This window comes from Halichoeres trimaculatus, unplaced genomic scaffold (genome assembly GCF_033239565.1).
Source record: "Halichoeres trimaculatus isolate MK-OKI-2021-1 unplaced genomic scaffold, fHalTri1.1 fHalTri1_scaffold_2, whole genome shotgun sequence".
Taxonomy (NCBI): domain Eukaryota; kingdom Metazoa; phylum Chordata; class Actinopteri; order Labriformes; family Labridae; genus Halichoeres; species Halichoeres trimaculatus.
The window spans coordinates 14,415,161-14,473,953 of NW_027437180.1; the positions used below are offsets into that span (position 1 = coordinate 14,415,161).

General features: G+C 39.6%; 1 protein-coding gene across 5 annotated transcripts; it reads left to right on the forward strand.

The window, feature by feature from the left end:
- Positions 1-2,381: 2,381 nt before the first annotated feature.
- rgs12b (regulator of G protein signaling 12b) lies at positions 2,382-51,041 on the forward strand. 5 transcript variants are annotated; one of them, XM_074688272.1, is made up of 19 exons: positions 2,382-2,509; positions 3,598-4,828; positions 5,124-5,363; positions 5,671-6,642; positions 10,693-10,812; positions 31,549-31,570; positions 38,124-38,293; positions 38,808-38,900; positions 39,005-39,148; positions 42,465-42,647; positions 42,778-42,928; positions 43,630-43,724; positions 44,610-44,822; positions 46,520-46,593; positions 46,729-46,855; positions 46,952-47,048; positions 47,131-47,198; positions 48,615-48,789; positions 49,145-51,041. In XM_074688272.1, exons 2-19 carry the CDS (start codon positions 3,761-3,763, stop codon positions 49,741-49,743), a joined length of 4,611 nt encoding a protein of 1,536 aa, XP_074544373.1. In that variant the 5' UTR covers positions 2,382-2,509; positions 3,598-3,760; the 3' UTR covers positions 49,744-51,041. The 5 variants fall into 5 exon arrangements, with proteins under 5 accessions (XP_074544373.1, XP_074544410.1, XP_074544383.1 ...); XM_074688282.1 differs by lacking the exon at positions 2,382-2,509 and adding an exon at positions 2,914-3,000; XM_074688300.1 differs by lacking the exon at positions 2,382-2,509 and adding an exon at positions 2,983-3,015.
- Positions 51,042-58,793: the final 7,752 nt, after the last annotated feature.

Sequence of the window (58,793 nt, forward strand, 5' to 3'; positions counted from 1 at the left end):
TCATACTTTGGTAGCTTTGCACAATAAACCAGACTTTATACCTCAATATGAGAGGATAGATTCACTGACTGCACAGAGAACCATGACTTTCTTTTTTTGAAGGATCAGTAAAGTTATATTGGTTATTCCATCCCTCTCTAAGTCACATGTTGGTGTTGTGTTCATTGTTGTGGAACAATTCCCAATGTCTTCTAATGGTCGACAGTGAAAATGAGATTATGTAAAATCACCTGATTCATGTTCCGTCATCAGCTGCTGCCCATGCAGCTGTCAAACTGAGTTAGAGACAGCTGCATTGAGGTAATACAGAAGGAGATGCATCCTTCATCTTTTTCATAACTTGAACACAAAAACTCATGTGTCATACATTTCACATGTATCATTTATAATATAAAGAGAAGAAACTGTCACTACATTGAAATGGTGAGCAATGGCAACTTTACTTTCTCCATTAGATATTTCTGTCTTCTTTGTCATTGTATTGCTTCATTTTCTATAAGTTCTGTATCTCTTTAATAAGTAAGTAAAAACCAGATGCTGAGTTGTCATCGCAGAACCCATTCCACAAGATGGCGACATTCACAAATTGTTCTCCTGTTTCTTTTTCTTTTCCGTTATCCAGATCTGTCATGAAGGCAAAAGGCCAAAACGGGGTGTTGTAAAGGCAGCTCAGCTGCTGCCTAGCTGCCTGCTCTGAAATGAAGAACGTGGATCATGTTGAGCAGAACTAAACAGCTGATGATAAACAGCAGTTGAGGGAAACTTGCACAGACTAGAGTCTGCTGTCCATTTTTAACAGACTTTCTTGAAATTGGATTTTGTGTCCTGATACTTGTGCTTGAGTAAAATGTCCTAACATTTGAGGAAAACAAAGAAAAAGACAGCAAGGAAACTTGCCAAAAACATGAAAGGAAAAGTTTTTTTGTTTTGTTTTGTTTTTTTAAAGGAGGAAGTCTGTTTTTAAAGGCAGGTCCTATTTTTTTAAATGGGGCAAGATTTCCTATTCTTCCCCTATTTGGAAGATTCATGATTAATCTATAGTTTGTAGTAGAAATGCATGCATATTACTTAAATATGATTAAAAAAAAGGATCTTCTGTCACCTCTTTGATAAACCCATCTAAACAGCTGAGCTGACAGTCTCTAGATATCTTTTTTCTTCTTTCTTTAAATTAAAATTTTGCAGACACAAACGTTCTTTCTCACTGTGCTGTCCTTTTTTGCTTTGGCTGGATACAATAAGAATGATCAATTGAAGGAAAGTGCTTTTTTTTCAACTGTTGTGAAATTTAATTTTGCTTTCTCAATCAGGCTGTGCTTTCCTTTTATGGGCACAGTATGAAAACTCTTTGCTTTTGGTTTATAGCACCCATTAGGATGGCTGGTTCATGATTAAAAGGTATTAACAGGATTACCAGACAGCTGCCATATGGTCCAGGACACTGAGTTGAAATCATGGTAGCTCAAGGATTAAGCAAACACAACATGGCTAATTAAGAAAAAAAAAAAAAAAAAAAAAGTTGGGGATGGGGGCGAACAAAGGCATCACCAGGCACACTAAAATAAGTAGAAGTAAACTAAGACATGCCAGCACAGATATTGAGGTATTTTCATGAGCAGATGATTGCAGCCATGGGCACTAAACGGTATCCAAAAGTCAATGTATGTCAACTGTGTATTTGTTCTTTCCCAAATTGTTAATTATGTAGATTTAAACAGCATTTTCAGTGTCAAAGTTGGCAGGACTAAAAATGATTTGACAAAAATTACATTTTGCTATAGCAGGTTCCTTGGTTGGTAAGATTAATAAACTTGCATTCAGGCATAAGACTTGTTCAAAACTCTGGGTTGGGTGCACTAGTGCTCTTCTCAAGTAGAAGAACCTTAAATCAGAACCAGATTAGTCTTTATTCACCATCTTCCAAAAGAATACGAGGATTTTGACTCTTGATTTGTTTTAACTGTACTCTCTCTGTACAACACAAATAAACTAACACTCAATATTAAAACTACGAGAGAGTTTGAAACAAATACCAAAAAAAAAAAAAAAAACTTTTCATGTATACAAACATTTAAGTTGAATAGTCTAAGACATTAACAAAAACGTAGTACAACAGAGAAAAACAGAAAGAAGCTGGAGATGTGCATGAGGTATTTGCATTGTATGGCAAATTTTAGTTGTTCATCAGTGTGAGGGCCTGTGGGAAGATCCTGTTCCTGTCTTGAGTCTTTACAGTAGGATATGCAGACTAGAACAATGTTCTTATCTTTTTCAAGCTATGTTAAAATATAACGGTAAGTAAATGAACTTTTAACCCCTCATCCCCACCCCCGGTTGCCCGCTCTGAACACACCTCCCTCCCTCTCCTCAGTCCCCCTACACTTAAGGCTACTTCGCCAGATGGTGCAGCCTCGTCTTTGTTTACCCATCGTCCCTGAGTTTACCTAACTTACCCTGGAAACTGAAGAATGGACACTGCCCTGGCAGCACAATCGTCGACCACCGCCACGTAAGTTATTTAGAGATCGCAATGAAACCGTTCGAGCAAACATATTCTTCGGAACATTAAACGAAGATATGCGTCCTACTTTTACCTAGCCATCCTTGCTTTACAAGTCAGACGTTTAGTATCCAGCTGTTGTCGTTTGGCGTCTCGCTTTGGGATGGGTAAAAAGGGATCGATGCACGATAGTCTGCTTTCAGTAACTCTTCAGTTTGTTAGAACAACGTACTGACATTATTGTCATGCTGGGTTTTGACACCTGTGGAATGTGCTACAGTTCATACTTTTATTTGTGATTTCTCAAACTAACTTTTGCCAATTTATCCACATAACTGTTTTCTGTCTGACTGACAGCTCGGGAAACCAATGACAGGATATGAAACTGTGTGTACACTGCCGCTGCCATAGTAACCAACCGACATTCCAAAGAACTGGAAATCGGGGGGCGGGACAACCATGTAAGCATGGTTGGATGCACTTTTAATCAGCAAGTCACGGCGAGAAACTTTTTGGTAACTGAGAAAACAAACCATGCTCGACTTTTCAAGTGAAAAACACACCTCTGCTCAGCTAACAAGCGTATACTGCACGTAGGACTTGTATTATCTTCCCTCGCATGAACTGCTACCAAAGCTAACTGTATCGCGCCCACAAATCTCAGTTACCGTTAACATTGTCTTCTTTGTACTTTTAAGTTCGTGATACTTAAAGAAAATATGGACGAACGGCCAGTATCACGAAGGGGCTGCATGCAGAAAGTGTAGACATGAGCTTAAATTTCTCAGTGTTTGCTGTAGACTGTGTCCAGTGTTACCTGCATGCCTACCAGGTGAAAAAGGTTGGACACATTCCGTTATAGACAGGTGACTCCACCTGCAGGCTCCACATCGGTGACTCGACAGGCAGGTGTAGCTGTCGAGTTCCCGCCTTTGAATTTGGGCTGATAATTGTACGTGCTGACGTTAGCTCTGTAATATTAGCTTTTCCTCGACTGAAATAACAGAAATTTACCCCACATTAGACCAATGTATGGAGGAAAAATGTGTTTTGTTTTTCACTTTTTCTAACTTTTCTTTTCCTGTGTTGTTCTGCAGGTAAATGAGCCGTTGACACCATGAAGGAAATGTGACAACAGAACAGCTAAAGCCAAACTTTCATCCCTCTACTTGAGTTGGAACTGGAATACTTATTTTCAAGTCACTCTGTGATCCTATTTACTCAGAGACAAACCATGAGAGATTAAAACACACGGTGTCTATGGACAAGGGGAAGTTCTCTGACAAAATGTTGAGGCAAGGTGATGTACCATCTAAAAGACGCCCCTGTGGTGGAAGCGGGTTCAACCAGCCCCTAACACCTTCCTCTGCCCAGCAAGGTCGTACCCGGGCTGTAGAGGTGGCAAGAGGAAGAACAGGTTATGGTTTCACACTCTCAGGGCAAAGTCCATGTGTCCTCAGCTGCATCCTCAAAGGGAGTCCTGCAGAGTATGTAGGCTTACGCTCAGGAGACTACATTCTATCTGTCAATGACATCAATGTCTCCAAGGCATCCCATGAAGATGTGGTCAAACTAGTTGGGCGCTGCTCTGGGGTTTTGAAACTTGTCATTGCTGAGGCAGAGCGTCCCAGGAGGCACCATCACCACCAACGCTCTTCTGGTCGTCACAGTAGCAGTAACGTAATGGCGACATCGTACCTTGACTCCTGCTCAAGCGAGGATGAGTTGGATGTTTTCTATGACAACAGCGTTAACAATAACAACAACAGCAGGTCAGGAAGCGGGGCCCGTGGAGGCTGGTATAAACCAAAGTACGATTCCAAGCAGCTGGGCATCAACAGGGCAGAGAAGGTAGTGGCTGAGCTGCAGTCTGGGGGAATTTTTAATATGATCTTTGAAAACTCCAGCCACTCCTCCAGCAGCTCAGACAAGGAGAGGTCAGGCCCGCCCTCAAAGCCACGCCCACTGTCTGACCCAGAGTTCCCTCAGTATCAGAACTCCTCTCGTTTCCAAAGCAATCCCAACCTTCTCTCTGAAGAGGAGATGGCCCAAGTTTTGAATGATGACTCGGTCTTTCTGGACTCCGATTTTCGTCAGCTTCACCTTCATCATCATGAAGAGCAAGACTTGGATGTGGGAGATGGCGGTGACTTGGTCTTGGAGCCCAGCGAGGGCATTTTGAATGTGGGCATGATTGTCGGCTATTTAGGCTCCATCGAGCTGGCCTCCACTGGCATGAGTTTGGAGAACGACAGCCTGCAAGCCATACGGTGCAGCATGAGGCGTCTCCGGGCTGAGCAAAAGATCCACTCACTGGTTCTTATGAAGGTGTGGTGAAATGTTTATCTCTCTAAATAAATAATAACAGGCTTTACCAACAGTGTGATGGCATTGGGGGCCTTCAACTTGATGTGTTTGATCACGAGGCCTAAAAGAAGATCTTAATTGATACACAAAAAGCACTGGAAAAAGGAAGCTTTTTGAACTGACTCGATATATTGTTAAAGGCAGGGAGTCAATATGGATGGTCTCCATTTTCTTATATATAGTTGATGTTTGTTGAATTGTGTCTGCTTTTGTGTGGTTTTGTGTGTTTTGATTCGTTTCACCTTTATCCTTCCAGGTGATGCATGACAGCGTGTGTCTGTTCAGTGACAGAGGTCAAGTTTTGGCCACCTATCCTGCAGAAAAACTCGCCTTCAGCGCCTGCTGTCCTGATGACCGCAGATTCTTTGGACTTGTCACGATGCAAGCCACTGATGACCAGGAAGAATGTTGCTTTAGCAATGGACAAGATGAAGAGGGGAGTTTGAGGACTTCTTGTCATGTATTCATTGTGGACCCAGACCTCTGTCACCACCAGGTAAGATTATACAGACGGTGAAAGCGTGTGAAAGGGTTAAAAACATTTGAAGGGAAATATTGACCCTTTAATGATAGGTCTACTCTTTTGTCATTGCCTTGATGTTTAACTGGAAAGATTTAATAAACTAAGCTTTTTTTTGTTGTCACCAGTACCAATCAGCCAGAGATGTACCAGAGGCTGCATCTGATACAACCACAATTAATTTTACAAATCAAACATATTTTCATGCAGTTTGATAAATCAGAGATGTTATCTGCGGAACAAGGAGTTACTGTTAATTTAATGATAATTGTTGTTTCTCCAGGTCCATTTAGGAGTATCAAGAAGGTTTGGCTTTGAGTGCACTCCTGATCCAGACACAGGAGGCTGCCTGGAATTTCCACCCAGCTCTCAGCCTCTCCTCCAGTTTGTCTCCGTCCTCTACAGGGACATGGGAGACAACATTGAGGGAGTCCGGGCCCGAGCGTTTCATGATCCAGACAACGATGCCCAACAGAACCACAGCACCAGCAGCAACAGTGACAGTGGTATCTGCAACTTTTTACCAGAAGAGAAGAGCAACAGAGTGCTGTTAGTAGACCTGGGAGGGCCACCCAACCACAACCACCTCCCTGGGATGCGCCACTGGGACAGCCCACCTTCATCTCAGCAGGCCTGGAGCCCCACATTAGGAGCTGCAGCCCCTCACCCACCACCTCCTCCTCCGCCAGCTCACAGGAACGGCCATTACCGTCATGAACCACACCTGGCTGACCCCCCTCACCCTCTTCCTTTGGCTGATGCTCCCGGCAGGTTTTCACGAGGCGTCCACCCACATCACTACTCACAAGGGAAGCGGGGAGGAGCTGTGGTGGGAGGAGAAAAGAGAGGAGCTGTAGGGGTGGATCAGCAACGGTGGTTGCCTGTCCATGTGCTGAGAGACTGGCGTCAGCAGCACCACCACAGCCACCTCCAGGGTTTGAGCAGTGATCAGGAGTCCTACGCAGAATCCACAGACGGATGGTCCTCGGCAAACTGCAGCACCCTGCCCCCACCCATGAGCAAGATTCCAGCCGACCGCTACCGGGCCCCGCTGGCCTCAGGGGACCACCTGCCACCACCTGGAGGTAGTCAGCCTCCGCCTCCTCAGCATACCCACTCCCACTCCCACCGGCTGGCTGCTCAGAAAGATGAGTGGGCCAAGAAGCTGTTTGGTGCTGGGGACAGAGACAGAGCTGGAGCCGAGAAAAATGACAGGGAGAAGAAGCGTGGGCAGACAAAGGAAGGAGAGAAAAAGGTGAGTTTACACAGATCCTTAATCTTTTTTTTTTTAACTTTTTTTTAAATTGTTTTAAATTGTATCTGTTTTGAGAAGAAATTTTCACCCAGTAGAAAGTCAGACTACATAAAGTCCCAATGCACCGAACAAGGGTACACTGTGCTAGTGTTTTTGGCAGTGGACTTTTGGAAGGGTTGTGTCAAAAGTGACCATGAAATGAGAAGCCCAGCAGCAGGTAGTATCTCATCACACACCCGTGCTGTGGAAATTTACTCTGACTAGAGTGTCTCCAAGACAGAAGATTATTGAGCCCATAAATCCCTCTGTGTTCAAGCCCATGCTCCATGTCATATTCTCAACCTCCTCTTGTCAGTGCCTACAGTCAACTTCACTCACAGATGTGAAATTTTCCCTGTGGTTTTGAAAGCTGCAGTGAAACTTGTGCACCTCCCCAAACTACAGTGAATAACAGGAGCACACGATTTGGCTGTGTCCACTCCCCTGACTTAATACAAGTGGATAGATAAGTTATTTAACCCCACCGCTCCAATATCAGATCATGTATTATGCAGCAGCTTTGCATCTGCCTTTACCTGAAAACCACCTGTTTCCCAGTGTAATGAGACTCAGGGCCTCACTGGAATAGACAGACCTGCTGCAGCACTTTTAATAAAAAGAAAATACATTTCCTTTCTTGCTTATGTACATGGACATTGTTGGCTACCCAACTGCGCTTGAGAGTCAAATTAAAGAGATTCAAGCTTAGAGTAGAAGAAATATCAAGCCTGGGTGCATATTGTTCAGAACGGTACATTCACAGCTTGTACTTGAGATAGCTTCTTGTTATTTGTCATTGTCACAGACTGGTGCTTCCCCTTGTTCAACTTTTGGGGGACAGGATCCCAGGGACTCCCAGGGGACAATAAGAGGAAATGTTTACAAAGCCAGGGACAGGGTAGATGTTGATAATGACAGGAAACTGTATGTTAATACCAATGAGCAGTGTCACCCAGCTGAAGACACACAGCTTTGTGTGGCCCAGAGGTTTGGCTGTCATGGTTAGAGTAGAAAAATGTCTAAAGTTGAATTAAAATGATGATTTTGTTTTGGTGAATCTAGCTTTGCAGCTTTATCACCTTATGCTGTTTTTTATCATTTATTAACATTTTATATATTGAGTAAAACACAATAAAATATGGAATAAGTAACAATCAACGTGATACTCCTAGTTAAAAACCATAGACTGTATAAAACAGTTTCATACATTTTATCTTCACCTAATGACAGAGGTTTGCCACAGGGTGGCAGTGTCTCATCATCTCAGCAAGTACACCTCCATGAGCCTCCTACACCTACTGCACATTGAAATCCACCGGGAGTTCAGGTTCATCTGTCCACAGAATTTACAAAAATATTACAGATGTTAGAATTGAATAATTTCATTGTATTAAATTGAGCCATAGAGGTCACAGTTCACTCAATCAGCAAACCACAACCAAAGACATATCAAGCCACTCCATTTAATTATGTTAACGCTATTCTCTGACATTAAAACCCTACCCCTCAGGTCGGGGTCTATATTGTTTTTACAAGGATGAAGTGGTATAATTTTGGGTTCTCTTTTAACAGCTGTGTTGTGAACAGGAAGAATGCTTCTTTTCTAGGGCTGGGACAAAATGCGATTCTTGTGATTTGATTCTATTCCGATTTTTGGGATGCTGATTCTATTTAAATTGTGATTCTTCAACATTTACGTTTTTTGTGATTTTTAGTTTGCTTTTTTAACACCATGGGAAAAAGTTAAATGATGATGATGTCTGCAGACTATATCAGGAACAGTATTTTCCCATAAAATGCACATCACGTGAGTCAGAAGAGTCAGAAAGACACATTTCACCCTCTGCTGGAGAAAAGTGGTAACTTTTTTTCCAATTCAGTTTGTAAACAAAGACTGAAATGAAGAATTTGAATTTGGAAAAAAAAATTGACAAAGAGTCCAGCTTTTGACATGGCCTAACAAAAAAGTCCTGATGTATCGATTTTGGATTTTTTTCTCCCACCCCTGTTCTTTTCTGTGGCATTGATAGGTGTGTGTGTGTGTGTGTATGTGTGTGTGTGTGTGTGTGTGTGTGTGTGTGTGTGGTACATGTGTGGGGAAAAGTAGCACAAGATTAGCTGCACAGATCCGATTAATGTGTTTTTTCTCCTAAACGTTGTCTTTCAGATGCTCAGTTGAAATAGCCACGCCCATAAAACTGCAGCCTCTCAATGTGATCATAAAATTTCATTCTAATGCAGATCTCAGGTGATCTCTTTGTTTGTCTTCTGCTTCATTGCTAGTGAAACACGTCTTCTTACCAGGTGAAGCAAAGGTCTATGAACATATTGTGCGGTTTGCTCACATTATCCAGTGTTAAAGTTTGTGTTTACTGACACACATGCACACACACACACATACACACATGCGTACATACGCAGCCACAAGGGCTGACTTGGTATCCAGGCAACACCACTGGTCATCTCCTGATGAAATGCCATTGAGATCCTCCTCTTAATCAACCAGTCGTATTCAACATGTGTCAGTTTGGCCTCTAGAGCCTGACAGCATAGATAAAGTAGTCATTAGTCCCCTGGAAGACACTGATTCTCACTTTCTTCCTCAATGTAAGGAGAACTGCCATCAGAGGTAAAGACTTAGAATATGTTTGTTTCCTAGAGCAACACAAATATAGCTGATCAGGTAGTTTGGTTGTATTTGTATAGTTGTCATTTCAGAAATTCAATCCAAACCCCAGTCCATACCTAGAAACACTGTAGATCATCTGAAATATGTGAAAAAAAAACAAAGTGTGACTCTTTCATTGTCCATTCTGCTTGTGTGTCTCTGTGCTATGGTAGTTAAGAGTTTAACCCCAATTCAAAGGGGCAAAACCCCAAGACTGCACATGCTGCTGTCTGACATGTGGAGTTCAACATTTTTGTGGAAAAATTAAACCAATTTCAACTGAAATGAGAGGTGTTCATGTGAACCCCTCAACTTAGTTTCAGATAGTGTGAAAGTGTCATGTTATGCTTTATTTTAATAAAATGAGACTTTAAACCAGGGATAGACTGATTATTGGCTGGGCTTATTATCAGGGCTAATATTTGGCCTTTTGAGGCATATCGGGATCAGCTTTTTTTTTTTTCCGATGGCTGATTAAAAAAAACAAATTTAAAAGTGCGTTGTTGCACCTCTGCTGCAGCCGCTCCGCTGTCCGCAGTCACTTCTCAGTCTCCAGCACTGTCCCACCCACAGTACCATCTGATCGGTTACAAGCAGAGCCATGGCTCGGGAAACAGCCAGTCAGCAGTGCAGTTATTACAGTTATTGCAGTTACATTAAAACTTTAGAAAACTTTATTTACTGTAGAAAACTTTAGCTACCTATTTTTTGTTAAGATTTAGTTTAACTTTATAAAACATGCTGCTAAGCCTGGGAGCTTTTTAATTAACTCATGCTTAAAGGTATTGAATGAAGTTAAGTGTTGGAGTTTGTATTGTTCAAAATTTTGACACCAATATTTTCACTTTGACTGCAAATTAAAATCAGTTATCAGCCTCCTCGACCACACATAATTGGTATCGGCCCAGAAAAATCCATATCAGTCTATCTCTACTTAAAACAACAAACACCACCCCCTGAAGTTCCAGGGTGTGGGGAAAAGATGCTGTTATGGATTTCTTTGAGTTTTCAGTCAGTTATGTTTTGAAATTAAAAGAAAGAAAACGTGAAACACAATCACACAGTCACCGTCCACCAACTCATATTTTATCACATTTTAATCAACCATGCTTTATTCTATATTTGGATCCCTATTAGCTTCCACAAAGTGGTTGTTAGTTGTGTTGAAATCCATCAAAGATTGTTGAAAAATGAAGATTGTTTCACTTTTTTTTTGTATGCACCAATTTTTACAAATTCAGTAAAAAAATGACTTGAGTTTACTTCACCACCGGGTACTGTCACTGTTTGCCGTATGTTCTGTATTGCATGTGATCTTAAAGTTGGTATATTTCCCTCCTCAGGGTGGTCGGTTTCGTGGCCTAACCATGGGCTTCCCCCCTCTTCCTCAGCGCTCATCAGCCAGACGGTCATTTGGACGCTCAAAACGTCTCAGTCTGGCTCGCTCTTTGGATGATTTGGAGGTAAGAGTGAAGATGTGAACACATACTTTCCCTCTCATTAATACAGGCAAGTCTCAGGAGATGTCTGTAAAACATGAGTTTTGTTCTGCTGAAGTTTCACTGCAACTTGCTAAATACCTCAAAGTGCTGTGCTCATGCTGGGTTAAGATGAGATCAGACTTATCTTGTCTTTGTAAATAACGTAACAGACCTCTAAATGTTTTTGTCAAGTGTTTTAAGGAAACATTTGTTTGGGATTTGGCGCTACACAATAATAGATTAATTGATCCTAACTCACACATCAACTCAGACACATGAATTGTACTCAGTCTATGATTGTACTGCACTGCGTCACATGACACTTGATTCTTAACTGGCACTTGTGGCATTAAGTGTTTTTGCGTTGCTTGATCTCAGTCTGACCAATGTTTTATTGTCACATGTGAGCTACATGTGCACCACCCTCTAATAATAGCAGCTCATGTGCATCATACATCCTCACATGACACTTCAAGCCCTCTTCTCACATCACCATGGTAACGTACACACATTAATGGTCACAGCCAGTGTAGAGAAATGGCAGAGAGACTTTTTCAGACTGGTATTCATGCTAAAAATTCCAGAAGGTCATTAGATAAAAAGATGAACCATGCTCAAGTCATTCATCCATCCGTTCATTCATTTCATATTTTCATTCAATTATTCATTCAATTATTCACTAATTTATTCAATTATTCATTCATTCATACACCAAGGTGTTCAAGTAATGAATGTTGTGCTCAGTTTTCTAACACTGTTGAAAGTATTATACATTTTTCTTTCTACTAGCTGCAAGAAATAACCTAGATTACAGTCATTTGAGAGGCATGGGGTTTGCTGAACAATGTGCCTATTTAGTTTGACTTTACAACATTATCTGTATGCACCCACTGCTGTTGTACTCAGGCAGGAACAACACAATTGATCACAGCCATTCCTGGCATGATAAGTACTCTTGTGTCAAGGCAGAGTTTTGTGGGTTGTGTTCTTCATGGTTATATTAGGATTCCAGTACATGACCTTTGATCTTTTGCAGCTAACCTCATAAGTTCTGTCTCCCAGTCTGGATGGAAAGATATTGCTTGGCGCCTTGGTTGCCAAAGAATACAATTAATGCTTTCTTAGAACAAAAAGTTCAACATGTAGAGTATTTTTTTCTCCATTTAGTGCCTACCCATCTGTTTAAGTACAGACACTGTGGCATGACTCATAGTGCTAAACAGCATTTTTTATTGGTTTACATTTCTCAAAGTAAGTACATCTGTAGAGGAGCATAGACAACAGGTAGAAAGAGAGGCTCCATTAGTTGTTGGGGTAGTTGCTGTATCACATCTCAGAGGTGTTTTATAGGAAGCTAATAGTGCTAAAACTTTTCAATTAGGCTCCAAGATTTTCTTTCTAGTGATAAAGTCATTTTGTAGAAGAAACCTCCATTCTCAGCTGGTGTTTTCTGACACTGTAGTGTTTTTGTGAAAATTATTTATGTGAAAGGGGCAACACTTCCGGCCAGGCTGGTTTTATGTCAGAGTTGAACTGTCTATTTAGTTGGTTGCCCACATTATGAATGCACAGTCGTCTTCTCACTTTCATCAGATCCTTTCATCACCACTCAAAATGAATCAACAACAGCTTTATAATCAGAGGAAGATAAGCTTTTTTTAGGGTATAAATTGTCTTCTAAAGTGTATTTAACACACAGTGCTAATGCTGTACCGTTCCACAGCCGGGTTTCTCTCTTCTCCTCTCCTCATTAGCCTGAACCCCCCACTCCCCCCGTTCTACCTTTCTCTTCCAGTCGTTGGTCCTTTTTCTTTTGCTGCACATGCAGTAATGTCCACAGACAGAGAGGTCTTTGTGTGGTGAGAGGGGGAAGGAGAGATTAGAATGTGTGTGTGTGTGTGTGTGTGTGTGTGTGTGTGTGTGTGTGTGTGTGTGTGTGTGTGTGTGTGTGTGTGTGTGTGTGTGTGTGTGTGCGTGTGTGTGTGTGTGTGTGTGTGTGTGTGTGTGTGTGTGTGTGTGGAGATGATGGTGGGGGGATAGGGTTTGGAGCGTTAGCCTGCACTTCTAATGAGCTCTGATGAGCAACAAGCTGACATTCCCCTCATTAGTGGGGCCTCACCAAAGCACCAATGGTATATGGACACACTGCTCAGACACACTGCACAGACACCCACAGACACGCACAGAAACATGAGCCATATATGGACAGACACTAAGCCTAAATCATTAACACAGATAAAAAGCGATGCACACTGTCGAACTTTGATTGCAGTTTGATTTGCAACATTTATCTTGTGAACATCTTCAACACTTAAGATCTTGTTTAAATGCTGTGAACTGCAGCATTAATGGATTTACAGCTTAATAAAGAAATACACTGAAACAGTTTTAAAAAACATTGTTCTTTATAAATGACAACAGTTAATATTTTCTGTATTATTTTTATCAGCTCCCTGATAGAGAAACATTTTTTGTCATGTTCTTCTCACTGTCAAACATGTAAGCTTTTGAGTAACTACTTTCAAAATATGAAAGGAAAGTTAAATCTCAAATCCTCAAGTTTTTATGAAATAAAAAACGTTGTAACACCACATTATGCAATAACGCCCTGATATGTAATAAATTTTCACAGCATGTAATAACGCTGCATTTTATAATAACCTGCCACATTTGTAATCAATTTCTTGAACGTAATATGTAATGAACTTTGCATTATGTAATAAGATCTTACATATTGCATCACTTATAACAAAATGCTGCAGATAATTACAAAATTCTGCATTATTACATAATGAAATGAAAATTTATTACATTATTACATATTGGGGTGTTATTGCGTAATGTGGCGTTACAAACGTTTTGATATATGACTGAAAAAGAAAAACTGATTGCAAGGCTAATTCCTAGTATTCTCCTTTTTGATTCTCCAGAAGCTGTAACACAGCTATCAACAGGGGAAGATGAAAAAGATATTGAGGGTGACTTCAACATTGCTTGGTTAAATGATTCTGATAGACCTGTGCTATTAATGTAATGATTCACATCGTGTTGTTTTAAGGTGTAACCCTGTAGTTCTAATACAGTACATACCTGTCTGTGATCTGAAAATAAGCAAACATTTCTGGCACCACTACTGCAAGTGGCAGCTCTCACTAGACTTGTGAAAGATTTCAGTTTATAAAGGCAGAGGAATGTTTATTATAATTATTATTATTATTATTATTATTATATTAAAATACAGGGGATTTACAGGAAAATTCTAATATGGTAGGACTGCAGGAAAGAGGGGTAATATGTTAAGCCAAGTTTTCCCAGCCAAAATGGGAGACTTGACAGCTATGACTCAGCACATCTATTGAGTGATAGAAAATATATGCATGTATGGAAGCTCATTTTTGTTAGATAAAAAAAGAAGGGAGACTTGCTCAATAATAATAATAATAATAATAATAATGATAACAACAACAACAACAACAACAACAACAACAACAATAATAATAATAAAAATTAGGGATGCACAATATTATCGGCACTATATCGGTATCGGCAGATAAAAGCTTAAAAACACGTTTAACGGTATCGGCAGATATGAAAATTTCCACCAATAGCCACAGCCGATAAGGTGCTATTCAGTTAGGATTATTATCCTAACTGAGCTAAAAATGAGCTCCTTAAATAAAATGTAGCACTTCATTGAGTTGCACTGCAGAGCTCTGTGTCTGTCACCAGGTTGTTACAGTAGCTCTAAAATAATCAAACGCAACTTGGTTATGTTTAAAAATGTCTTGAGTTTGAAAAAATAAAACATTTCTTATTTATGGTAAAATCTAATGTTTTTTTGTCTTGTTTTATGTGCGTATCTTGAACAAATAAGACCGTCACAAAAAGAGTAATATATAAATTCCAGTACAGGATAGACTTACCGTAAAATACCAAATAGTAGCCGGGGCGTTTATTTGTTTCAATCACTGAGCAGACCAGGCATTTATTTGGGACCGGGCGTTTATTTGGAACAGGCGTTTATTTCTTTCCCAGAAAATAACATTCAGTGGAAGTGGTAACGTCTTCTTCTTTGACTCTTCAAAGCCTCCTCATCTTTACGCTGTTATTGCATAATTCGTCCTGGCAGACTACCTGCGTTTGTTTATATCTGGCACGCCGCGCGTGGACTGATACACTAAGCGGCGAGTGCCTTGTACCCAGCTGTGGCTCTGCAGCAGAGGTAGCGCCGTTTTACGACATGATGAGAACTAGAGCCTTATTCAGCTGTGTTTTTGTGTGAAAGTAACGCGCTGAAAATTCTCTAAATAAAGCGTGAATGCAGACCGATATCAGACTTTTTCGGTGGGAGTCCGTTTATTTGTTTATCTGCCCCGTCTGAGTCTGCACTCAGACGGGGCATACGAGCAGACGAGCAGGGAGGGGGTGTTTGGTGCGAGCGCTCTGGGCTTCTGCTGCACAAAAAACACTGCTGTAGGGTCATGTGTGTGCCGAACCGATTACGTCGATCCTAACGGATCACAAATCAATCATGATCCGTTGCACCACTACTAATAAGGTGCAGTCTGATTATGTTTCTTTTACAAAAAAAAGTTTTCAAAAGTCAACTGTCAGTTGTGAGTTCAGCGTTTGCATGTGTGTTCTGTAACTACGACCGTGGAATGAAAAAAAAAACAAAAGAAATTGACTGCAGCTCATAGGCTGCGCCAAGTAAATTACCATACCCCCGGCGTTTATTTGGAACGGGCATCTATTTTGCTAAACGTGCTGCTACACCTGGCGTTTATTTGGAACCTGGCGTTTAATTGGAACCCGGCGTTTATTTGGTATTTTACGGTAGCTTTCTTTACAGTGAAAAAAAACAAACAAACTCATGATTATCCGTATCCGTATCCGTATTCGTATTCGTATCGGCCAAAAGGGGTTTCAATATATCGGCATATCGGATATTGGCAAAAATCCAATATCGTGCATCCCTAATTAGGCCTGCACAATATATCGTCTGAACATTGCCATCGCAATATGCACATGCGCAAAAGTCACATCGCGCATGTGATGTGTCTATCACATTTCCCCCATTTATTGGAGAAATGGATAAAAAGCAACTGAAATTGAAACCTATTCTATTAAGTACAGAGACATGGCCTACTGGATCCCTTTCATATACAGCAATCTTCATCATTCACAGATAAACCCCCTTAGCCCGGATTCAACGGTATTATAGGAATACAGTGGTGTCATTGTGAGTCAACCAAATTCTTCCCAAACAGAGCTATTCAAGTCATCTGGTGAAAATTATTATTATTTTTACTATCACAATATATATATTGCAATATATCGCGACCCCCCAAAAAATTGCAGTGTCTGTTTTTTCCAGTATCGTGCAGCCCTATCCCTAATAATAATAATGATAAAGGACCAACTCTAAAAAAAAAATGAGATGCTATATCATAAGAAAATGATGAAAAAGTAGAAATTTTTAGATTCTAAGATGGAATTTAAACCTTCTTGTCTACTTGCACTTTAGTGGCAGTTATATCTCGGTCTTCTGTTACTGAGCGAATAATGTAAAAGGAATGCATTTGAAGTTTTGCTGTTTTTTTTATCTTTGTACATTGGGTTTGAATCAAGTGGCAACCTCTGGTCTAAAAATATGAGGCAATGTGAAATTGCTAAAAACTGCAGTCAGTAGAGCGTCCATTTGAAGCTGGCCCTAAAGGCATTGGAAATCACATACACGCCAAGCCCACAAAAAAAAAGAAATGTTACAGCAGAAATAAGAGTGTATACAGCCTGTTACAAAAAATGTTTCCCGTCTTGATAGCTGATTTCTGTGACGGCACACACTTTACAGAGGGTGAATTTGTTTCTAACTCAGCAGTTTAGACGGTTTTATGAACATGGGTTCACTCAATCAGAGGCAGAGCTACAGCTGGTGGTGCGGAGGCTCAAAGCCCGTCTCATTTCTAGTATCACTCCAACAAACAGTTTGTTCCAAAACTCTGTTTCAGAAACAGACATATGACGTAATAGAGGCTCCTTCCATTTATTGAACAGTCAGTGGTTTGAATTAAACCTTTAGTGCTTTTCCTGTGTCATTCTCCACCATAACCTTATTTCCTACTCTATCCACTCTCCTGTCCTAAATTAAGGCATAAGAAGCTAGGAAAAGTAACTTTAAAAAACACCACTGAAAAGAGCTGAGTGTTTTGGCAGACCAAAACCTAAAAATGTTTTCATAACAGCAGACATTACACATTATAAGGTTGTATTCTTTTTAACATGGCCCCTGAGTTATATTTTTCATGTTATTGTGATGGACGATCTCCTCATGGTTTGTTTGATTTCACTGTAAACTACTGCTTGTGCAAAGATTGGACAGTATCTCTTGACTCCTGCCCGTTGTGAGCGTTGAAGCTGAAAGGTAGCGTCCATGGGTGCTGATACTGGTGCTGTTGGGGCCAAGGCATGGCTTCAAGACACCTGGCTTGATGCGTCATGGGACTGGTGTCCCACTCACAACACTAACCAAAACATGCACTAAATCTAGAGATAAAGCATCCAAGAGCCCTGAGGGGGGTTCAGTCTACAGCAGAACAGATTCATGTGTTTATCTGAAGCAGACACTTCTGGCTTTGGAAAGTTCAATCACTCTTTTGTTTGTTATATTTTGTCTTACTGTTTCTACTCTCCTTGGCGAATCCAATACAGAACACTGGATAGGGTGATTTTTTTTCTTTTTTACTAGATGGGGAAAATTGGTCATCAAAGCTATTAATTGTGATGCCACATCTGTTCTTTCTTAAATCAAATGATTAATTAAAACTAGATTACCAAGAGAGATCACTTTAAAAGAAATAAGTGTGACTTGAACCAACTATCATGACCAAAGCCGTGTTGAATTAAAAAAAAAAAAAGAGTTATTAATTTTGGAGTTAAACAAGGCTCCCCAAGAATATTAACAGAGGTGGTCTTCCAACCTATAGCACAGCCAGCCAGCAGAGGGTGCTGTAATTCTCTTGGCTTCAACTTGATCCACACTGCAGCATCTGTTAACACATACAATAACAACAGATACGAACATCTTTGTTCTACTGCTTTTCTTCTCGAGGCCGAGCATCAATACAAATATGCTGCCCCTGCTGTCATTACATTCGCTTTGAACAAATATTTGTTCCATGAAAATAAGATGAGCTCTTTTCATCATTTAGTGAGCTGTTTCTCATGAATTCATTTCATTTCTGAAGGGTTTTGATAAGGGATGTTTGATACCACTTTTTTTTCAAACCGATACAAGTACAAGTACTCCCTCTTGAATACTCATCAATAAGGAGTACTGACACCACAAGTGTGTTTGATACAAAACATTTAAATTCACAGTTACACATCATTTTGATCAAAGACACCACAGTAACTTTGCCATTAAGCCCAAAATATAGTAAAAAAAAAAAAAAAAAAAAAAAAAAACAACAAAACAAAACTGAGTTTAGATTTTTTTTGCCAAGTGCCAAATAAAACTAACAGCTGCCAGATTTTAAGATTTTTTTTTAAATAAACTGAAGTGAAAAATAAAACAGTTTAACTCTCCCTGGTTCATTCATGTTGTCTGACTCATATTTGCTGTGGTGTTAAACTGTAGCAAGTATTTGCCTTGAGTATCAGCTGCTGGTATCGGCAGCCTTCACAAGTATCAATACCTTGAAAAAAGGCTTGCATTGGCCTGATACTAATACATGGTATCGGTACTCGCCCATTCCTAGTTTTGATGTCTTCTTGCGAGGCACTTTACAAATGTTTTGTTACATTAAAAGAGAGAGTTTCTACTTGGTTTATCTACTTTAAAAGCTACACGGATGTGATTTAAAGAGTGTACTTCCTCATGTGTAAGCTTGTTTTTTATTTGCTTGCTAGATTTTGTGCAGCGCTGTGTTTGTGACTCTTCCAAATGCTAATTGATTAAGACATATAAAGGCTGCTTCTTGCTCTCTGGGACAAACAAAGTCTGTTTTTTTGCATTTGGGGAATTGTGGGAAGCACGCTTTCAGCCCCTAACCTTAAGACATGTACCAAGCAGTTTTCACTGCACTCTGAGGTCGGGGTTTCTAATTTTAACTTGTTTGATTTATTTTTTAAGTTGGTGAACATATGTTATTTATGTAATAAAGGTGATTCTCATAGCCTGATGAGCGAACTTTTCTCTGTGTTTGTTTATGCACAGGGAGAAGCTAGGAGAGTTATTTTTACAGACTAAGTAGCATCGCGAAACTAGTATTTAATTATCAACTTTTTTTAATGTTTTGCCAATATCTTTGTGTAAACTAATGGTGGGAATGGTTTCAGTTAATTTATAAAACAGATACACCTAGTTACAGCTCAGAAACATGCTTAGATTTTCTAAGCTTTTGTAGACCAACCCTGTGTTGACATAGAATGGGTTTCCACTTGTCTGTAAAATGCTCTCTTTGGTATTTATCATGACCGAGTGTGAGTCTGGCAGCGCTTCACCTGTTGTCCTAACCCTTGGGCCTGTAGGTAGACATGCAGAGGGAAGGGGTAGGGGATTGAGTATCTCCGATGTGAGTCAAGACATGTTGAAAAATACTGCTTCTGTTTTTGGTACAAGTTGTGGTCAACGGGTAAACCTGCTTTTTTGGGGTTTTTTTAAGCGCATCTCTTTCTCTCTGTCTCTTACTGTCTGCTCAGCTTTCATCCTCCAAAGTAAATGTCACTTTTCTTCCTGACATGCATAAGAGAAGAGCACTCAGAGTTGCATATCCAACTTATCCCTGATTTCCTCTCCTGTGGGCGTGTTTTACTTAATGGTAAGGGGTCTCCCTCTGCAGCCGCGGAGCCACATTTGTCTGAGTGTTTGTATAGCCGGTCTCTCAGCCCATAGCCGTGTGGGTGGAATAGAAATTATAGGAGGGTGAGTGGGAAAGCAGAGAAAAAGGAGGGGGAGAGCAGAGAGGCATGGGGAGGGAGCTGAAGCAGGGGAAGGAGGAGGAGGAGGAGGAGGATGGGGGATGACAGAGAGAGGGAAGAGAATCCGGCAGCAGTGACATTGTCGGGGTTTGGACGTTTGAAAGCCATCAAGTTTTGCTGCTTTGACGTTCATGCAGACGCGCGCACACACGCACACACGCACACACGCACACACGCACACACGCACACACACACACACGCACACACGCACACACATTCAACAGCTGATGGTTATGTGCACTGAGGGAAGGTCTTTTATGCAGTGCTGAGGATTTCTTGTCTCTCTCCATGGAGCAGCAAACTTTGATCGCGGATTCTGAAACAGCAGTTGTTCCTGTGAGTAAACGAGCTGTGGATGGATGTTTAATTAGTTTATATGTGTGTGTGTTAATTTGCCTTTTTTTCACCGGCAGCTTTATCCTTATTTGATCACTTAAAGAAAACCTATGTCTCTGTCAAACTTAGAAACCGGGTTGCGTTATAGGATCATGACTCCTCTAAAAAATATTGATGAAGTGGATGTTTTCAGTAACATCAAACTAACTCATGTCTTATTAGCTTTAGTTTGAAACCTCCTCAACTCCTGTTGTTGCTTCACCAACCATCCTGTTTTTTCCTGTTCCTCTCTCCTTTTGATTGAGGGTTTTTGGCTCTATTGGGTTACAGGGAAACCTGTTTGTTTGTGCATCAAAGGTTAACAGCAGTGTTTTCTAAAGCATTTGTTTTTCATAGTGTTAGGATCTCTGTAACAAGTAGTTAGACTAAAATTAATTGTTCTAGTTTTACTGCAGCAGCTCTGATTAACTTGTTTTCACATTATTTGATAACAGAATAGTTCAAAGTATTGTGTTGAGCTCATGGTTTCCTCGAAGTTGTACATTGAGTGTGGAGTGTGTGCATGTGTTTTTGTCTTTGTGTGACTGTGTGTGTGTGTGTGTTTGTGCAATTTTTCAGTAAGAGGGTCTTTACACATTGGTGATAAGCAGCACAGGGCATTACACCATTAAACACAGCAGTGAGGAAAGAGAGGCCCACAAGCCCTCTGACCCTCTGACACGCACACACACACTAACACTAACAGAAACACACAGGGTTAATGGAGAAATTCTTTCACAAACACACAAACACGTACCCAAAGATGATATCCTGCACTCAGATCTTTTCTCTTTTATGTGTGTGTGTTTCTTCACTGAGTGAGTGTATGTGTTTTCCTCGTGAAATCCCTCGGGCATGGAGTGTGTTGATGAAGAAAAATCAGATGATAACACAGGACCAACACTGCTCCTGTACAGGAAACAACTCAGGAGGCCAGAAGTCACATCAGATGTAGCTGCATTTTCAAATAAATGCCTTTTTTTTATCTTTATCCAGGGCTGGATGGGTGTTCACCACAGAGGCACAGTCACTGAGTGTCATGTGATGAGCTGAGGCAGGGCTGTGACTTATTTACAAGTGAAGACAAAATATTTCAAAGCCCATCAGGCTGAACACTGTACTTTGTTGTATCCGTCAGGGGAACTCCATGAGGAGAGTTTCTTTTACCTTGTTTGTTGTCCGTCTGAGCCCTTTGGCAGTTTTTCTGTCTTGCATGACTCAACATGAGTTTCACGACTTATCCTTTCTGTTTTATTTCATAATTATTTCAGTGTGCGGGACAGATGCATCAGCAGCCATAAGTGAATCATAACTTTTAATCATCATCACATGCAAGTGTCACGAATGAATGAACGAATGAATGGATGGATAGATGGGTACCACGTAGCAGAGTGTCTGAGTCAGCTCCTCACTGCATGTGTGAACGGTACCAAGCATCATCAGTGTTGTTGTATATGACATTCATTTATATAGACTTTAGATTACTTTGGCTCATGCATGATGTAAGCTCACTCTTCATGTATAAAGAAGGTATGTTCAGGTTGGTGACAGTAAAGCCTGGCACCACTTTAGCTATGAGTGCTAACACTCAGTCAGGTTTGTGTTTTGGCTGATTACAGACGTGATCACTGACTCACAGGCTTGAACTGAGAAGTGATACAGCAGCAGTGGAAGCACCCAATATGGGGAAATATTTTCTGCAATGCCATGTCTCATCTCTGTTATGACAGCAGATGGCAGTGTTGATATTTTCTGTTTGCAAGCCAAAAAGACAAACAGAGATTTTTGCCCATCTCTCCTCAAGATGTTAAAATGTTTTGTTGTTGTTGCCAGAGTTGGTTTGCCATTTAGTTCATACCAGCTTAATATTTTCATGCTGCTGTTACTTTACTATAGGGATAACATTTATCAACTTCTTTAATGTGTTATGGCATTTGTTCAAAATAGATTTGCCTAAACTCTTAAAAAACCATTAGACCAGATACCAGTAAATTTAATGGATCATGATTGGTTACTTTTTTTCTTTGGGTGTAACGGACCAATAAAACACATCTATAGTAATTGACATTTTTTTGATTTCAAATCAGTTTCTTAAAAATATGGATTGACAAAACAAAATCCTTTACCTGCAAACTATGTTGATAAAGTGTGATGGTCCTACATGGGAAAGAAACCTCTGAACCTCTGGGGTGAGGAGCCCTGACTGTGTAATAAGGGGTGATATAGCAGCTGTTACAATAGCAAATGCCCAGTCTGGTAACCAGCCCAACATTAGTGGTTTCAAATACTTTAACATTATCTGTGCTCTTGAGATCACACTGCATAAAAAAGGAAACTCTTCAACACAAAGCCATATGTCCAGTAATTAGATACTATTAAGTAGGACTGAAAAAACAATTGAATGGAAACCAACATAGCAATGTAATAGAATGCAATTTTCAAATCTCAAAGGCTGCAAGTAATAAAAAAGTTTCAAGTACACAGACCTGGAGGGAACATGGTAACTTGTACTCATTCTTCTTTTAAACCAGAAAAAGTCAATATGCTTTTTTTTCTGACAGGAATATTACAAGTCTACAAGGCGTGAAGTTAAATCAATCAGTTAATATTCCACTGTAATTGTAATAATTAAATAAAGATAAGTCATTTATATCAATTCATGCATCAGATCAACTTATGTCATCATAACCATTGACTGAATAAAATGTGGACGTAGCTTCCGTGACATCGCCTGTCTGTTCCTGAAACCATGAAATGAAGCCAATTTGCAGACGCAGCCACATTCTTTATGACGCCGGCTGTGAGTTTCCTTTCGAACACCTACAGGGCGCCAGCCAGTCATGTGACCTGAGCTGTGTCTTTGATTGGACAATCGAACGATCCTAATAACTTCTAAACTGCAGAGTTTGAAAAGAATTCACTCACCGTACAGTGTGTGCGGTGAGTGAAATCAGCGTTTTAAACCCAAGCTGTTTTTGAACCAGGCTGTAAATATGTTTTTTAATGCAGTAAAAGTCTGTTTTTATGGCTGGGTGTGTACATGACTCCTGGTCTTTCTGCAGCCAGACTCAAGAGGATTCTGATGAACAGCAACTTCCGCATAGGCTTCATTTTTACTAACCCGATGTTGCCCCTTGGTCATTACGTAGGCCTGGCCTACAGGAAAGAATAGTTTATGTTGACAGTATACTTTGTCGTGTTAGCCATACTGTAGAATGACATATTGCTGGTGTCTAGTGAATAATGCAGAAGATAAATGTCCCTTCCAAAAAATTGCATGTTAAATTGCAATCCTAATACTATTCCAAAAAAATCCCAATTAGATTATTTTCCAAAATTGTTCAGCCCTACTAGTAAGCAGCATGATAGAAGAGACACAATACAGCTGTCAGTAATATCAACACTTGTTTGGCATTTACAGCAATGACAACAAAAACTCATGATCAGTGAAAAAAAATGACAGTGATCCACCGGGACCTTCAGTGGAGATCTAAACATAAATAGTTTATTGAACAAAGTAGATCCAGCTCTCAGCATTCTCATAATCTCAGTCTGTCATTATAGTTTCTCAGGGTCAGTACAGCTGCATTAAATTCAAGGACACATTAGGAAAAAAAAACACAGTAAGTATTTTCTGCAGTTGTCTGCAGATACGGCTGGATTGCTGCTCTGTGAAAACACTAACGTCCTGTAGCTATTCATGTTGGAGAATTTTTTACACAAAGAAGAAAATATCTTTCACAAACAAAAGACCCAACAACACATGAGTCACATGTCAACCACAGCTGAACATATAACACATTAATTACGGTCCAATCAGGAGTATTAAAGAAAATACTGAATTTTTATCTCCAAGTGTTGATTAATGTTTAATGAAAGGGGTTCTTGGAAAGCTCCCTTTCAGTGGTTTTGTTTTTTTTTCGCTGAATTTGAAGCATTTGAAAATGTAACTCAAGCTCTGTGATGTTTGCATTTCTTTTGGAAGATTTCTCTTTCTGTGTGATAAAAGTTTTTAGCGCAGACAAAAGAAAAAACATTCAAGCAATTCAACCTTTTTTTATGTGATTTAATTAAAACATTTGATCTTATACGGCTGAAGGCCACTGCACCGATGAAAAGGATAAAAATCAATAGTAAGGACAAAAATTTAGAAGAAGTTTGTTTATGAAATGCAATATCCGTGACACCCTCCTTGAATAAAATTCAAATCAAAAACACACTCCTGTGAAAACAGTGCAGGGAGAGGTAAGACTACTGCTGCAGTGTGATTGGCAGATCTAACTTTGCCCCCGCCCCTTCTCAGTGACTGCTGCCTGATGGGGGCGTGTCACTATGGAAACTAAGCTGTGTGTATGTCTGCCAGAGAATGAAACTTCCTCGTCAGTCTGTCTGCTAAGTGTGTGTGGAGTGTGTGTGATTAAGAGGGAGGGAGGGAGAAGAGGATTTCTCATGAAGTTAGAAATAATATCTCTACAGTAGATGTACTTGATGTAGTTTTGGCAAATTATAAGGGCTAATTCATTGTGTGTGCATGAGACTGTGTGTCACGGTGTGTGTGTGTGTGAGTGTGTGTAAGTAAGAATGGCATGCTGAGGCATAACTTTATCCAAGTGAGTTGTCTGGATGAATTTCCTGCCATAGATAGCTCCTGAAGAAGCTCAGTCAGCATCAGGTCTTGAGTGTGTGTGTTTTCATGATTGCTTGTGTGGTGGAGATATGTAGACTAAGAAAGCAGAGGTTTTCCTCCTGTTTGAGAGGAAAACAGGATGAGCCTTAGGAAGAGGCTCTCCTTTAAGCGGGTCTGGAACTTCAATACAGTAAGTTGTATCTTTACATTTACTTAAAATGCAGGCGAAAGTTTCTGTTAGAGAAAGTCAATGATTTGTTTTCTTTTAGTGAGGGGATTGAATTTTAGGAAAATACTTTTTTTACTCATTTATTCAGGTACATCAGCAATCAAACAAAATGTATTTTAAACACTCAAACGTGATGATATTTAAGCAAGAGTTGATTTTGTGATTGATCTTTGATCTGGCTTCAATGCTGCCCAATGGAAAAGTTAGCATCCACTTCAAAAATGTCGCTCCCAGAGATTTCATTCCCTGCCTTTGGTTTCCTTCTGTTTTTTATTTACTACAGAAGTCAAGGGAATGGAATGAGGAAGAGAAATAGTGACGGATCAATGTCAGCAGCTGTCATTCAGTACACGTTACAGTACCTGCTATTGTTATGGTCAGTTAAAAAGAGTGCAGCAGGTTCAGTTTGAGGGGAGAGTGGACGTTTTTCCAAAGGGAATTACACAGCGAAGAAAAGATATCCATTACCTTCAGAGTTAGAGAACAGACTTTAAAGGGGCATTTACAGTAAAACAAAAAACTGAACAGGGAGTGACTAAAGGGGAGTGAGAGGACAGGGATTCCAGAAAAGAAACAAGTCATCGTCTGATGAAAGGGTTTATGGTGGGGGCAGACTGGGTGTGAAAAGGTAAAGTGAGGCACAAGGAAAAGACTGACAAGAGTTTTAAACAGCTCCAGGCTGTCTCCCCTCCCCTCAAAGGCAGAGGTGTTCTCAGCAAAGTGAGCTGACTGAGACAATCTGTGCTTGTGTGCTCTGACAAAGGTGTTTGATCAGATTGTGTTTTCATCTGCGTATGATCTATTCTACAGGCCAAGTGAAACAAACACGTATCATCAGCTCGGGCTGAGTAACACCTCCTGTGCGGTTCAGCTGTAGGAAAACAAACATTATTTACATTCCTTCCTTTCACCGAGAGCAGAGATCGATTTCTGAATGCGTTGCAGGGATTTAGGACGTTATCCCAGATTACCAGAGAGAGCCACGGGGGAATCCACCGTGGAATAAAATTATGTTTTGAAATGTTTGTGGTGGCGTTGAGTTGTCGGACACATAGCATCCATTTACACTGAGCTGTTTGTGTTTTTTCTATGATTTGGTCAGTTAAGTTTTTTTAAATCTTCTTTAACAGTGTGTCCCAATCTTAGGGTTGCAGAGAGGACAATGTCACCCATGCTCACATCGTAGAGCAGAGTCTCGTCAGATTTTCTTCATTGGGATCTAATCAGTGTGTTCCTCACATCCCGTGTGCTTTGAATTACAGTAAAACTCAGCGGTGTCATGGTTACCGAATCTGGCAGGGTGACTGGTCTTCTCAATGGCAGCTACTATTCAGCTCATATTCAAAAGTAAACACCCAGGCACGCACATATTGAGACTGTTGGCGCAGCAGCTTCCTCTTCAGCTGGAGCTGTGTGTGTGGCTATGTGTGGCTGTTTGTGTGTGTGCTAGCACTCAGAAAAACTGTTGTGAATTTGAAGTCACCTCACTGAACAGCATGTGTGCATCAGTTGTTGAGGTGTAGGTGTGGTCTCCTCCAGTTATTCATGTGTTCGTTGGGACAGGAGCAGACTTGAATGACAGTCACCTTTCTTCCACTTATTCTGTTTTTACACAGAACACCACAGCTCATAACTGCAAAGGAGCAATGTGTTAAAATCCGTCTTCTCTCTGTGTGTAAGTGCGTATTTTACTGCTGAAGGTTTACACCACTATAGACGTTCAGTTTAACCCTCTTTAGTGTTGGTGGCTTCTCTGTGTCTCATCCCTTTAAAGAGAATGTCTTTTCCTGGAAATACCCTCAACTCAGTGGCACACACAGCAGGAGTGGACATTTTGGAAACTTGAGATCGTCTAAGAAGACTTTTATTGCTTTTAAAGTAATAATATTATGATCACAGTGAGAATGAATGGATGTAAATTGTGCCCTGTGTTTTGAGCCCCAACCTCCAGGTCTCCCAACAGATGATGTAAACCTCCCCTCTCCCACTGCTAACAGCTAATAAAGCACTTGGGTCCTGTATACACAGTGACAACCACACAGTGACACACACATAAACCTTGTAGGAACTAACAGGCATGTGGCTGCACGGTGGCATTTTATGTCCAGGGAGCTGAAGGCAGAGGAATTTAGGTGAAACAACATGTGACCAGTGGATCGAAATTTACCATCATGTTTTCAAACGGTAAAAAACAGCCGCCCCAGTTTATCACTCCTGATTCAAAGTCAAAACAACACCACGCTTCAACTCAATTCTCAACAGCTGCGTTATGTTTTGCAGCATCTTAAAGGGCCAAGTCATTAGTTTGAGTTAAGTTTGGAATATTTTAGACTTAACTCTTATCACAAGCTGTTTTAATTTTGCAGGATCAAAGGCAGTTTGATCTTGAAATAGTCTCACGTTTGTTTGTTTGTTTGTTTGTTTGATTATGCTTTTGTTTTTCTCAGTTTCTGGGGTTGGGTCATATTTTCAGGAACAACACAAATCCATTTACAGCATGTAGACTGAAAGTTTACCAGAGAGAAGAGACATCTGTGTTTCTCTCTGCTGAAAATGACTACTTGGATTGATTTTTTAGTGATGGTGGACACTGGAGCCTGACTGGCAGAAAAGAGAAAGGACAGAAGAAGAAAGAAGCTAAAAAGTGATAGAGCACAGACAGAGCACTAAACACAGGTTAAACTGTTTGTGATAATGTTGATTCCAACCCACAGTCAGCAGTTATTCTGCAGTGGTCTGTTCAAACTTGAGAGTCTATCAATAAAATGAAGAGTGAGGTTACGTTAGCTCTGCTTGGTGAGGTTCTTTTGCTCAGACTGGTTAAACATCATGAAACTGGTTTTGATGTCCATTAGAATTCATAATGAACAGATTTTAAGTTACAGTACTGTACCTAGGGATGGGTACCTTTCACATTTGAAATGATACCGTACCTATACCTGGTAACTGCCAATCGGTACCGGTACTCAACGGTACCAATTTTCAGTACTTTCTGTGTTATATTGGTAAAAAATATCAATTTATTGAAGAATAAAATACATATTTTTTTCAATGTAACATATTCATTCTTCAATATATAACCTTGCAATGCTGTGTTCATGTCCAGCATGGAAAATCTCCTACTCTTCCACTCGCTCACAGTCACAAGGATGCATTTAGGTACCTAAATATGGTACCTTTTGATTTTATGTGAATCGGTACTCGGTACTTTTGACAGAATTTGGTCGGTACCTATAAAAGTACCTAACTCGGTACCCATCCCTAACTGTACCCAGCAGCAAGCGTTTTTGTCATTTAAAAAAATGTTTTGAGTGACTGTGACTTTTGGATTACTTTTAAGCAGCAATAATGGCTGAGAGCAAGGAGATAAAGGCCATTTAAAGTTATGGAGTTAGTCTAAAATATTCCTTGTCTTTAACATGTCTCAGTTATCAACAATTTCCCTTCAGAAGGCTACATACAGAAGCGAACAACTATTTTCCCACTCAGTCATTCACTCAAACCTACAGACAATTAAGAGTAGGGATGGGTACCGAATTAGGTACTTTCATAGGTACGACTAAATTCTGTCAAAATTACCGAGTGCTGATTCATGTAAAATCAAAAGGTACCATATTTAGGTACCTAAATGCATCCTTGCGACTGTGAGGCAGAGGAAGAGTAGGGGATTTTCCATGCTGAACATAAACACAGCATCACAAGGTAATATATTTAGTAATAAATTTGTTTAACTGAAAAAAAAAAAAATGTAATAAGCAACTTGATATTTTTTTACTACATGAACACAAAAAAAGTACAAAAAATTGGTACCGTTGAGTACCGGTACCAATTGCAAGGTACCGGGTATCGGTATCATATGGTTTTAAATGTGAAAGGTACCCACCCCTAATTAAAAGTTACTAGTCACCATGATGAGCACATTTTTGGATTGAGGGATGAGGTATCCTGAAAAAACCCACACATGCAGTCCAACGTTGTTCATTCAGAATATCAATAAAAAGAACATAGAAGGACAAACATGAACATTTAGACATGATGAAATAATCTTCTACAATGTCTTTCATGCGATATCAGAGCAAACTGTCTTTGAGACACTTGAATTGGCTCCCAGGTTTTTGTTAACATGTAAATTGTTGAGAGAGAAAAAAAAGCTCCAGCTGTGCTTAAATGGAAAAATATTAAAACACATTACAGATTTATGCTTACATATGCAAACATAAACTCTATTAATGTCTTATGAGCGGTCCACTGAGGCTGGACACGACATACATTTATGTGATGAATCATCACCAAGGCTCATCATTTGCTGTTAAACGTGGAAGGAAAGAGATGGACAGAGTAAGGAAGAGTGGGCGACTGGATAGAAGAAGAGCACAAACAAAAGTAGATTTCAAAACAACTTCAGGAGAATAATGAGAGTGTAGGACAGAGAGAGAAAAGCAGAGGGGGTCTGGGGTCCTGTCCCTGTTGTGTTTTCTTCTTCTCTGCAGAGGTTTCATCACTATCTGCTGCTAAAAGGTCACATTACATGTCTTCTCATACATGGGTGCTCATGGATACTCTTTTAGACCGGGGCTGATGAAGCTTATTTCAGTGGTTACGCTTGCTTTGCTATATATCTGTTTGGCTTCTCCTATGTGAGGAAATAGTGACAATTTAATTTAATTTTAAAGAAATTTTAAAAAAGGAACCTGTGTTGCTGTACCACAGTTAACTTACTGAAATTTGGTAAATTCAAGGATAAGTATGCACAAAGTCAAAGTCAGACTTTTGGAAATATTTACAAATTTGGTTCAGTTATTAGGAGTGTGATAAAAAAAAATCAAAATATGATTTAACCAGATTTTTTCGTTTGACAACATTGAAATCGTGATTCCTTGTCAAAAATCTCTTCTTTTTTTCAAATTCAAATTCTTTATTACAGTCTTTGTTTATAAAATGAATTGGAAAAAAATTACCACTTTTCTCCAGCAGAAGGTGAAATGTTTCTCTGACTCATGTGATGCGCATTTTATGGGAAAATAGGGCTCCTGGTATAGTCTGTAGACATTGTCATCATTTAATTTTTTCAATTGGTCTAGTGTTGAAAAAGCAAAATAAAAATTGCATAAATCATAAATATTGAAGAATTGCAATTTAAATCAAATCGGCACCCCAAAAATCGCAATAGAATCGAATTGAGAGAATAGCATACCGTCCAAGCCCTATCAGTACTTTTGTTTTTATTTTGGTATGATATAGCTAAAATCTCATTGGGTGGCTTTGTATAAAAAGAAGCAGGTTAGAGGTAGAAATGAGGTTATGTTTGGCAATTTAAGGATATATGGGGTTGTCCAATATCAATTCATTTCCTTGCAGTTGTGTGAAGCTGATGTGTGTTTCTAATTTCATTGTTTCAATAAATAACCCTTAATTGTTCATCTGTGCAGGTTTATTTCAGTTGTTTCAAAACTATACAAATATTTACTACTTTATAACAGAGTTAAGAGTGGGAAAGTTGTGCACCAACTAAAATCAAGGTAGAAGGTTCAGTTAATCATGATTTTGATTTTTGATTTTGATCAAGATGCTGCAAAACCTTGCAAGACTAAATGATGCCACACAGTTTATACCAGTGGGATGCAAAAAAACAGTAGCACCCAAAGCACCAGTGCCACGTGTAGTGTTTAATACAGAAATATAAAAATTACAAAAGAAAAAACAAAATATCAGTAATCATTGAACTTTCACAGTGCAAGTGTTAATACTTTATCAAAAACAGAAACTCATTATTGTGAATTATAGAAGGTAAGTGAGATTTGATTTCAATCACAGGCCTGTGGCAGTTCCCACTCACCGAAAAAGTGTGTGGGTGCTGCACCTGTATGCTTAGTTTGTAGGTATTTGCTCAGACATGAATATTTAATTCTGTGTGATGCAAAGTTCAAATTACTTTTCACATCTCAACTGAGCTGTCACTGAGTGTGAGAAGTGAAATCTGCAGTTCAAAAGCGCAGCAGGGTTACCATTTTCCATCGTGGCAGCAGCAAGAGGACACTGCATGGTTCCACTCTGGTGTTTGAAAGGGACAAAGCAGCATGAGACCTTAAAATAGATACAGTATAATGTCATACATGTCTGTGAATTAGGGGGGAAAGAGGGCCCAAAGTTTTTCTTTTCACCTCTAAACCACACACACACACTCACACACACACACACACACACACACACACACACAGCAGGCCACGCCCCTTTGAGGAGCTTTTCTTGCAAATCAAGCACAGCCAGTTCACCAACGATTTCCACCCATACACGAACAGACAAAGAGTTAGCGTGGGCGCTAACCTGGCTGTGTTTTTGAAGTGAGAGTGTCTGTGATAATTACCAGTCTGGGTCTGTTTTCCCTGTGGGTTACAGTGCCTGCCCAGGCAGCTGCCTCCTGGCGTTTATGCACTGTGTGGGATAACATGTGTCATCTGTGTGATGAAGAAAACCCTAATCCATGTCTTTCTGTTTTTCCTTACAGTCTGCTGCAGTCTCTGATGGAGGTGAGTGGAGATGTGTTCACATACAACACTTTTCAAAGCTAATTTAATTTTCCATTGCATTTCTCATTTCCTCTCATTTTGACTTTTTTTTAGCCTTTTTCAAACCCTTAACCCCGAACTGAATTAACTTCTCTCATTTAGTTGTTTGAATTTTCTAATATGAAGTAGCTAAAATAAGATGCAAAAGAGTTTCTGTACTGTTTCTCAGTGGTATATAGTGTAGTATGGAGTTTTTGTCATGCTCAGTGTGGACACCTCATTGAATCTGTCTGCTTTCACCTAATTCCCAAAAACAACAGACGGTCTGGTTTGACCTGTTAAAGTTCTGCCCCACCTCTGCCCGCTGGCTGAGGTTGGCAGACTGATGCTTCTTGATTACAGTCTCAAATTTGTAATATGTCTTAAAAATCAGTGGGTAGTGCTGTGAACCAGAAAATGAACCAGAAATGTCAAAGTATTTAGTTACTCAACTAATTTTAAATGTTGGCAAACAATGTGAGTAATTAAACATTATTAACTACTGGTGTTGTACTTACAAATGGCGTGTGCAAAGGATAACACAAAGCCTGTGATTTAACAGACTACCTCTGCTGGTTTTTGTCTGAACATGCACATGAAAGGCACAATTTATGCAGGTGGGAGGTCAAAAAAGAAAGAGGACATGACAAACTAGATAGATTGGATGTAGATTTTATGGTTGATACGCCAACTGTGAGCAGAGTGTTTTTAGTTTATATAGTGAGAACCCTGCTCTTCTTGTACATCTATTTACATCTGTTGTCAGGGATTGTGGTGTCATTGAGGATAACAGACATTGGAAGGGGAGCAGTTGTTTAAAGACTTTCTGCCTGTATTTGGTACCCAACTGTTTCACAGCTGCTGTTTTAGATAGCGCTGCTGCTCATCATCCTTACTTTATGGATCTGTTTGAAGGTTGTGGTCAGCTCATGTTCAGAGTCACACCATGATATTTTTCTCTCCTTATCCTTCTTGCAACAAAGAAGAATCCAGTTTTCTGCATGAAAATACTTTTTCTTAAGGGCTTAAAAATGGTAATTCATCCCTAAACATCATTTTATGTTTTCCTTACTGAAACATCAGTTTTGTTAAAACAAGCTATCTAAACTAAATCCCTGGGGAAAAAACACTGGCACGGCCTTCAACAGGTCCATAGGTTTAAGGCTTGCACAAGTAATTTTATACCAGCCTTCTATTGTCATTACAGGAAACTCTACGCAGTATCAGGACAAGATTAGCAAAGAGATCATGTGAATGGCATTGTCAAAAAGGGTTTAAAATACCAACTGTAACTTTGTTAGAACTATCAAAGGTTAATAAGGCCAAGATAAGTGAAGTCATGAGGAAGGTGTTGTTTTTAATAATTACTTACTCTATACTGCAGCCATTGTCCCTTTTACATAGGGCTGAACGATTTTGGAAAATAATCTAATTGCGATTTTTTTAGACCAATATTGCGATTTCGATTTAGCATACGATTTTTGGGGGGGACCTTTATCTTCTGCATTGTTCACTTAACACAAGTTTTAAGTCATTTTATAGTATGACTAACACGACAAAAGATACTGTTAGCAATTAAACAAGTCTTTTTTGCATTTCTTAATTGAAAAAGAAAAAGGAATAATGTGAAATTTTACTGACCTCCAGTTGTCAGTAAGAGTAACAAACCATGCAGAAAAAAGTGACCAAGGGGTATGGCTCTACGATCTACTGGATGGATCTTTGTAGCCCACAGGAATTTTTTTGCCAGAAAAAAACAGCATTTTGCCTTTTGCTGGTTTTAAGGGAGAACAAGTACAAGTTACTCTATTCCCTCCAGGTCTGTGTACATTTTTTTTCTCTAATTGCGGCCTTTACGATTTGAAAATTGCATTGTATCACATTGCGATGTCCGTTTAAAATCGATTAATTGTTCAGCCCTACTTTTACAGCTACAGAATTTGACCCTAAAATATAGAATATCATAAAAAAAAGCTCCATGTTTTCCATCAGCTTCCATCAGATCTTTGCAAACACTATATTTCTGATTTTCACAAGACTTGTAACAAAATTGTTCTAATCCTAATTAATGTTTTGATACATTTCACTTTGTGTCACATAAACATAGAAAATGTGAGAGTTTATCAGGCAGAATATGACCAATATGAAGTTTCTTTGACGATGCATCATTATAAGGTGACTATGAATGGGGGTCCCTTGGGTTGAGTTGATATATATTTTACAAACCATTTATTTATTGTACCCTGAATCAAATTTGTCAGTTTAAAGGGGCTGTGAAGACTTTTTAAGTGTTCTTAAAAAAAGTGTCACTTCTTTATGAATCCCTGTTCATAATCCACTTTTTGAAATAAGATCATCAACACCAAAATGGATTATTAAATTCTAAATGCTGTTTCTCAGTTTCCCTGTAAATAGCCTGGTACTTAACTTCAGTACAAACTGAGTTTACAAAGTTTGCTTGTCACTTTACAAACAATAGTGCTACATTAATCTGATTAATACATTGCCTCGTCACTTTACATCCTGCAAAAACTTTATCTTGAACGAGAGTGTTAAAAAGAAGATCTGCTTTGTTCATTTATTGCAAAACAAAGTTATGCTTCCGCAAGAGTCTCGTTCTGACAACAGTAGGTACAAGTGCTCGTGGAAAAAAAGAGTCTATATCCTGGAAATTAGAGCTGCACGATTTGGGGAAAAGGTGCGATTTGCGATTAGGTGGACAATATTGCGATTGCGATTGTGCTTGCGATTTAATAAAAAAAGTTGTGTCATGATGAGTCTACAGGCTTGCTTGGTTATCATGGAGAAAAATCTGAATTGCATGTGCTGACATTGCGATTGCGATTGCGATATCCTCTTTTGCGATTACATAATTGCGTGTGCTGACATTGCGTGTGCTGACATTGCGATTGCGATTGCGATTGCGATTGCGATTGCGATTGCGATAATCGTGCAGCCCTACTGGAAATCACTATTTTTTTTGGCTAGTCCTCACAACACCTTTATTCTATAACTTTTATCTTTAAAGTTTCTGATTGAAAGCTGATATTAATTTTTGACAGCTTGTCTATGTCTGTGTTTCAACAACCTTTAGAGTTCACTTTAGGTTTAATTGAATGAAGCTTTGCCAAACACTACCACCTCAGGAGATTTCCTGCATTTACAAAGCCACGGTTTCAAAGTTAATACAGTTGAAGAAGTCCGGGATTGATATTTATGCATCACATTACATTCATCTTTTTATGTAGAGTTGACAATATTTGTGTGTCAGGAGTAAAGGCTCACAGTGATGAACCACTGAATAATGGATCTTTTTTCAGAGCACAAAACGCATGAAGTAAACCATGTGTTTGTATCACATTTAGGATTGATTCATTTCTTTAAATCTTAATGCTAAGGGGAAAGTCACGACAAGATTTTGTTGACAGATATTGAGTGTATGCCTCTGTGCACTTGTATTGGGTTGTGCTGTGACGTTTCCAGTTTCATGTGTGTTTCAGTCTCTGAATTATTCATAAGCACCAGGTCTGCTTGTATCACTTACCAACCTGCCTACAAAGGTGTGTGTGTGTGTGTGTGTGTGTGTGTGTGTGTGTGTGTGTGTGTGTGTGTGTGTGTGTGTGTGTGTGTGTGTGTGTGTGTGTCTGTGTGTGTCTGTGTGTGTGTGGGGTGACCTGACTCTCTGTGGTCTCTCAGGTTTTCAGTCAGGTTGCTAATGACCAACAGGCTCTCTCTTTCCTTCAGTCTCTCTCTGCTCCTTACTCATGGGGTGTTATCTGCTGTGTGAGTGTGTGTGTGGGCACTGTTTTGAGCTAAGTATTCAAACCTGTGTGTGAGTTTGCAAGGGGCCCTGATAGGGTGAGTATGGATGGAGGGGCTTGGTTGCCCCTAAAGATTCGCTACATGCCCCGCTGGCATCACACAGGCTCCTACCAGCTTTACCCAGGTGAGGATACCGCCGTTTTAGAGGCTATTAAAGGCTATAAAATTCAGATTATCAAATAGACACTGTTTGACAAAAGATCTTCAAGCAGAGAACCAAACAGCTTTATTTTTTCTAGAAATGTATCATGTTAATGTTTATTTTACAGTCTGTCAGTTGAGTAAACAGGATGATGTGTAATGGCTTTGCTGTTTTTGCCTCCAGATTAGAAAAGATAGATAAATTGATTGTGGCTTTTGTGTGATTACAGAGACATGTTGGGTTTCTGGTCTGAATTCTAAGACAGGAAAATATTCTTTTTTTTTTCTGCCTAACTTTCACAACTAAGCTTGCTGAAAGCTGATTTTTACGTTTACCTGCTGTATAGTGTAGATAACTGACTCAGGATCATCAGACTATTCGTTTTTTAAATTCTGGTATTATGGATTTCAAAACAGTTTTTTTTGCTGTTGTTTTCCGTTTTGTTTTTGATAAGTCATGTGAAAGGCTTTAAGTGCATTTGAATACTCATATCAACTGAAGCCCTAGGAGTTATGCATAACACAATATGGAACCTAACAACAGTTAATGGCCTGAGCAATTTCTTGTATTGAAATGCACAAAGTAAAAAAGCAAAGAACCATTTGTCCTTTTCCAGGATTTGACTAAACCATGTCTTAGCTTTAGGCCTTGTTCTGCCTCCCTGTGTGTTTCCTGAATCTATGTTTTTTTGTGGCACCTGACCGGTGATACTTTCCCTCCAGCTGTTCTTGTCTTTTTTTATTTTATCTCATCTGAGCAGCAGTTTTCCTCTTTAACAGGCCTGAAGCCTTGTGTTAAGTGTCTCTGTGTCCTTCCTTTGTAAGTTTTTCCCAGCATTAGTGGCATAGAAATACTGAGATGTGGTGGTGGGAAGGAAACACTTCTCAAACACTTAAATGTAAACCAGCTAAAACTGTGAAACAAAATTAATACAGTTTTGAACTGAAGAGCTTGAAACTGTGGAGATATTTTTATATTCCAACCCCTTCTGTCTCATGAGTATCAGTACTGTTGTCTTTACATATTGGTCCTTGTTGTCTTTTGTTGAATGGTGTTAATTTAGGATCTTATCATGTGATGGTTTTACACAATTTTGTCACATTGCACTTATAGGATTGTACGTTGTTGTCTAGGGCTTGGACTTGGTCATCAATAGGAGACTTAGAGATGAACTACATCAGACCAATGCACAGCATGTTCATGATAAGCACTAAAGTAGTTAAAAGAAAAAAAAAAAAGTCAATCAGTAATAAAGGTACGTTATAGGTACGTTTGAAAGGTATGTTTGAAAAAACATAAGTAAAACAAAAATTCTCCTTTTAAAAGTTCTGGCTGTGTGATTGTTATAGAAGACACCACAGACACAATGGGTCCCATTCAACAACCTTTCAAGAAATTTGTTTCAAAATCCACTTGTACAGTTAAGATTCTAAAAATCACCTGTTTTTGTCTGGGATTTGTTCTTAACCAGTATCTACATCGATGAGCACTCAACAGCACTCTTACATTAAGCACATATGATGAGTGATATGTTGGTAAAATGAAAAAAAGTATATATTTTAATTTGTTTTTTGTTATCTCAATGTTATTGAAAAAAAATTTAAATTAAAATTTTCAAACTTTTTTTATTTCAACCACCCAGTTTTTGTTCTGAACTGCAGAGGGTTGATTAGAAAAGAAATAATCACTTTTTAATTATAACAGAATCAGTTTAAGACCATCTGCCCAGTCAGTGTATTTCCCTAATTTATCGGCTGACAAGCACAAATCGTTGAGAATTTAATTTAATCACAGCTTTCACAACCACTCGAGGGGGGGGTGAGGGAGACCTTTATACCCAGACTGCACCATTCCCAGGTGTAGCTCATTTAGCTGATTACCCACTGCCAGGATACGCACGCTGCAACACAGACAGAGAGTGGCATGGTAACGGGGTTGTCACACGGTTAACAAGAACAAGCTTATGAGAACTGTTATTAGTCTTGAGTATTATAATATTTTTCTCATTGTCCCTGTGTGATTTCTGTGTCATGCCCTGAAAAAGACGAGGGCTGTTTTTCTGTGGGTACCTTAGAAAAACTTCCATGAGTATCCATCAGTTTAAGAATACAAATAAGAAGATTTTTTCTGCTTCAGCACCATGTTTAAATCTGACTTAGACTCTTTGGAAATTTGTTGAAGAACTAATTTAACATGTTGATGAAAAATCAGTCACAGGTGTACACCAGACAGGTGTGCAGTCAGGTAAAACTGTTGCAGAAACAGAAGGGAAATCAAATAAAATAAATTCTGGGGAAAGCAAGCTTTTTAAAGTAGTGCCAGAAAGATCTTTTACTGACCCTGGTTTTGTTTTTAAGCACAGCACCCAGTATTGACCAGTTTATTCAATGATTTCAATGCTGTGTCATTCACATGGGAGTCAAAAATGGAAATGCAATGAAATTCAACATGTTTAATCATTACATCTTTTTTTTTTTTAACTGGCAAACTGGCATTAAGTGTTATACAGAGGTACTGAACCCTTGGTTGTGCCTCTGCTTGTTCATTGTTTTTATTTGTGTGTTTTAACAGAGCTCAACAGCACCGAGCTGCAGGGCTGCGGCAGTGACAACAGTTTGAACAGCAATGCCAGCCTCCCCAGCGTTCAGAGTCACCGGCGCCACACTGAGAGGAGGGTGGCCAGCTGGGCTGTTTGCTTTGAGAGACTGCTGCAGGACCCCGTGGGGGTCCGCTACTTCTCGGTAGGCTATCAGCATATGACTGGATTTGTGTGTTTGTCCAGCTATTACAAGATACCGCTGAAGGGATTTCTAATGTCGTATATCTGAATAACAATGGCAAAGAACAAGGCACAAAACACGGTATGTATCCCTGAGCTTACAAACTATCAGACTGACCAATGGCTGTTGGCTGGTAACATGCATCCCAAGTTTTTTGTGCAATTTTATTTAAACTGGGAGTTGTTCTGGACCCACTCGCTTCTTTAATGTTTCAGGCTCTTATTTCTGCTCTGGGATGTATAAAGTAAGGAGGAATCTCTGAGGATTTGGCAAGAAAAATATGAAAGATGGAAACATGAGAACAGCCTTCATATAAGTGTGACTTACTTCACCATTATCAGTTGACGAAGTTATATGATACTATCAGAAAACGAAAATATCACTCAAAGCCCAGTGTGAAGCTCATGTTGTGCAAACCATTTTACTTTGAATATACTTTTGACCCCATGGCTGATAACTGATCATTTTGCCTCAGGAGTTCCTGAAGAAAGAGTTCAGTGAGGAAAACATCTTGTTCTGGCAGGCCTGTGAGTTCTTCAGCCACGTCCCTGAGAATGACAAGAAGCAGGTAACAAACATGCAAAGGTTTTAAGTGAATACATACATATGCACGATCCTTTCAGCAATAATAAACTAAATTCATGTCATTCCTGTCTTTTTATCCTTTCACAGCTCTCTCAGCGTGCCAGGGAGATCTATAACAGCTTCCTGTCCAGCAAAGCCACAACACCAGTAAACATCGATAGTCAAGCTCAGCTCGCTGACGACATACTCAACGCCCCTCGGCCTGACATGTTCAAAGAGCAACAACTGCAGGTACAGTTTACACCAACAAACTTAAAACACTGAAACCTTACTTTGTTTCACAACAACTTCAGCTGAGCAGGTTGCATTCGGCTCTAAAGCTGCTCTAAAATGATGATGATCCCTGGCCTTCTTAACTGTTCCAAGTGACAAGAGACTTAAACTGGGGGACAGACTTGGTAAAATGAAATAAAAGAGACCTTTTAAAAACTGTGTGTGCAGAAAAAGATTAATCGTTGATCTTTGCTTGTGGCCTCACATAATAATTGTCCCTGGCATGTTTGATGGGTTTGTCCTGAGAGAGGCGACTATACTGAAATGATTGTTTGATTGGAGTCAAATTGAGTTGTTTACACTTTGATGAAGCTGAGAAGAGCTAGATGAAACACTTCATCACTGCTGTTACCTTATGAATCAACACATCAGACATGCACTCTGTGGAGCACTACAATAACTCCACCATACCTCTGCATTTATTCTTTACAATCCTGCCCACATCAGCTTAATATTTCAGTCACAGTGATGGTTTTACATTGCAATGTGGTGTTGCAGAGTCACATGATGTGAATACAGACAAAGGGAAAACATCTGGGAAGCATCTGCTTCTATTTCTAGCGCTGTCAGGGCCCAGAACTCTGCCCCTCTATGATCTCCATACAGAGAGTGAGGAAATAAAGGGGCGCTAATATTTCACCTTGAGGCGCTAACATAAATGAGGTTGTGACGTTATTTCCCGACAGTTGCGCCTCTTTTGATACCTGTGATGCTGCCCCAGTGAAAAAAGAAGTTCAGTCATCATTAAGCCTCAGGTTTGAACATCCAGGGCCAGTTGTTCAACGAATTTAATCCGGATCAAAATGCTCCAGATTTAGATATCCAATTTCTTGCTATCCAGGATCAGGTAATCCGTCTCACTTTTATGCCAGTTTTTCAAAGCAACATTGGACTGGATCACCCTGATCCGGATACACAGTTTTCAAGATTACCAAATCCAGATCACCGGGTCTCTTAATGGGACAGCATAGCCAGAATGGGGCCACTGTAGTTATTTTTTTATTATTTTATGAAAAAAAAAAGTGACAAACATTCACGTCCATTTACATTTTTAATTTCTTTTATGACCCCCACCTAAGCCACAACAAAGGGATGACAAATGTACATAAAAAAAATACAAAGTGGATATTATGTCAACATCTGAAATAAAAAAAGAGAGGCTAAATGTCCAATAGTCAGCAAAACAAAAACAAAAAAATGTTCAGGGTCTTCTCCTTCTGTAAAGGAGAGTCCAGCATTTTTACGCTCTGCTTTTAGAAGGTGGATCTGAAGTTTTTCTCTGGTTTGCTGCAGTTTGGTCAGCTCAATTTGTTCGTATCTGTGCTTCTGCTCTTTCAGTTTATCTTTGTTTTTTACTTTACTACACTGAAAGGCTTCATTGGGAGCCTAAGTTAACTTTATCTACTTAAACACTGTAATGTGTAAATAAGTCAAGAGCTAACAACAAATAAAAGTATCAACACTAAATTGTACAAGTGTTGTGTTATTTGACCAATTATACAATTTTATTATATTTCTTCCTGAAATCCACCTCAAAATCTTACCCCCTGTTGGGATCAGGATAATCCTATTTTTCTGGATCAAAGTGATCCAAATCCAACTGAAAAGTTCTGAACAACATAAACTGAAGGTTTGATTCGGATTAAAGCTAAGATTGGGTTATGTGATCCTGAAATATGACTTTGAAATCCTTCTTTCCCTTCTGAACAACTCATTTTTGGGATTTAATCCAATCCGATAACCAAAATCTGATCACATTACCTTTGAACAACCGGCCCCAGTGTTCAAGGGGTGTTAGACTTACCCTGAGTCGGCCTCTGAATTTGTCCTTCTTTAGAAAAAAGCTTCTGAGAGAGCGCTGTGCCGACATGCTGACACTGTGCAGTTAGTCCAGAAGTACTGAAGATACTTGTTTTGCTCCAGAAAACAAACTTCATGGTACACAAGCAAACAATGAGTTAAAGATAAAGATGAAAGGGTCTGGAAAAGGATGTTTCAGTTTAACAGTTTTACAGGCTATCAAATTATAATGTCTTGCAAATAATAGTGTTTTTGTTGCTTAATGAAGCAAACTTGGAAGAGGTTTCAAATCTCCTCCCACTTGATCTCCATCTACAAGTTGCTCAGACTATTCCTTTTTTAGTCTTAGACGGTGATCGTGTTGATCTCCTTCATACACATTGTATAAGCATGTGATATTTTGTATTGAATTGCCTCTAGCTGTTCATTGCTGTATTCTATTTGTCGGTCTTGTTCATTCATGTGCCTTCACTTTATTGTATCTGTATCATTGGGCATTGTGCAGTTTGGTTTATATGTGCTGCACTGACCTGAGTAGAAGACAGTTTTTCCTCCAGGATACATCTTGAAAAGTGGGATGGTTTAAACTTAAAGTTTGGTGGTTAATTGTCGATACTCAGCACAACAGGTGACACCGCCAGTCCGATAACCAAAGTAGCTCAAAGTAGGACAAGCTAACCAAAAACCAAGGTGGAGGTATGATACTATTTTTATGAAAATGTTTATCAAGGCTGCTTTAACATTAAAAGGTTGCCAAAAAATATAGTGTCACAGTGTGTAATCCATCAGGTAATCTCTATCTTAAAGGTGCTGAATCACAACCAATATCTCAAAATGCCTAAAATAAGTGCATACCAAGAAGACCTCTGTGTTACTTAAATACACAAAGATGAGGAGCTCTAGAAGTTTGTTTTTAAATACCAGGGTGCATATGTTTCTGAAAAATATATCTAAGGTATCCCTATTAGCAGACTCGTCATCTATCCAATGGAAAGCAGGTTATTTACATTACTTTAGGTATTAAAATACTAGAGACCATAAGTGTGTTACTGACATATGATCAGGTTTAAACTTTGGAGAGCATTTAATAAAATTTGTTTTCTGTATAAAACAAGTCATGGTCCATAAAAAGTGGTTTTATAGAAGGAGGGGAGCATCTTATAACTGTGGTCATGCTCTATTTAAGCCAACACAGTATTACACATATGAAATCAGTGGTTCCTCAAATCTGTTTTCCAAGGAGCTTGGGGGAGAAACTTATGGCACGCAATGTGCATGTTAACCTTCTTGACAGCTGCACACAAGTCAAGTCTCCCTCTTCTTGAAGTAACAAAGGTATATGTTGTTGGAAAAGACATTTTGTGGAGCATACCTTACCGCAAATGAAGCAGTATGTTGACCTGTGAACCGGAGACGTGTTTAAAGTTTCTCTGTCATTGTTTTTTTATTTTTCCCTCTTTTGTCTCATATTTAGATCTTCAACCTGATGAAGTTTGACAGCTACACACGCTTCCTCAAGTCTCTGCTCTACCAGGAGTGTATGCTTGCTGAGGTGGAGGGGAGGCCCCTGCCTGACCCTTACCACATCCCCAGCAGCCCGACCTCCAAGCACAGCACCACCGGCTCAGACCGCTCCAACATCTCAACACCCAAGAAGGTAATACTAAAAAATGGCTATGACTTGGGTGTAAAGTTCCAGTTTCCTTAAGTATTAGAAAGGTGATACACACAGTTCTTTGGAAATGGACAAAACTTTACACCCTCTGTGTTTACGTTTTTTCTTAAAGGAGGACAAAAAAAGCAAATCAGGCAGATCTTTAAATGAAGAAAGTCGGGATGAGTCCGGAGACCGAAAGAAAGGCATGTTCTTCTCCTGGTCTCGAAACAGGAGTTTCGGCAAAGGCCCAAAGAAACGAGAGCTGGCTGATTTCAACTACAGTGAGTTTGAAACATTTTATAAATTCTTTAAGTTAAAAAATTATAGCATTTTTGTTATGAACAAAGTTATATATATATATATATATATATATATATATATATATATATATATATATATATATATATATATATATATATATATATATATATATATATATATATACATATATATATATACATATATATATATATATATATATATATATATACATATATATATATATATATATATATATATATATATATATATATATATATATATTTTTTTTTTTTTTTTTTTTTTTTCGGTAGAACAAACACTTAAGAATTTTGTATGTTTGTGTGTTCAGTAACCATTATAGGCTGCTTTTTGTTTACCCAGTTTTGGCTGTTGTAATACCTCAGGAATGCTGTGATGAGTTTTCATCGATATTCACTGAGTCTCTGTGAAAAACACATTAGATTCGGGTCGTCAGTGTGACTTCAACAAAGATCTGCTGACGTTAAAAATCTGCTTTATTTCCCATGTCAATACAGAAATGCACTCCAAACAACTTCAGTGAAACTCCTATCTTGATGTAGTCTTACTTTGTGCTTTATGAGCTGCGACTTTAACAAATGTAGTTTGCATCATTTTAACTTAATTTAGACATATACATCTGTAGTTATTCTCTATCCTGAATTCAATGGCATGTCCCTCACACTACCACTACTATTTTCAGATTTCTCTGGCAGCAATGGACGCCGTGAATCCCAGGGATCGCTGTCATCAGGAACCAGCCTGGAGTTGGGGACACCAGGAATGGGGAAGAATGAGGTCAGTCAGAGTCATGAGGTCGGTCACTACTTTAGATTGTGTCCCAGTGTGTTGATAAACTTTTGTTTGAATCAAACTGGGCTGATCAAACATTGGGACCACTCTAAGATGAGATAAGCAACACTGATAATTTGGCAAATATCAAATGTTTGGGATATGTCAGGCATCAAGTTTACTTTTAACCCTTGATGTTGAAGCAGTGTGAATGGACATGTGTTCAGATATGAGCTTTTTTAACAGAGATAAAATGTGATGTTTGATGACTCTGTCAGAGTATCTCCATAACTGTAAATTTTGTGCAGTCCATTGTGGTCAGTAAAGATCAAAAGTGGTCCAAGGTAGGAAAACCATTGAGCCAGCAATGTGGTAGTTGGAGGTAAAAGCTGACTGATGCACTCAGGCTGGCTGGCATGGTTTGATCCAGCTGAGAAACTACTGGAGTTTGGACACTTAGTGCATATCTGTATTTGAATATTTTTGGTTTGTCTAACCACAGACTGGTCAGGGTACTCATGCTGACCTCTTTCAACCGCTGAGTGCTCCTACAACTGGACTACAAAGCAATGAGAGAAGGTGGTTTAGACAAACAGGACCAAGAGTTCAAGGTATTGACTCGGTATCCAATGTCCCCAGATCTCAGTCTAATCAAGTATTTGTGGGATGTGGTGGACAAACAGGTCCGATCCATTAAGGCCTGTCCCTAATAGCTTAAAGATTTGAGTTGTCAGCAACAAGTTGTTCGGGCCATTTTGCCTGAACAATTGGTAATATTATTAAATCTGATCAATACAAGTCAAACAACTCGAACCAAAATTGAAAAAATGTCTTTGTTTCTTTTATATTTCTAACCCAACACTCTTTCTCTTCTCCCCGTTTTCCCCTTAGGGTGAAGTTCATCATGGTACAGCATCGGTGTCAGCAGAGCGTGGGGGAAGCAGCGCCCTCTTGAGGCAGTGTAACATAAGCTTGCCTGACGGCTCATGTTGCTCTGTGCCGCTGAGGGCCGGAGTGTCTATCAGGGATTTACTGCTGGGTATCTGTGAAAAGCTCTGCATCAACCTGGCAGCAATAGATCTCTTTTTGGTTGGAGGGGAAAAGGTACAGTACAAGTTGATCTTCATTCATTGTCGCAAAAGATCTATTATACAAACCAGTCACACTGACCAAAGTCAGGCAGATGAAACTTCCGGCTAAATTTGTGGCTTTAATATTTCTGAAACTCACACGTCTTACACTGTAAACCCGGATAAGTTGAGTTTACTTGAAAAACAATGGTAAACTGGTTATCTTAAAAAAACTAAGTGATTAAATATGAAACTTAAGTTAATTTAACTCAGCATCTTCAGTAGTTACGATTATTATGGAAAATCGTTCTACTGAATGTCTGTAATCAAATAAACCTGATTCTTATTTGTTACAAATTAAAATATTAAGTAATGTTAAAAAATGTTGCATATCACTGTAAAACATAACTTGATCTTACTCAAAACTGAAAGATGTGATATCAATAAATTTGCCTCATGAATTAAGCAAATGTAATAATGAAAAAATTGAAGCAGATCTGAACAACTTAATTAGATATCAATTTAAAGTCTCATAACCACAGCATGCCTTCCTCACCCATGGTTACAACCACCGTCACACCAAAAATCAGCTCTAATTTCATAACTTTAGTAACCATGAGTGAGGAGGGAAGACAGTAGATATGAGACCCTGCTGCTCATTGAAATATTTTTTTTTTCAGGGGGCACAGGTTGTCTGAGCCCCACGGCACTGACTGGTGGTCTGTGCTCCATGGCACGGGGTCTTGTACCTCTTGACTTTTGCAGTGTACCTAATGGTTAATATATTTATTAATGAAATGTTTGACTGTACTATCATGCTATTTAGGCCAACTTTGAAAATGTAAAAAGGTATATTTATTTATTTTTGACACAGTCAGTCCACACCATGTAGAGCATAGACAGCTGATCAGTGTCACAAGACAGCTGGTCCATGCTGTGACTACTGTGACGACGGACAAACAGTCTGTGTAATGTGGAGCACAGACAACCTGTACCACTGCTGCACCTCTAGAAGTACAGCAGGGTGTCATATCGACTGCGTCCCCTCCTCACTCACAGTTACAAACACAGTCACAGAAACTAATGATTTTAAGCTGTGCTTACTTAACTAGTTACAAAAGTTCAATTTACTCAGAAATCATCAGTTTCAACAATGAAAACTCAGACATTTGAGTAAATTGAACTTACTAACAAATATTTAATTTTCATAGCGTAATCCAGTGGAGTAATTTGAACTTTGGGGGTTATAAGGTACCCTTCTTAAAAGACTAGTTATTTTGTTTCTACTCAGCAGATCTTTGTGTATTTGTGGTAGAGTTGTGCCTTACCAGAACATCAGAAGTATTACATGACTGTTTATCTCTCTCTTTTTTTTTCACAAGCATTGGGGTGATTTCTATTTTTTTTGTACGAGTGTGTTTCCCATCATGTGTTTTACTGGAAAGATCCCTCATTGGTAAACTTCATTGTTACCTTTTTACAACATCTTTGTCAATCATGAAATTTCTGTTGCTCATAATTCTGAAAACAAGTGAGGATCTTTCTTCTTTAACTCTTTGGCAGTTTGAGTCATGGGGTAGCATCATGCAACTTTTGATCTGACTGCACTTTTATCATTCAGACTGCATGGAAGCCACGGGTTTACAGCTTTTTCTTTCTGTATTAGCATTTAACTTTTCCATCTTGGATCTTGTTTGATGGACTCATTCTCTTTGTGTCTTACTTTCTCAGCCACTTGTTCTGGACCAAGACTGTATGACATTATGCTCTCGGGACCTACGACTAGAAAAACGCACTCTCTTCAGGTAAAGTTTTGACAAGTTGTCTCCTTGAGCTTTCATACTTTTCAAACCAATACAGTGAGTCAAAGTGGAGGTAAAAGCTGAAACCAATGACTCATGGTTATGAAGGGTATGATGATTCTGTCTCTCCTTTTCCAGACTCGACTTGGTCCCAATAAACCGCTCAGTGGGTCTGAAAGCGAAGCCCACCAAGCCAGTAACAGAGGTCCTCAGGCCTGTGGTGGCTAAATATGGCTTACACCTCGCTGACTTGGTGGCACGCATCGTAAGCAGCTTTGTAACTGTGTCTGATGGCAGATAAGAAAGGAATAGACAGAGATTCTGTGAATTGTTAACTGTGTGTGTGTGTGTTGTGATGCAGAGTGGGGAGCTGGAGCCACTAGATTTAGGTCTTCCCATATCTAACCTGGATGGGCTGCGAGTAGTTTTAGACATCGCAGATCACACTCCTGGGAAAGGTAGGAAACAGATTCAGTCTTTACAATCTGAGTTATCATGTAGCATCTGTACCTCTAAATGTGCCTCCTCTCCTTCCTTCAGACAAACAGAAAGCCACTCCCTCTAAGAGCCACGTCGCTGCCTCAGTGGGCAGAAACCAATCATCCACAGTAAGATCTCCTCTGGCTTATTTCTCTGATTTTCTTCTCACACTGGAATGTCCTGTAACGCACTGAATGTCCCCTCTTCCTGGATGATGATATCACGCTACTAAGTGTCCCTCTCCCATCCTTCAGTCACCCATGTCTGTTTGCATTGTCTAAAATACATGCACTGGTGTATGATGTGTGTCTCTGGCAGCATTTGGGCTGTGTGTGTTTTCATGTGCACTTTCAATACGCAGTTAGGGGCCTCCACAAACTCTCCAGGTTCGTAATGTCCCATTACCACGGTCTGCCAAAATGCTTCATCAACTCATCTCTCTGGTTTGCTGGTTCTTCTTTTTCTGTATCAAACACATCAGCTACAAGATACTATCCTGCCTCACTGGGCTTTTGCTAAGGTTCAGAGCCTCAAAAACTCCTTTTCTATTGCACGGGGAAAGAACTTAATGGTGGTGGCAGGAGCACTTTAGATTGCTATTAGGGTCATATCTGGTTCATGAGGAGCTGAAAGGCAGTCTGCCGTTCTTTCGGTTGATTCTACTACGGTCCTTTCCTCTGAAACAGGCTGCTGGGCTACAATTAGAAGGACAGTTGCTCCCTGGTGCTGAGACATCTGTCGCTGTGACTGTATGTGTTGGCTCTGCTGGGTACTCTCAGTGTTGGGCGTCTCAGGATTTCTCCCTCAGTTCAATAAGAGCTGAAGATGTTGTGTTAATACACGTATACATGATCTCATGATATAATTTACTTATTACACAAGTTAGTGTAATGTGTTTATGTAGAGATTTTTCTCACCTTTAAAGGCTCTTGAAGGGCCTTTAAATTACATTTCACACACTGAAGACAGAGGCTGGTGTATGAAGCACCATCAGTATTAGGGATGTCCCGATCTAATGCACTGATCTGTGTCGGCGCCCAATATGGCTATTTTTGGAGGATCAGATGGCATCAAATTTTGTTGCATGATTGGGTCTGATCCAGTTTTCACGATCCAGTTTTTTGGAAAGCATAGTGATAGCAGTGATAGTAAAAGAGCATCTGAAACATTTGTAAAGTAAGTGTTCCTCGAGGAGGTACCAACAGGGCTCGCTTTCATACAGCAAATATGATTCGTCATTTATAACAGAATCACAGGATTTATCAGAGAAAGGTATCGGTATCAGATCAGTATTGTCAAGACATATGATGAAAAAATCTGCATCAGGACATCCCTAATCAGTATTAACTAATCTCATACACACACTGCTGGATCAGTCGATGGAGCAGCATCACTGAAACCACCTCAATCAAACTCATTGTACAAACTGTAACCCCCTCACTGTAGCATTCTAGTCCATGTGTCGTCAATACTTGTCTCCAAACTCGCTCCGTCCTCTCTGAGCGGGGCTCTAACGCCGGACTTGCTCTCCTTGTGGCCATCAGGGGGAGGAGAGGCCATCAGGGAAAGCTGGTTCAGCCCACTCTCATGGGGTAAATGGCAAGGCTGGGCCCACTCCTGACAGTAGCAGCCCGCAGCCCTTACCCAACCACTCTGTCTCTCTTCATAAGGCTCCGGAGAAAAGAAAGCAGAAAAAGATTAATATAGACGAAGCTGAAGGTAAAGAACAATGATACACCCTGCCTCTCTGTTGTTTCTGTTGCTCTGTTTCTCTTGCTGTGTTGCTGTGATCACACTAACCTCTTGCCTGCCTGCCATGTTGCAGAAGCAGCCTTAAATGCTTTTGAAGCCAGCTGATCACTCTGAATGTAGCTCTGACTTGTTCAACTGATTAATACACATCCTCTGCTGCATGATGTCTGAATTACAAAGAATGTGATGAACTGTTTTAAGGATGTTTTTTGGTGATTATTTATCTGATTCCTTGTTTGTTGTATGTGCACATGCACACGACTGTGTGTGTGTGTTTTCATGTGTCCCTGTTTGTTTTGCAAATTAACGTTTGTGCTTGCAGAGTTCTTCGACCTCATATCCAAAGCTCAGAGCAACCGAGCAAACGACCAGCGAGGCCTGCTAAACAAAAGCGACCTGCAGCTCCCAGATTTTCTGCGCCTGTCGCCAGTGGCAACCAACCAGGCTAGCCCTCCTCCCTGTGAATCAGAGCCCGGTTGCTCCACTCCGTATTCCTGCAACCCCAACAATGGAAGCTTCCCTAGCAACAGTCGCCAGGGCATCAAGGCGAACAGCAATGGCAGGGGAGGAGGCAGCACCCACTTGCTCAATTCGAGCCATCAGTCCCAGAGCTTGGACTCTGCACTTGGCACTGACAGTAGAGGGGGGAGGAAAGCCAGGCCTCCTCCTCCGTTCCCTGGCACGCTCTCTCCCATCCACCCGTCCCAGGGTGCCCACTGTGGCCTCGTCCAGGACTCTGTCAGGGGAGAATCGGTCCAGATGCTGGAGGAGGACACCCTGTCTGATCTGACTCTTGTTGGAGAGGGTGACATTGACTGTCCAAGCCTTAACTACGTCACCCCTTCAGCCCTCCAGTGCAACCCTCAGCCCTTGCATAAAGCACAGGAGGATCGGCCCAGCTCAGGTACTTCCCCGGTGTGAACTCTTCAAACTTTTGACCCAATTAAGTCAGCTTGAAGTTCCTTGTTGGTTTGTGGCCCAAAATGCATCTAGCTTTTCTCCCTTGTTTTCATAAATCACTCTACACTCGCTAAAACAGTGGGATGCTATCTCAGATTTAAGTATTAATACAATAAATAATGAAAAAGACCAATCTGGATAGCTTATGTAATGACAGTGTGAAGAGGTCTTTACCCTCCAATCAGCTTCTTCTTCAAACAACACCTCCAATAAGAAGTAATACGACATGCACACAAAGAGAGGAAAGTTTGATGCATCAGGCACATGTCAGTGCATTACTTTGCCTGGTTTTTCCTTGTGTAGTGTGTCTGTGTGAACTTTTGAGTGACTTGCTGTGAATTTATTCTGGAAATGTAAGCTTAGGCCAAGTACAGAATGAATCGTTAACCCGTGCTATCACATCAGCTGCACCCTCAGTGTACAGAATCTAACAATGCACTTTAGACCATTACAAACACAAACAGCACACTTTTTGAATCATTTCTTACCTTTGTTTTTGTCAGATGATGCAAAATGTCAGGGTCATGGTGAAGTGTCAGGTTGTGCTGCCATAAAGCACTTACTAGTAATTATCTAATATTAAATAATAAAGATGCTCCAATTCCTCACAACAAAGGAAAATACACCCTGCATCTGTAGTCTGACCATTCACTCATGAATTACAATTAGTTTCATACTTTTTGAGCACATTGCATTTCAGGACAGTGAAAGTATGTTCAGCCAGGCACACCTCTTTGTGTTTTAGATACTCCCCTCAACCCTCAGGCTTTCACGGTGTCATGAAACAGGTTTTCAGCTCATGGCGAACTAGCAATCTCCCTCTCTGACACAATCAATCAGGAAACCTCTGCTCTGAGTAGTTTCTTTTTACTTCTTCAGTTGTCCTCTTCACACTCCATCAAACAGGAGCATCACTTCCTCTCCTGTCCACGCTCTTGCACTTCTTCAGAGTTTTAAATTGTATTTTAATGCCGAGCTGTAGCTGGAAGTTCTGGAGTAATAAGTCACACGGTTTCACATCAGTATTTTTCCCTTACTTTTTCCTCTTTGGGTAATTTATCTCATCCTTATTTTCACTTTAAGATCTGCCAGTTAAAATATTAATTTGTAGATAGACATCTTTTCTAAATCACTGTATTGCTGTGGTCATTGTTGAATGTGTTGCAGCAATACTGTTTCCTTCATCTGTGTCATGATAGCCATCAGTTTTCCTCTGGTCTGTTCAGTCGACTTTTCTGTCTGTAAATAGTTCAAATAAATGTTTTAAAGGTTAAACTCTAACTGTAGAGCTTTGTGTGACTGGCCTCATTTCTTTTCTTAGACGTTCAGTTTCGTCTGAATCATCTGGTTCTCCTCACTTAATTTGTTATGACTTCTTGAGTGTCCTACATTAAACTCTTTGTCTTTGGGCTTTCATGTAAGTATTCATGTACATATAAAGAGCAGAATATCACTGCTTGGATATCTTTATTCAGAGGGAGATGTGTATATTTTACTCCACCAGGTCATCAAACAGCGTGAAGTTGTTCCAGAGTTTAGACTCTTACAAGAGGAGACATGTTGGTCTTAATCAAGTCTGATGAGTTGTTGCAGTTAACTGTTGCCGTATGAAAGAAGCTATAATTAACTGTTGGCTTCATCATTTTTAATGTCATTGTTATCCACTGATGTCATTCCTCTAAGTTGCATTATTAGCATTAATTTAACCATTAAACTGTTGACCATTATCAGAGTATAACAGATTTGGTAACACTTCATATTGACTACACACTTTTTAGCATTAGTTAAGCATTACTTAATACTTACCTCTACATTTGTAAAGCAATGTTCATATATGAATCCTCATTTGTTTATCATGGACAAACACAGTTATAAATGTTTTATTACTGATAAAATTTAACCTTCTATAATGTGTTAACTAACTCTTTATTCATACTTTATAAGCAATGGATTCACTAATTACAAATAATGTAGTTTATGTAAATCATGGCCATTGTGGATCAGTTATTAACCATTTACATGTTCACCAGTTATTAACAACTACATATTTCCAACATGTAGTAAGAGTAAGTGAACAGCCAATTACAGAGTGAATCATGATTAATTAAGGTCACAAGTTTTTTTAGTGTTTTTTGAGCTGGTCTAAAGTGAAGACTATTTTTCTTTATAAAGCAGTTATTAATGAGGTTTAAGACCTGCAGCACCTAAAAATATAGAAGTCACAGATTTAAATTCAATATAATGAAAAAAATCAAATTATATAAAAAGACACAATAACACTTAAAAACCAATCGTATAAAACCAATCGTATAAAAGATACAATTTATAAAACAGCAAATGTAAGAGCTTTTAGGTCAACAACTGGTTCATAAATACCATGGAAAGCTTATTTGTGATTGGTGAACCCATCATTTATCCAGTATAAACAAAGAGTTATTTAACTGATTATAGATTCATATCAGTCAGTAATCAAATATTTATAACTGTGTTTTTACATGATATACAAATGAGTATTGTTGTAAAAAACAATGCTTTGCAGATGATGAGTTAGGCATCAACCTATTCTTAACTAATGCTAAAAAGTGTGTAGTTAATATTGTCACCATTGATTCTTAAGTAATTAATTCTTCCATTTAAATCTAATTCCTAAATCAATAATCCCAGTTTTCTAATCTCCAAATTGATAAAGCAGTTAATCTGAAATGTTCTTCTACTGTGACTTGTGCTGAGCCTTCTCAGTCCCTGCAACTTCTGTCCTACATATCTTACTTGATATTCCTGTCTTCTCCCTCTTGCCTCTCCTAGGTTGTGTGTATGTGTACGTGTGTCACAGTGCGTTTGTGTGTCTGTGTGTGTCTGTGTGTGTTTTTCTGCAGTATTGGGCTTTTGTTTTGGGTTACAAAGGCTTTTTTGGAGAACTGGGCTATCAGCAATGCATGGGTTCACTTTAGCTCAATGCCTAGTTAGGCAAGCTTTGTCATGCTGGGCTCTTTGGTATCCAACAAACAAAACTAGGTTAGGCTGCAGCAGCCTGTTCCTCACATAAGGACTTATGCACTCACAGGAACACACATACCTCATCTCATACCTCATATGTGCAAATAAACACAGCCATGACAGATTATCTTATTTTGAATAAATCTATACAGTAATTTGCTCTGGTTTTGATTTCTGATGAGCTAATGTGAAGCAGCAGCAACATGTGAGTTTAGGGGAACCATTTAAGGGTGGTCAAAGAGCAGTCTGTTCAACTTCCTTTGAACTGAACACATGAGTAATGTTAGAGCTGGCTTCAGTGAATGAGACTGTGGTATCTTTTGCGAGTCAAAAACCCTTATATTAGTGGTTAGTGACAAAAACAAAAATCAGTGTCCTCTTTGACTGTGTACTCCATTTGTTTCTGAAAGAGTCACAGAGCTCTAATGTTGTTAAAATATTCTTTAAATACCAAGGGAGCATTGTGATTTTCACACACTGAAGTAATCTTTGGATGTGATCTGTATATTAAAGCTACAGGTCTCTGTGAATCGTAATGTTGTCCGTGTAATTGCATGGGAAAACCTCAGCCTGTGTCAGCTTGCCAACAAAATAATTAGTGCATCAGCACAATTAGCTTTTATTTCAAATGGCCCCATCTGCTGGTGAGGGAATGAACCATGAAGTGTGGACATGAGGCTGAGAAGAGGCAGGAAATATAATAAACTTAACATTTTTAGTTCAGAAAGTAAAAGTATAACTGTTTCTAAATCAGGTCCTGTTTTTACTTTCAGCTGTACGGATTTTAGCCGAACAAACCAACCATCAGTAACAAGTTACAGATGGTCCTTTACCCTTTAGCTCTTTATTCTCAGCCAGTAGATGGCAGCAAGATGTATCGAGATAGTAATATCTATCTATCTATCTATCTATCTATCTATCTATCTATCTATCTATCTATCTATCTATCTATCTATCTATCTATCTATCTATCTATCTATCTATCTATCTATCTATCTATCTATCTATCTATCTGTATCAATATGAATATTTATGTGTGTGTGTGTGTGTGTGTGTGTGTGTGTGTGTGTGTGTGTGTGTGTGTGTGTGTGTGTGTGTGTGTGTGTGTGTGTGTGTGTGTGTGTGTGTGTTTTGTTGCTTCCCGGCACATAGTGTGATTGAAGGAGCATGCTGTGACGCTGTATTTATGGTGTTTAAACAGTTGGCTACGTGCTGCTCAGGGCTGTCAGAGTGTGATATTTTACTGAATTTGACAGAATGTGAAATCCTCCAGATATTTTGCTGCTTTCCAAAAATTAATAGATTTAAAGACAAAGAGTCTTCCATCTTTTTTATTTCCAATGCATGTTTATTTACATCTGCACGTCTTCCAAAAACTGTGGAAGACTGTGGCTCTTATTGAGTGTTTTGTGTAAGTGGACCTGGCATGTGGGTGCTTTGCAGTGCTGCTGAGTGCATCTATATCCGTTTGGCCCGGCTGTCTTTTGTCATCACTCTGTTTACGCAGCCACTTCTTCCACAGGAAGAGACAGAGACAAGAAGAGGAGAGAAAGAGGAGATTGTTCAAAACCTCCAAGCAGAAGAACCACCTCTTCCATCCCCACCTCGTCCTCTTCTCCTCTTTCTCCTCCATCACGGCCTCGTCCTCATCCAAGGGGTAAATCTAAGTCATCGGGCACCAAACACTCAACTCCAAAACAAGCCTTGGATGTGGACAAAATTGGGGCCACCTCTGGGCCTGAAAACAACAGGCAGACCCGTCGTGGGTCACAGGATCTCAGGGGCTTCAAGGGTTCAGAGCTGGACCGGAAGTGGGAGGGTGTGGCCTTGGAGCTGCACAGCTATGGCAGCAGGATGAGGTCAGCGGTGTACCACACGTCAGACATGCCCTCTATGATCAGGACCAAAAGACAGTTAGAGCAGAGTGACGCCAAAGGGCGGATAGACCGCAGTAAACTGAAGGCGACTTTTGTTTGAGGAGCCTGATGTCGACACGTCTCGGCGCCTGCTGAAGTTGTCTCTGTGGCTCTGACCACTCTGACTCCTGCAGCTGCTGAGACATTATCTATGCTTCATCGTTAGATAAAAGGAGCAGAGTCAACAAGCGTGCAGCTGCTTCAAGACTCTCCATCAAGGACTGCCATTAGACGGTGGGTGGGTGGCATGGATCAAATGCCGTCTCCACTGATTCAGTGCAGAGATGGAAAGGAACACAACCCAATCATCAAAATCATGCTCTGACTTGTTTTTCATGTTAATGTGAGCTTTTACTCTAATGCATGTCATGCACTTAATCCTACAGATCTATTTAATTTCAGACCAAAACATCACAGTCAATTAAAACTTAGATTATAGAAACGTGTACATGTCTCTGCTTGAAGACTAACAGCTTCATAATGTAGTGTGTTAAAATACCAGAGACTCTTTCAAAGATGAGGATGTTCACTTTGATGAAATGAGGTGGGTTTTTCTGACGTTGAAACATTTGAGCACTAATTATTGAACACAGTCTTCATACTCTGTAGTTTCACCACTTTTACTCAGATCTGTCCTAGTGCATGTTTTAATCTATGGCTCGAAGGGACTACCTCTGTGCCTTCATTGTTTAATGTATGAAGCTTTGATGTCTTAATTTCACCCAGGCCAGCCTGGATCTTCAAACTGTGGACCTCAGCGCCTGAGAGGAGGAAGCAGATAAGTGTTCATAATTATAAAAACAACCCAGAGCAACAAGAGTTTTTGCTTTATCGTATTAAAATCACAGCATGTACAATACTTTTATAAGTTTCTGATTTAGGAGAAACTTAGTCATGTTTAACATTTAAGAGATTGTACCAAAGTGTGGCTAAGAATCAAGACCTGAGGTATTACCAAGATCAAGAGACCAGATTGGGAATTGGATGATATTTTTTAAAGGTAAATCATACATCCCTTATTACAAAAAGTGATCAACGTTCAGCATAAGAACCTTGAGCTAACTCTTTATTAGCTTCCCTGACTGCAAACGCTGCTATGTAGCCTGGGGCTGTGGTAGTCCAAGTGGTTTGTTTTTGTAGGATGGGGTGTCCTTGTGATACTAGAAGCATTACTTCTAGGTCAAACACATTCATACCATCATTATCTGAAATTCTGATTTGACTCTGGCAGCCTCAGAGGGTTTACTTCCTCCTTAGAGAGGACTTTGATTTTTTATTACTGAAGGTTGTGGAACATATTGGCGATGACTTGAGCGATGTTGTCACCAGGGCCACAGCAAATATCTACCTAACATCTTTTGAGTGCTCCGACAGCTCACACAGTTTCAGAAAATCACTTCATTGACCTTTCAGTGGTTACTATGGAGAAACTTCATAGTACGATGAAAATGCCTGTTGAAGGGCAACATTTTCAAGAGACACACACACACATTTGTGAATCTACACACACTCACACTCTCTCAAAAGTCCTGCTTTAAACTCGATAATACTTGCATCAGATGGCCGTTTTCAGTGGATCTGTCCCAAATGAATAAATCATAAATGATTCCATGTAAATGTTTTTCATGTTTTCATTTCTATAGCTGAGCTTTCTTTATTTCAAACGCATGCTTTAGCAACTAATGCATCAAGAAAACAAGTCTAAAAGAGATCTTATTACAGGCTGTTATCAGGTGTTAATTGCTTTGGGGTATTTATACTTGATTCAGACATTATTTCTTCAAGTCACATCTAGATTCTTATTTTACAGTAACTTAAAATGTTCACCGTTAGGGAGGCAATAAAAATATTGCACATGTACCCTTGATTTTTTTTCAATTGAATTATTTTCTGTGGTGTTAAAATTTAAAAACAAAAGATTTCAAACTCAAAGTTTGTTGTAGTGTGTTGTAGGTTGTTTTGTATGCGCAGGATAGTAACCTTTGATAGGGTTAGTTATCATGCTGTGGGTTTTTTTTTTTTATCATCCTGAAGATTTTACAAAAATAACAAATGTAAGATTTTAACCCTCTGGGTCACAGTGGTCCCTGTAGACAGCTATTTAAAAGTCATTTCCACCTTAATACAGTGGTTTCTGTGGCGGAACGGTATACCAGCCTGCTCCACTCCTTTGAGCTTCGCCCAGTGGTCAGTTCTTGTAACTGCAAGTCAATTTTCTCTGACTCCAAGATGACCACCAGACAGCCACACTTGTGGACCACTGATGGCACATCCCGTCAATCTTTCCATTCCTCAACAACCCTAGAGGTAAAACAATTTCATGTCATGTAGTTACATTTAAGTATTAAAGTATAATTATCACTATTTTTTAAAGTTGTTTAAGATAAGCTGTACATTACCATTAACCATATGTTCATTAAGGTGGACATTATGCAACAACTTGTATTTTTCCAACGCAAAGCTAAAATGTGAGAAAATATGTTCAAATGTTTTGCAAAGCCTGAAAAGATATAATTGTTCACATAATTGCAAAAAAAAGAAAAAAAACACAATTAAATTCATTTTTAGGGCCGCACGGTGGAGCGACGGTTGGCGCTGCAGCCTCACAGCAAGAAGGTCACCAGTTCAAATCCCCACCTTGGCCAGTGGGTCTTTCAGTGTGGAGTTTGCATGTTCTCCCCGTGCATGTGTGGGTTCTCTCCACAGGTACTCCGGCTTCCTCCCACACTCCAAAAACATGCTCACCTGGTTGATTGGTCACTGGAAATTGTCCCTAGGTGTGAATGTGTGAGTGAATGGTTGTCCAGGGTGTACCCTGCCTCTCGCCTGATGACAGCTGGGATAGGCTCCAGCCACCTGCGACCCTGAACAGAATAAGCGATATAGAAAATGGATGGATGGAAATTCATTTTTACATTAAGTTCATACTGTTTAGCACTGGATGCTCAGGCGCATGTAATTTACTGGAGTGGACATGTCTAACTCTAAGATAAATAAAAACACTTGGGGAGAAAATTTAACTCAGGGTTTCCCAAATCATGGGACTGGGACACAGAAAGACACTCTTAGCACAGCTTTTAGCCTTCCCCTCCTCCATGATGTGTGCTCTAATCCGTGTCTTATCTTTAAAGTGTTATTCATGAAAAAAGACCTCCTCTCCTTGGCTGATGAGCCAACTTTTAATTAATTTTGACCAGAAAATAGAGAACAGATGAATGTGTTTTATGTGGGATGTTTTAGCAAGCAGATAAAATGTCTGAAAGTTAAGGCTACAGACACCAAAACTACAACTCTGAGATTGCTTTCTCAGAAACAAACAAGCTTATTAAAGAAGGGTTCCATAAATTTAAAGAAAGCTACATTATTGTTTTCTGTCTTCATGTATTAAAGCTGTGCTGTATTCATCCTTTGCCACACTCATCCTGTGCCTTGGTCAGAAACAATGTGAGGGTTCATGTACGACTTCAGCACCGCTTTGAAATGTCAGTAACACAATGGACAGATTTCCAAGCTGGGAAGACACTATATAAATAAAAACTGAACACTTACAGAGATGATGTGGTAGTGAGTTATAGTCAGAAAGTGGACAAACATCTTGACATCAGGTGTCTGCACTGAGTTGAAGCATAATCTATGGAAACTGTGAAGCCTGGGCGCTGGTGAGCAGGAGGTGGAGAGAGTTATATTCTGACAATGAGGTAGTGGAGGTAGTTGATAGATGTGGCCAGGTGATGAAGACAGTGCGGGGAAAATAGGAGTGAGCCTATGGGAGGTTAGAGCTATATGAGAAACAGACGATAAATCAGTATGAACAATACGTCTCCCTTATATCACCTGTTTGAGCTACATGTCCTTTCTGCCCTCACTGTTTACTCATTGAGTGGAAGTGGAAAACTGCTTACAGATAAAAGAATTGTCTGGTCTAAAGTCTGCAGCTTTGTCTGATTTAAATCTCCTGATGGGCATTGTTACGGAGCAAGCTTGTACAGATTAGAGTGTCTCTCCACAGACACACTGATTAGCTTTAAGGCAACTTGAATCCCTGTCTAACACCCGGCTAAGAGCAACCTCATGAGCTAATTGAAAGGAGCGCAAGCT

What these genes read in the sequence shown, in the direction of transcription:
- rgs12b (XM_074688272.1), top strand. Translation starts at nt 3,761, where the DNA reads ATGGACAAGGGGAAGTTCTCTGACAAAATGTTGAGGCAAGGTGATGTA. An exon ending in ACATCTCAACACCCAAGAAG is followed by an intron (nt 42,648 to 42,777) that starts GTAATACTAAAA and finishes TTTTTCTTAAAG; the next exon opens with GAGGACAAAAAAAGCAAATC. An exon ending in CAGGAATGGGGAAGAATGAG is followed by an intron (nt 43,725 to 44,609) that starts GTCAGTCAGAGT and finishes TTTTCCCCTTAG; the next exon opens with GGTGAAGTTCATCATGGTAC.